The following is a 72,089-nucleotide window of genomic DNA, read 5'->3' on the forward strand; positions in this document are numbered from 1 at the left end:
AAGAGATTAAAACAGGAAAACAGTAAGGAGGCACTAATGTGTTACAAGGAAAAAACGAGAACCTGTAAAAAACAAATAAAAATAGCGAAGGAGGAAACAGAGAAACGTATTGCTAGGGAAAGTAGATCAAATCCCAAACTGCTCTTTACGTATATAAATAGTAAAAGGATTAAATCGGATAATACTGGACCGATAAAAAGTGAAGAAGGCAAAATCATAGAGAAAGATGAGGATAAAGCTAATCTATTAAATATTTTTTTTTCGACAACTTTCACAAAGGAAATAGAACTAACAGGAGAAATGAGAATTGACAAGCTTAATCCTCCACTAAGTATGACTAATCTAACCCAAACTGGGGTACAGAAACGCCTCAGTAACATTAAAATAAACAAATCACCAGGACCTGATGGCATACACCCACGGGTACTAAGAGAACTAAGTAATGTGATAGACAGACCGTTATATCTTATATTTAAGGACTCTGTTGGGACTGGGTCTGTACCACTTGATTGGCGACAGGCGAATGTAGTGCCAATATTCTAAAAGGGAGCGAAAAGTGACGCCGGAAACTATCGGCCGGTGAGCCTGACGTCTGTTGTGGGCAAAATTTTTGAAAGCTTCATTAAAGAGGCAATTACGGAGCATCTTGATGCTAATAATCTTTTAATCCCGAACCAACATGGATTCATGAGGAATCGCTCCTGCCAAACAAACCTGATTGACTTCTACGAGGAGCTTAGCTCTCGAGTAGATCAGGGGGAACCAGTGGATGTCGTGTATCTCGACTTCTCAAAAGCGTTCGATAGCGTGCCACATAATAGGTTGGTATACAAAATGAGAATGATGGGGCTGGGGGAAAATGTCTGCAAGTGGGTAGCTAACTGGCTAAAGGATAGAAGGCAGAGGGTGGTTATAAATGGAATATTCTCAGATTGGGTAAGCGTCACTAGTGGGGTACCACAGGGGTCTGTACTAGGCCCAATGTTATTTAATATGTTTATTAACGACATAGTCAACGGGATAAATAGTAAAATATCAATATTTGCAGATGACACAAAGTTATGTAAAACAATTAATACAAAAGAGGACAGTGCAGACCTACAGAGGGACTTGGATAAGCTGGGTAGGTGGAGCATTAAATGGCAAATGAGGTTTAACGAGGAGAAATGTAAGGTCATACATATGGGAAATGGAAGTCACCAATACTCACTGAATGGGAAATCATTGGGGAATTCAGAGATGGAGAAGGACTTGGGCATCTTGATTGATAGCAAACTAAATTGGAGTGCCCAAAGTCAGGCCGCTGCTGTAAGGGCAAACAGGGTAATGGGATGTATCAAAAGAGGTATAGCTGCAAAGGATGAGAACATTGTTCTTCCACTGTACAAAGCACTGGTCAGACCACACTTGGAATACTGTGCTCAGTTATGGGCCCCAATATATAGAAAGGATATCAATGAGCTTGAAAAGGTACAAAGGAGGGCAACAAAATTAATAAAGGGAATGGAGGGACTGCAATACCCAGAGAGGTTGGCAAAACTAGGACTATTCAGCCTGGAAAAGAGAAGGTTGAGGGGGGACATAATAAATGTGTACAAATATGTTAGGGGACAGTATAGAGATCTTGCCCGGGATTTGTTCAAAAGGAGGGATATTACGGTAACAAGAGGGCATTCACTAAGACTGGCAGAGAAAAGGTTTCAGCACCAGCATAGGAAGGGGTTCTATACAGTAAGAGCAGTGAGAATATGGGATTCACTGAATGAGGGGACGGTAAAGTCAGATTCACTACACCAGTTCAAGCGGGGACTGGATGCATTTCTAGATACCAGGCAGATTTCAGCGTATACTTAAAAATAAAATAGTAGGTTGATACAGGGATTTATTCTGACTGCTGGATTCAGAGTCGGGAGGGAATTTTTCCTCAAGTGAAGATTGTTAGAACCTTGCTGTTAGGTTTTTTTTCCTTTGCTGGTCACATGACCTTGTTGGCCTATTTAGTCCTGCTCCGCCCTTCTGGCTTTGCTGGACTTCATTGTATATCTACTTTCTAGCTAGCCTGTGCTCTGTATCTAACACTGTTAGTTTGCTTGGTCTACGGACCTCTATGTTCTATCTATTTTGTTTGTTCGTCTGTCTGCTACTATTTCTGTTAGGAGGTGTCCCATATTCCTCCCAGTCCTTAGTACTTGTAGGGATTCCCTCCCCACATCTATAGGTCTTCGTACAGACTAGATTAGGACTTTAGCAGGTCTGATCGCAGGATCAGGTTCCCTGTTACATCGTAGGGATTCAGCTGAGTCTCATAGTAGGGACAGATCTCCTCTCTTTCCATAGCTTTGGTAGCAGAACATAACAGTAAGTCCAGCCAGCAAATTCTCTAAGGAAAGATTTTTCTGTTCCATCATGGTGTCGGTTCAGGATTTGGCTCATCGCCTGCAGGGACTCTCTCTGGAGGTGGCCGAGCTCCGTCAGCACGTGAGTAACTGTCCTGGAGCACATTTCTTGGAGCCTAAGGTATGTTTGCCGGATTTGTTTTTTGGTGAACACCGAGAATTTTTTTCATTTAAAAATGCTTGCTTATTGTATTTTCGTTTGAGACCTAAGTCCTCTGGGGATGAATCCCAGCGCGTAGGGTTCATAATGTCACTTTTGCGCAAAGAGCCTCAGGAGTGGGCCTTTTCTTTGCAACCTAGTGATTCATGCTTCAGATCAGTGGATAGTTTTTTTTCTGCTTTGGGACTATTATATGATGATCCTGACCGTGTCGCATCAGCTGAGACTGAGTTGAGACGTCTAAAACAAGGATCGGGTAATGTGGAAAAATATTGTACACATTTTCGTCGTTGGTCCACTCAAACAGGGTGGAACGATTCTGCTCTGAAAAGTCTATTTCTTGCTGGGCTCAGTGAAAGGGTTAAAGACCTGCTAATTGCTTATCCTACACCTGAAGATTTGCAACAGGCTATGCAATTAGCTATACGGGTGGATAGAAGACTGCGTGCTAGGGTTAATGAGAGCAAATCCTCTGCTATGTCAGTTTCTGGTTATGATAATGTGTGTACTAACAGTGGTGAACCGATGGAGATTGGATCGGTGGCACCTCGCTCTCAAGAAAAAGACCGTCGTTTTTCGCAAGGCTTGTGTTTCTACTGCGGAAAATCTGGTCATTTGATTAAAGGCTGTGAGCTTCGTATGAAGAAAGAAAAAAAAATGGTCAGTCACGCCCGTATTGCCTGTTTAAATTCCAAGGGTGTATTTTTAGCTGCTTCCACGATTGCTCAGGAAAAATTAATGGAATTTCGGGTGTTTGTTGATTGCGGGTCTACACTGAATGTAATTGATGGGGGATTCGTGAAAAAACTCAATTTAAAACCTGAACCTTTGTCATCCCCCATTGCTGTGGTTTCTGTGGATGGCTCCCCTTTGAAGAATATTACTCTCAAGGTCAGTGAATTTCCTCTCACTATTAATGGTGTTCACCATGAGAAATTGGATTTGGTAGTGTTGAATAACTTGCCTTCTCCAGTAATATTGGGTTTGCCCTGGTTAAAATTTCACAATCCTGTACTGGATTGGTCTACCAGTGAAATTAAATCCTGGAGCCATAAATGTTATGACAAGTGTTGTAACGGGCGTATTGCAGCTTTGGATAGGGGAGAATTGCCTGTTCCTATTCAGGATTTTTGGAGAGTTTTTTCTGAGAAGGAATCTCAGGTTTTGCCTCCCCATAGAGACTATGATTGTTCTATTAAATTTGTCCCTGGAGCGACTCTTCCTAAGAGTCGTTTATTTAACCTTACTATTCCTGAGAGGAAGGCTTTGGAGGAATACATACAGACAAGCTTGGCCGCCGGTCACATTAGGCCCTCTAAGTCTCCTGTGGCGGTTGGATTTTTTTTTGTAAAAAAAAAGGACGGCGGTTTACGTCCTTGTCTGGATTTTCGTGAGATTAACAAAATTACGGTACGCAATCCTTACCCACTGCCATTGATTCCTGATCTGTTTAACCAGTTATTGGGGGCCAAGTGGTTCTCTAAAATTGACCTTAAGGGGGCATACAATCTGTTGCGCATGAAGGAGGGTGATGAATGGAAGACTGCTTTTAACACTCCTGTGGGTCATTTTGAGAATCTGGTTATGCCTTTTGGTCTCACTAATGCTTCTGCATTTTTTCAGAATCTGATTAATGACATCCTTAGACCTTTGATCGGTAAAAATGTGGTTGTGTATTTGGATGACATTTTGATTTATTCGCCAGATCTGGAGTCTCATTGGCGGAGCGTGCATGAGGTATTACAGTTATTAATGGACAATTCACTTTTTGCTAAGCTGGAGAAATGTGAGTTAGCTGTACAGAGAATTAGTTTTTTGGGCTACATTATCTCCAGCAAAGGTTTTGAGATGGATCCGGTTAAGGTTCAGGCTGTGCAGGAATGGCCTAGGCCTATTGGTTTGAAATCGATACAGAGGTTTTTGGGTTTCGCCAATTACTATAGAAAGTTCATAAAAAATTTTTCTAGTATTGTCAAACCTCTGACTGATCTCACCAGGAAAGGTGCTGATGCGGTTCAGTGGTCTTCTGAGGCCATTGAAGCTTTTGTGTATCTCAAGGAGAGGTTCACCTCTGCTCCCATCCTTATGCAGCCTGATGTTACTAGGCCGTTTTTGGTTGAGGTTGATGCTTCCTCTGTGGGGGTTGGCGCAGTATTGTCTCAGGATAACGGGGATGGATTACATCCCTGTGCCTTTTTTTCAAAAAAATTTTCGGAGACTGAATTGAATTACGATATTGGTAATCGGGAATTATTGGCTATTAAACTCGCATTTGAACACTGGCGCCACTTCTTGGAAGGTGCGGAATTTCCCGTTCAGGTTCTTACGGATCATAAAAATCTGATATATCTTGATGCTGCCAAGCGCCTGAATGCCCGTCAGGCTAGGTGGGCACTGTTTTTCTCGCGGTTTAATTTCTCCGTTACTTACATCCCTGGTACTAAGAATGTTAAGGCGGATGCCTTGTCTCGCAGTTTTTCTCCCATAGTCGGTGCTGAGAAAGAGGAGAACATTTTACAAGAAGGTGTTGTGATAGCTGCTTTAGACTCCGTTTTGGAAGATGAGATTCTTAAAGCTCAGGAGAATGCCCCATCTAACACTCCTCATGGGAGGTTGTTTGTGCCTGAGACCTTTAGGAGAGATTTGTTTGTTGAGTGTCACGAATCTCGGTTGGCAGGTCATCCCGGAATCTCTGAGACCAAGAGACTGGTGGGTCGCAGTTTTTGGTGGCCTGGATGGCAGAAGGAAGTCATTAAGTGGGTGCGCCAATGTACTATATGTGCTAGATCTAAGTCCTCACATACTCCTGCTGCGGGGTTGCTTTGTCCTTTGGAGGTCCCCAGTGCTCCTTGGACACATTTGGCTATGGACTTTATAACTGACCTTCCCCCCTCTGAGGGTTTTACTGTCATCTGGGTGGTCGTGGACCGCTTTAGCAAGATGTGTAACTTGGTTCCCTTCGTCAAACTGCCCTGCGCTAAAACTCTCGCTAAGGCCTTTGTCAAGGAAATTGTCAGACTTCATGGCGTTCCTACTGACATTGTTTCTGATAGGGGTCCTCAGTTCGTGGCTCGTTTTTGGCGTGCCTTTTGTGACAGGTTGGGAATTCATTTGTCGTTTTCGTCCGGATATCATCCTGAATCTAATGGCCAGACAGAAAGGAAAAACCAGGATGTTGAGCAGTTCTTGCGTTGTTTTGTGGCAGACAATCAAGAGGGGTGGTCTGAGTTTCTGCCACTTGCCGAATTTGCTCTGAACAATCATACATCTTCTTCTGCTGGTTGTTCGCCTTTTTTTTGTTGTTCTGGGAGACATCCGTCGTTTGGGTCGTTCTCCAAGTTGGGATCTGCCGTGCCTGAGGAGGAGAATTTTTCCGGTGATTTGGAAAGAGTTTGGACGGATGTGCGTGGTAATCTTCAGGAGGCCAACAGAAAATCTAAAGACTACTTTGATAGGAAACGACAGGAGGTTTTATTCGCTGTTGGTGACATGGTTTGGTTGTCCTCTAGGAATCTGCGGTTGAGGATTCCTTCTAAGAAATTGGGTCCCAAGTTTGTAGGGCCCTTTAAGGTGCTTCAGGTTGTCAACCAATCTGCTGTTACGTTGGAGGTTCCTACCTCCTGGAGAATTAATCCGGTCTTTCATGTCTCTCTGTTAAAAAAAGCTGTTGTGTCGGATGGTGACGCCTCTGCCTCTGTTCCTCCGGTGGTGGAGGACGGGGAATATGAAATTTCTCGCATCCTTGACTCTAGACGGTATAGAGGTAGTTTGCAGTATCTTGTGGCCTGGAAAGGTTTCGGACCCGAGGATAACTCTTGGGTGAGGTCAGATGATGTTTCCGCGTCCAGACTTATCAGAGCGTTTCACAGGAGATTTCCTGATAAGCCTGGTCCTAGGGGATCCGGAGGATCCTCTTAGAAGGGGGGGTACTGTTAGAACCTTGCTGTTAGGTTTTTTTTCCTTTGCTGGTCACATGACCTTGTTGGCCTATTTAGTCCTGCTCCGCCCTTCTGGCTTTGCTGGACTTCACTGTATATCTACTTTCTAGCTAGCCTGTGCTCTGTATCTAACACTGTTAGTTTGCTTGGTCTACGGACCTCTATGTTCTATCTATTTTGTTTGTTCGTCTGTCTGCTACTATTTCTGTTAGGAGGTGTCCCATATTCCTCCCAGTCCTTAGTACTTGTAGGGATTCCCTCCCCACATCTATAGGTCTTCGTACAGACTAGATTAGGACTTTAGCAGGTCTGATCGCAGGATCAGGTTCCCTGTTACATCGTAGGGATTCAGCTGAGTCTCATAGTAGGGACAGATCTCCTCTCTTTCCTTAGCTTTGGTAGCAGAACATAACAAAGATTGGCTAAATCATTTGGATCAACTTTAGCAATTACAGAACTAACAGGTCGAACTTGATGGACGCAAGTCTTTATTTGGGTTTACAAACTATGTTGCTATGTTACTATGAGTTCATCACTAGGGTGACATACTGGAAAGCAGCAGAAGCAGCATGGCTCTGTTTATGTTTGCTAATCACTCTGCTCATCCTGTATTGATAACCCTAAAAAGGCAGCAGGGATATGATCTAGCAGTTAGACTTCTTTTGACCAAGATTGATTTTGGCAAATTTTGAGAATGGTTGATCATTGATTGAACTGACATGGATGTAACATAGATGGTAAATTATGTAATTAATTCTGATGCCTAAAGCCAACATGACCAATCATATGCATTATTCATACATATGACTTGCTCACATGTTCCTTTTCTTCTATAGCACAGTGAAGATCACTTGATGTTACATTTGCTTTCTTAGAGAACACAGAAGCAAAACAGGAATTTAAAAGTTCAGTCTTCTCAACATCATTATTGACCACTTTACCCTTTTCATCCTTTAAAAATCCTATAGCATCCTTGGCTTTTCTTTAACTTTTGACTTACTTCCAAAATCCTTTCTTATTGCTTTTGGTCTCTCTTGCAAGCCGCACTTCATTACTGGCTTTAGCTCTTCTAACGCTAGCCCAGCTTTCCCTGCAGACAGCATTATATTCTTCTTTAGAAATAAACCCTTCTTTCCATTTGATATTCATTTCTTTGTTCCTTTTTAGCAAGCTTTTAAGTTCAGTATTCATCCATCCTGGTCTCCATAAATGCTTTCCATTCTTCCTTCTTTTCGGGATTATTACTGATTGTGCAATGAGAATTTAATTTAGCAAAATATCGCATCCTTCCTGGACATTTCTTTCCTTTAGAACATCCTACCTTTCCTTCCTTTTTACTGAGTCCATTAAAAACTGCCTTTCTACAGTCCAATCTTAAAATCTCAGTTTTCGTAGGTTTTCCTCCTTTTGTAGTTCAAAATTATAGAATAGCATGATCCCTGCCTCCTAAGTACTCAATCCCCTTTACTTCCTCAACCATTTCCTAATTTTTGGTAAAAATTAGATCCAAATAAATAATGGTTGCAGTGGGATTTGAACCCACTTCTCCAGAGACACTGGAACCTAAATCCAGTGCATTAGAAAGCTCGGCCACGCTTTTTAACGTTATTTAAATCAGAAGTATGCTTTTGATGTAAGTGGCAGAAAATATTTTATATCCAATAAGACAAATGTTATTATGCAACAGCAACGTAATTATCAGGGATTTGTTTTGTACATTGACTCTGGGGCACCATTTTACAAAACATATGACTTGTATCCAGATATTTAACTAATCTTTCCTCTGTTGGCTCATCCGCTAATTTTTAGATATCACTGAATTAGGTGGTATAGATTACTTGCTATGATCTCCCATATACAGAACACTCAAACATGAAGGATTCCTACACCTCTGCCTGTACGAAACAGATAATCAGAAGCAGCAGCAAGGAAGACATTATACAGCAGTGCAGAGCAATGTAGCTATGAGCTCATCACTAGGGTGACTTACTGGAAAGCAGCAGAAGCAGCATGGCTCTGTTTATGTTTGCTAATCACTCTGCTCATCCTGTATTGATAACCCAAAAAAGGCAGCAGGGATATGAGCTAGCAGTTAGACTTCTTTTGACCAAGATTGATTTTGGCAAATTTTGAGAATGGTTGATCATTGATTGAACTGACATGGATGTAACATAGATGGTAAATTATGTAATTAATTCTGATGCCTAAAGCCAACTTGACCACTCATATGTAAAATTCATACGTATGACTTTTTCACATGTTCCTTTTCTTCTACAGCACAGTGAAGATCACTTGATGTTACATTTGCTTTCTTAGAGAACACAGAAGCCAAAGAGGAATTTAAAAGTTCAGTCTTCTCAACATCATTATTGACCACTTTAACCTTTTCATCTTTTAAAAATCCTATAGCATCTTTGGCTTTTCTTTAACTTTTGACTTACTTCCAAAATCCTTTCTTATTGCTTTTGGTCTCTCTTGCAAGCCTCAATTCATTACTGGCTTTAGCTCTTCTAACACTAGCCCAGCTTTCCCTGCAGACAGCATTATATTCTTCTTTAGATATGAACCCTTCTTTCCATTTGATATTCATTTCTTTGTTCCTTTTTAGCAAGCTTTTAAGATCAGTATTCAGCCATCCTGGTCTCCATAAATGCTTTCCATTCTTCCTTCTTTTCGGGATTGTTACTGATTGTGCAATGAGAATTTAATTTAGCAAAATATCGCATCCTTCCTGGACATTTCTTTCCTTTAGAACATCCTACCTTTCCTTCCTTTTTACTGAGTCCATTAAAAACTGCATTTCTACAGTCCAATCTTAAAATCTCAGTTTTCGCAGGTTTTCCTCCTTTTGTAGTTCAAACTTATAGAATATCATGATCGCTGCCTCCTAAGTACTCAATCCCCTTTACTTCCTCAACTGTTTCCTAATTTTTGGTAAAAATTAGATCCAAATTAATAATGGCAGCAGTGGGATTTGAACCCACGCCTCCAGAGACACTGAAAACTAAATCCAGTGCCTTAGAAAGCTCTGCTACGCTTTTCAAAGTTATTTAAATCAGAAGTATGCATTTGATGTAAGTGGCAGAAAATATTTTATATCCAATAAGACAAATGTTATTATGCAACAGCAACGTAATTATCAGGGATTTGTTTGTACATTGACTCTGGGGCACCATTTTACAAAACATATGACTTTTATCCAGATATTTAACTAATCTTTCCTCTGTTGGCTCATCCGCTAATTTTTAGATATCACTGAATTAGGTGGTATAGATTACTTGCTATGATCTCCCATATACAGAACACTCAAACATGAAGGATTCCTATACCCCTGCCTGTGCGAAACAGATAATCAGAAGCAACAGCAAGGAAGACATTATACAGCAGTGCAGAGCAATGTAGCTATGAGTTCATCACTAGGGTGACTTACTGGAAAGCAGTAGAAGCAGCATGGCTCTGTTTATGTTTGCTAATCACTCTGCTCGTCCTGTATTGATAACCCTTAAAAGGCAGCAGGGATATGAGCTAGCAGATAGACTTCTTTGGACCAAGATTGATTTTGGCAAATTTTGTGAATGGTTGATCATTGATTGAACTGACATGGATGTAACATAGATGGTAAATTATTTAATTAATTCTGATGCCTAAAGCCAACATGACCACTCATATGCAAAATTCATACGTATGACTTGTTCACATGTTCCTTTTCTTCTACAGCACAGTGAAGATCACTTGATGTTACATTTGCTTTCTTAGAGAACACAGAAGCCAAAGAGGAATTTAAAAGCTCAGTCTTCTCAACATCATTATTGACCACTTTAACCTTTTCATCTTTTAAAAATCCTATATCATCTTTGGCTTTTCTTTAACTTTTGACTTACTTCCAAAATCCTTTCTTATTGCTTTTGGTCTCTCTTGCAAGCCTCAATTCATTACTGGCTGTAGCTCTTCTAACGCTAGCACAGCTTTCCCTGCAGACAGCATTATATTCTTCTTTTGATATGAACCCTTCTATCCATTTGATATTCATTTCTTTGTTCCTTTTTAGCAAGCTTTTAAGTTCAGTATTCAGCCATCCTGGTCTCCATAAACGCTTTCCATTCTTCCTTCTTTTCAAGATTGTCACTGATTGTGCAGTGAGAATTTAATTTAGCAAAATCTCCCATCCTTCCTGGACATTTCTTTCCTTTAGAACATCCTACCTTTCTTTCCTTTTAACTGAGTCCATTAAAAACTGCCTTTCTACAGTCCAATCTTAAAATCTCAGTTTTTGCAGGTTTTCCTCCTTTTGTAGTTAAAAATTATAGAATAGCATGACCGCTGCCTCCTAAGTTCTCCATCCGCTTTACTTCCTCAACCGTTTCCTAATTTTTGGTAAAAATTAGATCCAAATAAATAATGGCAGCGGTGGGATTTGAACCCACTCCTCCAGAGAGACTGGAGCCTAAATTCAGCACCTTCGACCGCTCGGCCACGCTACCTCATACAGATGTTCAAACTTATTTAAATCAGAAATTTGCTAATGATATAAGTGGCAGAAAACATTGTATATCTAGTTAGACAAAAATACAAATGTCATTATGCATGAGCAATGTAGTTATCAGGGAATTGTTTGTACATTGACTCTGGGGCACCATTTTACAAAACATATGACTTGTATCCAGATATTTTACAAATCTTTCCTCTGTTGTCTCATCCGCTAATTTTTAGATATCACTGAATTAGGTGGTATAGATTACTTGCTATGATCTCCCATATACAGGACACTCAAACACAAAGGATTCCTTCACCCCTGCCGGTACGTAACAGATAATCAGAATCAGCAGCCAGGAAGACATTATACAGCAGTGCAGAGCAATGTAGCTATGAGTTCATCACTAGGGTGACTTACTGGAAAGCAGCAGAAGCAGCATGGCTCTGTTTATGTTTGCTAATCACTCTGCTCATCCTGTATTGATAACCCTAAAAAGGCAGCAGGGATATGAGCTAGCAGTTAGACTTCTTTTGACCAAGATTGATTTTGGCAAATTTTGAGAATGGTTGATCATTGATTGAACTGACATGGATGTAACATAGATGGTAAATTATGTAATTAATTCTGATGCCTAAAGCCAACTTGACCACTCATATGCAAAATTCATACGTATGACTTGTTCACATGTTCCTTTTCTTCTACAGCACAGTGAAGATCACTTGATGTTACATTTGCTTTCTTAGAGAACACAGAAGCCAAAGAGGAATTTAAAATTCAGTCTTCTCAACATCATTATTGACCACTTTAACCTTTTCATCTTTTAAAAATCCTATAGCATCTTTGGCTTTTCTTTAACTTTTGACTTACTTCCAAAATCCTTTCTTATTGCTTTTGGTCTCTCTTGCAAGCCTCAATTCATTACTGGTTTTAGCTCTTCTAACGCTAGCCCAGCTTTCCCTGTAGACAGCATTATATTCTTCATTAGATATGAACCCTTTTTTCCATTTGATACTCATTTCTTTGTTCCTTTTTAGCAAGCTTTTAAGTTCAGTATTCAACCATCCTGTTCTCCATAAATGCTTTCCATTTTTCCTTCTTTTCGGGATTCTTACTTATTGTGCAGTGAGAATTTAATTTAGCAAAATCTCCCATCCTTCCTGGACATTTCTTTCGTTTAGAACATCCTACCTTTCCTTCCATTTTACTGAGTCCATTAAAAACTGCCTTTCTACAGTCCATTCTTAAAATCTCAGTTTTTGCAGGTTTTCCACATTTTGTAGTTCAAAAGTATAGGATAGAATTACCACTGCCTCCTAAATTCTCAATCCCTTTTACTTCCTAAACTTTTAACTAATTTTTTGTAAAAATTAGATCCAAATAAATAATAGCAGCAGTGGGATTTGAACCCACGCCTCCAGAGAGACTGGAGCCTTAATCCAGCGCCTTAGACCGCTCGGCCACGCTACCTCTTACAGATGTTTAAAGTTATTTAAATCAGAAATTTGCTAATGATATAAGTGGCAGAAAATATTTTATATCCAATATGACAAAAAGACAAATGTTATTATGCATGAGCAACGTAATTATCAGGGATTTGTTGGTTCATTGACTCTGGGGCAGAATTTTACAAAACATATGACTTGTATCCAGATATTTAACTAATCTTTCCTCTGTTGGCTCATCCGCTAATTTTTAGATATCACTGAATTAGGTGGTATAGATTACTTGCTATGATCTCTTATACACAAGACACTCAAACATGAAGGATTCCTTCACCCCTGCCTGTACATAACAGATATTCAGAAGCAGCAGCAAGGAAGACATTATACAGCAGTGCAGAGCAATGTATCTACGAGTTCATCACTAGGGTGACTTTCTGGAAAGCAGCAGAAGCAGCTTGGCACTGTTTATGTTTGCTAATCACTCTGCTCATCCTGTATTGATATCCCTAAAAAGGCAGCAGGGATATGAGTAAGCAGTTAGACTTCTTTTGACCAAGATTGATTTTGTCAAATTTTGAGAATGGTTGATCATTGATTGAACTGACATGGATGTAACACAGATGGTAAATTATGTAATTAATTCTGATGCCTAAAGCCAACGTGACCACTCATATGCAGTATTCATACATATGACTTGTTCACATGTTCCTTTTCTTCTACAGCACAGTGAAGATCACTTGATGTTACATTTGCTTTCTTAGAGAACATAGAAGCAAAATAGGAATTTAAAAGTTCAGTCTTCTCAACATCATTTTTGACCACTTTACCCTTTTCATCCTTTAAAAATCCTATAGCATCGTTGGCTTTTCTTTAACTTTTGACCTACTTCCAAAATCTTTTCTTATTTCTTTTGGTCTCTCTTTCAAGCCTCACTTCATTACTGGCTTTAGTTCTTCAAAGACTAGCCCAGCTTTCCCTGGAGACAGCATTATATTCTTCTTTAGATATGAACCCTTCTTTCCATTTGATATTCATTTCTTTGCTCTTTTTTAACAAGCTTTCAAGTTCAGTATTCAGCCATCCTGGTCTCCATAAATGCTTTCCATTCTTCCTTCTTTTCGGGATTGTTACTGATTGTGCAGTGAGTATTTAATTGAGCAAAATCTCCCATCCTTCCTGGACATTTCTTTCCTTTAGAACATCCTACCTTGCCTTCCTTTTTACTGAGTCCATTAAAAACTGCCTTTCTACAGTCCAATCTTAAAATCTCAGTTTTCGCAGGTTTTCCTTCTTTTTTAGTCCAAAATTATAGGGCAGCATGATCGCTGCCTCCTAAGTTTTCAACTCCCTTTACTTCCTCAACCGTTTCCTAATTTTTGGTAAAAATTAGATGCTAACCAATAATGGCAGTAGTGGGATTTGAACCCACGCATCCAGAAAGACTGGAGCCTAAATCCAGCACCTTAGACCACTCAGCCACGCTACCTCTTACAGATGTTTAAATTTATTTTTATCAGAAGTTTGCTTTTGATGTAAGTGGCAGAAAATATTTTATATCCAATAAGACAAAAAGACAAATGTTATTATGCAACAGCAATGTAATTATCAGGGATTTGCTTGTACATTGACTATGGGGCACCATTTTACAAAACATATGACTTGTATCCAGATATTTAACTAATCTTTCCTCTGTTGGCTCATCCCCTAATTTTTAGATACAGTGCCTACAAGTAGTATTCAACCCCCTGCAGATTTAGCTGGTTGACACATGCGGAATTAACTTGGCATTGTGACATTTGTACTGTAGATCAGCCTGGAAGTGGGAAATGCACTGCAGCAAATTTTTTTTTTTTTTTTTTTTTTTAAAAACGTTAAAAGTTAATTCAGAGTGTCATTTATTATTCAACCCCTCAAACCACAAGAATTCTGTTTGGTCCCCCAAAAGTATTAAGAAGTAGTTCAGGCACCAAGAATAATGAGCTTCACATGTGTGGATTAAAGATCTCTTTTGCCAGCCTTTTCTGACTATTTAAGACCCTCCCCAAACTTGTGAACAGCACTCAGACATGGTCAACATGGGAAAGACAAAGGAGCATTCCAAGGCCATCAGAGACAAGATCGTGGAGGGTCATAAGGCTGGCAAGGGGTACAAAACCCTTTCCAAGGAGTTAGGCCTACCTGTCTCCACTGTTGGGAGCATCATCCGTAAGTGGAAGGCTTATGGAACTACTGTTAGCCTTCCACGGCCAGGACAGCCTTTGAAAGTGTCCTCCCGTGCCGAGGCCAGGCTTGTCCGAAGAGCCAAGGCTAACCCAAGGACAACAAGGAAGGAGCTCCGGGAAGATCTCATGGCAGTGGGGACATTGGTTTCAGTCAATACCATAAGTAACGTACTGCACCGCAATGGTCTCCGTTCCAGACGAGCCCGTAAGGTACCTTTACTTTCAAAGCGTCATGTCATGGCTCGTCTACAGTTTGCTCATGATCACTTGTAGGACTCTGAGACAGACTGGTTCAAGGTTCTATGGTCTGATGAGACCAAGATCGAGATCTTTTGTGCCAACCACACACGTGACTTTTGGAGACTGGATGGCACTGCATACGACCCCAAGAATACCATCCCTACAGTCAACCATGGTGGTGGCAGCATCATGCTGTGGGGCTGTTTCTCTGCCAAGGGGCCTGGCCATCTGGTCCGCATCCATGGGAAGATGGATAGCACGGCCTACCTGGAGATTTTGGCCAAGAACCTCCGCTCCTCCATCAAGGATATTAAGATGGGTCGAAATTTCATCTTCCAACAAGACACCGACCCAAAGCACACAACCAAGAAAACCAAGGCCTGGTTCAAGAGGGAAAAAGTCAAGGTGTTGGAGTGGCCTAGTCAGTCTCCTGACCTTAACCCAATTGAAAACTTGTGGAAGGAGCTCAAGAATAAAGTCCACATGAGACACCCAAAGAACCTAGATAACTTGGAGAAAATCTGCATGGAGGAGAGGGCCAAGATAACTCCACAGACCTGTGCCGGCCTGATCAGGTCTTATAAAAGACGATTATTAGCTGTAATTGCAAACAAGGGTTATTCCACAAAATATTAAACATAGGGGTTGTATAATAATTGACCCACACTTTTATGTTTAAAATTTAATAAAATTCATCTGAGCAACATAATTTTTTGGTTTGTAAGATTTATGCTTCTGTTCATAAAACCTACTCTCGTTTGCAGTTTGAAGGCTCTAACTTATTTGTATCTTATCAAACCAGCTAAATCTGCAGGGGGTTGAATACTACTTGTAGGCACTGTATCACTGAATTAGGTGGTATAGATTACTTGCTATGATCTCCCATATACAGGACACTCAAACATGAAGGATTCCTACACCCCTGCCTGTACGTAACAGATAATCAGAAGCAGCAGCAAGGAAGACATTATACAGCAGTGCAGAGCAATGTAGCTATGAGTTCATCACTAGGGTGACTTACTGGAAAGCAGCAGAAGCAGCATGGCTCTGTTTATGTTTGCTAATCACTCTGCTCATCCTGTATTGATAACCCTAAAAAGTCAGCAGGGATATGAACTAGCAGTTAGACATCTTTTGACCAAGATTGATTTTGGCAAATTTTGAGAATGGTTGATCATTGATAGAACTGACATGGATGTGACATAGATGTTAAATTATGTAATTAATTCTGATGCTTAAAGCCAACATGACCACTCATATGCAGTATTCATACGTATGACTTGTTCACATGTTCCTTTTCTTCTACAGCACAGTGAAGATCACTTGATGTTACATTTGCTTTCTTAGAGAACACAGAAGCCAAATAGGAATTTAAAAGTTCAGTCTTCTCAACATCATTATTGACCACTTTACCCTTTTCATCTTTTAAAAATCCTATAGTATCTTTGGCATTTCTTTAACTTTTGACTTACTTCCAAAATCTTTCTTATTGCTTTTGGTCTCTCTTGCAAGCTTCAATTCATTACTGGCTTTAGCTCTTCTAACGCTAGCCCAGCTTTCCCTGCAGACAGCATTATATTCTTCTTTAGATATGAACCCTTCTTTCCATTTGATATTCATTTCTTTGTTCCTTTTTAACAAGCTTTTAAGTTCAGTATTCAGCCATCCTGGTCTCCATAAATGCTTTCCATTCTTACTTCTTTTCGGGATTGTTAATGATTGTGCAGTGAGTGTTTAATTTAGCAAAATCTCCCATCCTTCCTGGACATTTCTTTCCTTTAGAACATCCTACCTTTCCTTCCTTTTTACTGAGTCCATTAAAAACTGCCATTCTACAGTCCAATCTTAAAATCTCAGTTTTCGCAGGTTTTCCACCTTTTGTAGTTCAAAAGTATAGGATAGAATTACCGCTGCCTCCTAAATTCTCAATCCCCTTTAATACCTCAACTGTTTCCTAATTTTTGGTAAAAATTAGATCCAAATAAATAATTGCAGTGGTGGGATTTGAAACCACGCCTCCAGAGATACTGGAGCCTTTGTCCAGCGCCTTAGACTGCTCAGCCACGCTAACCCCTACAAATTCTCAAACTTATTTAAATCACAAATTTGCTAATGATATAAGTTGCAAAAAACATTGTATATCTAATTAGACAAAAATACAAATGTTAATATGCATGAGCAATGTAGTTATCAGGGATTTGTTTGTACATTGACTCTGGGGCACAATTTTACAAAACATATGACTTGTATCCAGATATTTAACTAATCTTTCCTCTGTTGGCTCATCCGCTAATTTTTAGATATCACTGAATTAGGTGGTATAGATTAATTGCTATGATCTCCCATATACAGGACACTCAAACATGAAGGATTCCTTCACCCCTGCCTGTACATAACAGATAATCAGAAGCAGCAGCAAGGAAGACATTATACAGCAGTGCAGAGCAATGTAACTATGAGTTCATCACTAGGGTGACTTACTGGAAAGCAGCAGAAGCAGCATGGCTCTGTTTATGTTTGCTAATCACTCTACTCATCCTGTATTGATAATCCTAAAAAGGCAGCAAGGATATGAGCTAGCAGTTAGACTTCTTTTGACCAAGATTGATTTTGGCAAATTTTGAGAATGGTTGATCATTGATTGAACTGACATGGATGTAACATAGATGGTAAATTATGTAATTAATTCTGATGCCTAAAGCCAACATGACTATTCATATGACGTATTCATACGTATGACTTGCTCACATGTTCCTTTTCTTCTACAGCACAGTGAAGACCACTTGATGTTACATTTGCTTTCTTAGAGAACACAGAAGAAAAGCAGGAATTTAAAAGTTCAGTCTTCTCAACATCATTATTGACCACTTTACCCTTTTCATTCTTTAAAAATCCAATAGCATCTTTGGTTTTTCTTTAACTTTTGACTTACTTCCAAAATCCTTTCTTATTGCTTTTGGTCTCTCTTGCAAGCCTCACTTCATTACTGGCTTTAGCTCTTCTAACGCTAGCCCAGCTTTCCCTGCAGACAGCATTATATTCTTCTTTAGATATGAACCCTTCTTTTCTTTTGATATTCATTTCTTTGTTCCTTTTTAGCAAGCTTTTAAGTTCAGTATTCAGCCATCCTGGTCTCCATAAGTGCTTTTTATTCTTACTTCTTTTCGGGATTGTTACTGATTGTGCAGTGAGAATTTAATTTAGCAAAATCTCCCATCCTTCCTGGACATTTCTTTCCTTTAGAACATCCTACCTTTCCTTCCTTTTTACAGAGTCCATTAAAAACTGCATTTCTACAGTCCAATCTTAAAATCTCAGTTTTCGCAGGTTTTCCACCTTTTGTAGTTCAAAAGTATAGGATAGAATTAACGCTGCCTCCTAAATTCTCAACCCCCTTTACTTCTTCAACTGTTCCCTAATTTTTGTAAAATTTGGATCCAAATAAATAATGGCATCGGTGGGATTTGAACCCACACCTCCAGAGAGACTGGAGTGTTAATCCAGTACCTTACACCGCTCAGCCACGCTACTTCATACTGATGTTCAAAGTTAATTAAATCAGAAATTTGCTAATGATATAAGTGGCAGAAAATATTGTATATCTAATTAGACAAAAATACAAATGTTATTATGCATGAGCAACGTAGTTATCAGGGATTTGTTTTTACATTGACTCTGGGGCACCATTTTACAAAACATATGACTTGTATCCAGATATTTAACTAATCTTTCCTCTGTTGGCTCATCCGCTAATTTCTAGATATCACTGAATTAGGTGGTATAGATTACTTGCTATGATCTCCCACATACAGGACACTCAAACATGAAGGATTCCTACACCCCTGCCTGTACGTAACAGATAATCAGTAGTAGCAGCAATGAAGACATTATAAATCTGTGCAGAGCAGTGTAGCTATGAGTTCATCACTAGGGTGACTTACTGGAAAGCAGCAGAAGCAGCATAGCTCTGTTTATGTTTGCTAATCACTCGGCTCAACTTGTATTGATAACCCTAAAAAGGCAGCAGGGATATGAGCTAGCAGATAGACTTCTTTTGACCAAGATTGATTTTGGCAAATTTTGAGAATTGATCATTGATTGAACTGACATGGATGTAACATAGATGGTAAATTATGTACAGTAATTAATTCTGATGCCTAAATCCAACATGACCACTCATATGCAGTATTCATACGTATGACTTGCTCACATCTTCCTTTTCTTCTACAGCACAGTGAAGATCACTTGATGTTACATTTGCTATCTTAGAGAACACAGATGCCAAATAGGAATTTAAAAGTTCAGTCTTCTCAACATCATTATTGACCACTTTACCCTTTTCATCCTTTAAAAATCCTATAGCATCTCTGGCTTTTCTTTAACTTTTGACTTACTTCCAAAATCCTTTCTTATTGCTTTTGTTCTCTCTTGCAAACCTCAATTCATTACTGGCTTTAGCTCTCCTAACACTATCCCAGCTTTCCCTGCAGACAGCATTTTATTCTTCTATAGATGTGAACCCTTCTTTCCATTTGATATTCATTTCTTTTTTCCTTTTTAGCAAGCTTTTAAGTTCAGTATTCAGCCATCCCTGTCTCCATAAATGCTTTCCATTCTTCCTTCTTTTCGGGATTGTTACTGATTGTGCAGTGAGAATTTAATTTAACAAATTCTCCCATCCTTCCTGGACATTTCTTTCCTTTAGAACATCCTACCTTTCCTTCCTTTTTACTGAGTCCATAAAACCTGCCTTTCTACAGTTCAATCTTAAAATCTCAGTTTTCGCAGGTTTTCCACCTTTTGTAGTTCAAAATTATAGGATAGCATGACGGCTGCCTCCTAAATTCTCAATCCCCTTTACTTCCTCAACTGTTTCCTAATTTTTTGTAAAAATTAGATCCAAATAAATAATGGCAGCAGTGGGATTTGAATCCCTGCCTCCAGAGAGACTGGAGCCTAAACCCAGCGCCTTAGACCGCTCGGCCACGCTACCTCATACGTATGCTCAAACTTATTTAAATCAGAATTTTGCTAATGATTAGTGTTGAGCGATACCTTCCAATATCGGGAAATATCGGATCTGATTGGTTCGGACCGATACCGAAAAAGTATCGGATATCGCCGATTCCGATACCGGAAACCAATGCAAGTCAATGGGACAGAAATATCGGAATGAAGATAAACCCTTTCTTTCCTTGTAGGTTAATTCTACATGAAGGAAAACAACTAAGAATAATGTAGAATGTATTGGTGGAGGTGGGGGAGACAATAAAGGCATAGAGGTTTAGCCCAATCAAATGGAATAGCAGGAATTAATATTTTTTTTAAGACGTTCTGAGTTACGGAAATATTGACTATGTTAAGTATTTTTATATTTTGTCAGATATTTATGTTTCACTACTTCCATGCTCTTCACCTTCTTTTTTACTTCTCCCACACTTTCTCCTTCATCATCCTCAGCATCTTTTTCATCCACTTCTTCTTCACCTTCTTCATCTTCTTCTTCTTCACCTTCTTCGTATTATTCTTTTTTTTTACATTCTTCATATTCTACTTCTTCATCTTCTTCATCTTCTTTTTCTTCATCATATTCTTATTTGTGACAGGCATTCCTGTAGTTGTTATCTATAAAAGGTTGGACATTACACCTTTCGTTGTGCCCGTCACAAAAGATTTACAACAGGATTTGTCCTTGTTCAGTTTGGCCTGCAGCAGCAGGTCTTTTCCAGGGGCACCATGAGGAGGAACGGACTCACCCCCATACACTGCTTAGTCATCTTCTGCTTATAATTTAGATATTATCTTTTGCTCTAATTTTTAGTCTTATGCTTAATGTTCTTCGTCTTTTTGTTCTGCAGCTTCTTGTATTTCTGCTTCTTGGTTTTCTGTCTCTTGTTCTTCTGTATCTTGGTGCTTGTCTTCTCTTCTTTGTCCTCTTGGTCAACTTCTTCAGGGTCATCTTCTTGGTCTTCTTTGGGGTGGTCTTCAGGGTCGTCGTCTTCGGGGGTCCTCGTCTTCGGGGTACTCGTCTTCTTCGGGTTGGTCTTCTGGGTCCTCATCTTCGGGGTCCTCGTCTTCTTCTTGGTGGTCTTCAGGGTCCTCGTCTTCTTCGGGGTGGTCTTCAGGGTCCTCGTCTTCTTTGGGGTGGTCTTCAGGGTCCTCGTCTTCAGGGTCGTCGTTTTCAGGGTCCTCGTCTTCTTAGGGTTGGTCTTCAGGGTCCTCGTCTTCAGGGTCCTCGTCAGGGAGATCTAGAGTGATTACCAAGAACCATTTCAAAAAGCTTGAACTTGGAAATGTAGCAGAAGGTACAAGAAAGCTGAGGAACTACCGAGGACCAGCTGACGGTACTGGAACCCGGATGGGTAGCAGAAGGTACAAGAGCCAATGGAACTGCCGAAGACCAGCTGATGGTACTGGAACTCGGTTTCTAAGCAGGAGGTACCTGTGGCAGAAAGCACTACCAAGGACCAGCAGACGTTGGTGGAACTTGGATACCGAGAAGGAGGCACCTAATCCAAAGGCACTGCTGAGAACCAGCTGACGGTACTGGAACCCGGATGGGTAGCAGAAGGTACCTATGTAAAAAAAAGTTCAAGGCCGCAAGCCGGCCGCAGTTACCAAAACCCACAGTCCTACAGTGGGTGCTTGTCCTATTGGCACTATGGAACCAGCCTTCATTGCCAGATCCCGCAGCCCACATAGGAGTCACCTAAACTGCAGCCACCATAGAGTCGGCTAACCCGACCGCAACACGACAGGACAACGCATTGGAGGCAAAGTGACGTTGACACTGCCCGGAAACAGCTGGCGTGCTGGAACCAGGCTGGGCAGGAGGGAGTACCCGTGCCAAAGTCACTGCCGAGAACAAGCTGACGGTACTGGAACCCGGATGGGTAGTAGAAGGTACAAGAGCAAATGGAACTACCGAGGACCTGCTGACGGTACTGGAACCCGGATGGGTAGCAGAAGGTACAAGAGCCAATGGAACTGCCGAAGACCAGCTGACGGTACTGGAACTTGGTTACTAAGCAGGAGGTACCTGTGCCAGAAAGCACTACCAAGGACCAGCAGACGTTGGTGGAACTTGGATACCGAGAAGGAGGCACCTAATCCAAAGGCACTGCCGAGAACCAGCTGACGGTACTGGAACCCAGGGTGAATACTAAAAACAGAGTGGAGCCAGAGGTGTAATTGGAACAAGTTTTAAATCCGTAGTACAGTGGATGTGGACAAAGCAGGAGAATTTGCCGGACACACAGCTGGGGATCAGCTGACATTACTGAACCCCAATAACACTGGAGCAAGCGTTGACTGTGCAGACGGCACATCTGAGCAGCAACTAGTGGTATTGGAGCCCAGGGTAAATACTAAAAACAGAGGAGCCAGAGGTGTACTTGGAGGAGGTTTTAAATCAGTAGTACAGTGGATGTGGACAAAGCAGGAGAATTTGCCGGACACACAGCTGGGGATCAGCTGACGTTACTGAACCCCAATAACACTGGAGCAAGCGTTGACTGTGCAGACGGCACTTCTGAGCAGCAACTAGCGGTATTGGAGCCCAGGGTAAATACTAAAAACAGAGGAGCCAGAGGTGTATTTGGAGGAGGTTTTAAATCAGTAGTACAGTGGATGTGGACAAAGCTGGAGAATTTTCCGGACACACAGCTGGGGATCAGCTGACTTTACTGAACCCCAATAACACTGGAGCAAGTGTTGACTGTGCAGACGGCACTTCTGAGCAGCAACTAGCGGTATTGGAGCCCAGGGTAAATACTTAAAACAGAGGAGTCAGAGGTGTATTTGGAGGAGGTTTTAAATCAGTAGGACAGTGGATGTGGACAAAGCTGGAGAATTTGCCGGACACACAGCTGGGGATCAGCTGACTTTACTGAACCCCAATAACACTGGAGCAAGCGTTGACTGTGCAGACGGCACTTCTGAGCAGCAACTAGCGGTATTGGAGCCCAGGGTAAATACTAAAAACAGAGGAGCCAGAGGTGTATTTGGAGGAGGTTTTAAATCAGTAGTACAGTGGATGTGGACAAAGCAGGAGAATTTGCCGGACACACAGCTGGGGATCAGCTGACTTTACTGAACCCCAATAACACTGGAGCAAGCGTTGACTGTACAGACGGAACTTCTGAGCAGCAACTAGCGGTATTGGAGCCCAGGGTAAATACTAAAAACAGAGGAGCCAGAGGTGTATTTGGAGGAGGTTTTAAATCAGTAGTACAGTGGATGTGGACAAAGCTGGAGAATTTGCCGGACACACAGCTGGGGATCAGCTGACTTTACTGAACCCCAATAACACTGGAGCAAGTGTTTACTGTGCAGACGGCACTTCTGAGCAGCAACCAGCGGTATTGGAGCCCAGGGTAAATACTAAAAACAGAGGAGCCAGAGGTGTATTTGGAGGAGGATTTAAATCAGTAGTACAGTGGATGTGGACAGAGCAGGAGAAATTGCCGTCCGCACAGCAGGGGAACAGCTGACATTACTGAACCCCAAAAACACGTCAGCAAGTGTTGACTGTGCAGACGGCACTTCCGTGCGCCAACTGGCGGTGTTGGAGCTCAGGGATAATACTGAAAACAGAGGAGCCAGAGGTGTAATTGGAGCAACTTTAAAATCTGTAGTAGTGAGAATGTGGACAGAGCAGGAGAAATTGCCGTCCGCACAGCAGTGGAACAGCTGACGTTATTGAACCCTAATAACACGGCAGCAAGTGTTGACTGTGCAGACGGCACTTCCGTGCGCCAAATGGCGGTGTTGGAGCTCAGGGATAATACTGAAAACAGAGGAGCCAGAGGTGTAATTGGAGCAACTTTAAAATCTGTAGTTGTGAGCATGTGGACAGAGCAGGAGAAATTGCCGTCCGCACAGCAGGGGAACAGCTGACGTTACTGAACCCCAATAACACGGCAGCAAGTGTTGACTGTGCAGACGGCACTTCCGAGCGCCAACTGGCGGTGTTGGAGCTCAGGGATAATACTGAAAACAGAGGAGCCAGAGGTGTATTTGGAGGAGGTTTTAAATCAGTAGTACAGTGGATGTGGACAGAGCAGGAGAAATTGCCGTCCGCACAGCAGGGGAACAGCTGACGTTACTGAACCCCAATAACACGGCAGCAAGTGTTGACTGTGCAGACGGCACTTCCGAGCGCCAACTGGCGGTGTTGGAGCTCAGGGATAATACTGAAAACAGAGGAGCCAGAGGTGTATTTGGAGGAGGTTTTAAATCAGTAGTACAGTGGATGTGGACAGAGCAGGAGAAATTGCCGTCCGCACATCAGGGAAACAGCTGACATTACTGAACCCCAATAACACGGCAGCAAGTGTTGACTGTGCAGACGGCACTTCCGAGTGCCAACTGGCGGTGTTGGAGCTCAGGGATTACAGTTCAGGTGGTAGAAACATGAACAGAACAGGAGACCTGGATACTGTTGCCAACCAATTATTTATTCTGGAAGAGGACTGGCAAATTCACGAGAGATCCAGGCCTTGTTCATTTTGAGGAAAGTAAGCCTGTCAACGTTATCGGAGGATAGTCGCATGCGACGGTCTGTTAGTACACCACCTGCAGCACTAAAGACGTGTTCCGATAATACACTAGCAGCAGGGCAAGCTAGCACCTCCAATGCATACTGACTAAGCTCTGGCCATGTATCCAGCTTACAGACCCAAAACTTGAAGGGAGAAGAGCCGTCTGGGAGTACACTAAGAGGGCAAGACATGTAGTCTGTCACCATCTGACGGAAACGTTGCCTCCTGCTGACTGGTGCCGTCTGTGATGGTGTAGACATTTGTGGCAGCGGGGACACAAAACTTTGCCACATTTCGGCCATACTGGTCTTGCCTTGTGCTGAGGCGCTGCTTCTGCTCCCTCTTTGTGCAGAGCTTCCTCCACTGCCTCGACGCACTGAGCTGCTTTGTAAAGCACTAGCAGCACTGCTCTCGTTTGGAATGGAGAACATGATAGAATGCACCAGTGCGTCTTGGTACTCCCGCATTTTACGCTCCCGGTTCAACTGTGTTATGAGGCTTTGTAAGTTGTCCCGGTAGCGAGGATCTAGGAGGGTGGACACCCAATAATCAGCCGTGTTGAGAATGTGGGCGATGCGGCGGTCGTTTCTCAGGCACTGCAGCATGAAATCAACCATGTGCTGCAGACTGCCAACTGGCCAAGAAACGCTGTCCCCTGCTTGAGGCGTGATCTCTGCCTGCTCTGCATCACCCCACCCTCGCTCTAGATACTGACTACTAGAGCATTGTGTACCTCCCTCCTCTGGACAGATGTCTTCCTCATCCATTGACTCCTCCTCATCCTCCTCACAAAGTGTCCCCTGCCTAGGCCTTTGTGAGGAACCACGTTGTGCAGACTCTAGAGAAGCAGATGTCATTTGTGACTCCTCATCCTCCACCTCTTCCAAAACCTCGTCCCTTAGTGCTTGCAGTGTTTTTTAAAGCAGGCAGATAAGGGGGATAGTCATGCTGACTAGTGCATCATCTGCACTCGCCATCCGCGTGGAATAATCGAAGGCACGCAAAACATGGCAAATGTCCTTCATAGAGGCCCACTCAGTGGTGGTGAAGTGTGAACGGCGTGCTCTCCGACTTGTTTGCGCCTGCTGCAGCTGGTACTCCATTACTGCTGCCTGCTGCTCACACAACCTCTCCAACATATGTAACGTTGAATTCCACCTGGTGGGTAGGTCACATATGATGCGATGTTCCGGAAGACGTAATCGGCGCTGCAGAGCTGCAATGCGTGATCTTGCATTGCTGGAACGCCGCAAGTGAGCGCACTCTATGCGGACCTTGTGAAGCAGTGCATCAAGATCCGGATAGTCCCTCAAAAAACTCTGCACATGTGCCAGACATGGGATGTGAGTGAGGTTGCCTAGGCCCAGAGCTGCCACCAGATTTCGGCCATTGTCACACACTACCATGCCTGGCTGGAGATTCGCTGGCACAAACCACATGTCGCTCTGCTGCTTGATGGCATTCCAGAGCTCCTGCACTGTGTGGCTTCGATTCCCCAAAGAAATTAATTTTAATACGGCCTGTTGACGTTTGGCCACGGCTGTCCTCATATTGGTCACCATAACAGGTAACCGTTCACGGGTCGATGTGGAGGTAGACCGTGACGGCTCCTGCAGCGCTGATTCAGAGGAACTGGAGTATGAGGAGGAGTCAATGTGTACAGACTGGATTCCTGCAATCCTTGGAGTTGGCAGAAAACGTACAGCGCCACTCTCAAGATCTGTACCCGGCTCCACAACATTTACCCAATGGGCAGTGAAGGAAAGGTATCGTCCCTGTCCATGCTTACGCATTGGTGGTCAGGTGGACCTTGCTACTGACGGCGTTTTGTAGCGCATGTTTAATTTTTCCCTCCACATGATGTTGCAGGGCAGGGACGGCTTGCCTGCTGAAATAAAATCGGCTGGGCACGTTGTATTGTGGGACTGCCAATGCCATAAAGTTACGGAATGTGTCAGTCTCCACCAGCCTGAATGATAGCATTTCAAGGGCCAGTAGTTTAGCAATGCCAGCATTCAGAGCCTGTGCTCGGGGGTGGTTTGCCGAGTATGGGCGCCTTTTCTCCCATGCCTGTGCTAACGATGGCTGTAGACTGGCCTGGGAGTGTGAGGATGACTGGCAAAGTGGTGCTGTGGGTGGAATTGCACTGTGTCTCTGTACAACAGTGCCAGAGATTCTTCCATGGCGATCCTGTGAGGAAGCCAAACCAGCTGTGTGTGAGCTGGAGGAAGAGGCTACAACACGAGCTGAAGAGGTGGTAGGTGGCGCTGTAGGTTGGCCTAGGTCTTCAGTGTGTTTTTGTAACTCCACCACGTGATTTGTCCGCACATGTTTCCACATATTTGTGGTATTGAGGTTGCTGACACTTTTCCCTCTTTTCACCTTCTGATTACACAGCTTTCATTTGACAAAGCAAATGTCATCTGCAACTGTGTCAAAAAAGGACCAGGCACTGCAAGTCTTGGGAGCGCCCGCTTTGGATTTTGGAAGAGCCATGCTCCAAATGGGTGCCGAAGTGAAGGCTACAGGCAACCAAGTCTGCCCCCTCCCTCTCCCTCCTTTTTGGGCCATTCGGGGAATCTCTTCCTCAGAGCTGCTCCCACCACCTTCCTGTCCCTCACGCCATGATGGGTCAAGGACCTCGTCATCTATACCACCCTCTTCAAACAACTGCTTCTCCTGGGTAGTCTCGACAGCACAGTACGCACCAGAAAGTGGCACCTGAGTCTCATCATCAGATGCGTACTGAGGTGTGCTGCTGACCATAGGCACTGGCCCACCCGCCTCTTCAGATTCAGAGAGACAAAACAGTTGCGCATCACTGCATACTACCTCTTCTTCAAATTCTCGAATTCTGCTTGCCTGGCCCCCTCTTTCCAAGCCAAGAGATTCAGAGAACAGAAGTAGAGATGGCTCCTGTCCAGGGCTCTCTGACTGCCTGGGCAATTTGGCAGGTGGTGAAGAGACAGATGGGTGCTCTTCAGTGCTCAGGACCTGAGAGGATCTGGAACTAATTCAAGCCGATGCGTTAGCTGCCATCCATCCGACAACAGCTTCAATTTGGTCCTCGCGCAGCAGTGGGTTACAGCTAGCTCCTACAAAGCTGCGCATAAAGGACTGTTCCCTGGTAAAACTGGGGGATGCTGAGTCACTGGTGCCCGCAGCAGGCACAGAATCCCCACGTCCTCTCCCTGCAGGCACAGAATCCTCACGTCCTCTCCCTGCAGAAATTCCACGCCCACGCCCACGACCACATGCCTTACTCCCTGCATTCTTCATCTTCGTAGACTGATAAAGATAGGCAGAAAAGTACTAAGGGCTTAGTGTGCTTATTCCTGAACAGCTGCTAACAGGTATAAGAAACACTAATTTTATAAAGTGTGAACTAGACTTTAATATGAGCTAATGTGGCCTACACAACTGTAAAGTGAAGTGTTTGGTGAACTTTATTTAGTTTTTTTTTGTCACAAAAAGACACTGGATGTGCCTAAAGATGTAATAACGATAGTATCACAAACTTTTTGTAGCTATTACAATGTAGGAAGGTAACCTACAATGCAATAGATGAGGCTGCAAAAAATAGGCTAATACTAATCTGGCTGGGGCTGCAGGGCCCAATGCTGCAGAAAGGCTCCTCTAACTACTCCTATATAGTGTGTTTGGAACCAATTTAGCTGAATACGGATGGAACCACCACACTAATAGGAGAAATCAGGAAAAATTATGAATTGGCAAAAAAGGACAATGTATGAGGCAGTGACACACACTGAGTGCACTACAACCAGACGTGGTTGAAGCACACACTACAGGGTGAGCTGCACTCACACACCAGACCTTGCAGACAGCGGTGAACAGTACAGATGCAGAGCACTGTGCACTAGCGCTGCAAGACCAAAAAAATTTCTCTATCTACTCCTATATAGTGTGTTTGGAACCAATTTAGCTGAATACGGATGGAACCACCACACTAATAGGAGATATCAGGAAAAATTATGAATTGGCAAAAAAGGACAATGTATGAGGCAGTGACACAAACTGAGTGCACTACAACCAGACATGGTTGAAGCACACACTACAGGGTGAGCTGCACTCACACACCAGACCTTGCAGACAGCGGTGAGCAGTACAGATGCAGAGCACTGTGTACTAGCGCTGCAAGACCAAAAAAATTTCTCTATCTACTCCTATATAGTGTGTTTGGAACCAATTTAGCTGAATACGGATGGAACCACCACACTAGTAGGAGATCTCAGTAAAAATTATGAATTGGCAAAAAAGGACAATGTATGAGGCAGTGACACACACTGAGTGCACTACAATCAGACGTGGTTGAAGCACACACTACAGGGTGAGCTGCACTCACACACAGAGACCTTGCAGAAAGCGGTGAACAGCACAGAGAACTGTGCACTAGCACTGCAAGGCACAGCGATTTATAAAGTAGCTTGGGTAAAGCAGAATAGACCAAATAGGTAGCTAAAACTGTCCCTCAGAACAACAGCGTCCTATCCCTAACTGAATTCACAGCAGAGTGAGCTCAAAATGGCGGCGTCGGCTTTTAGAGTGCATCATGACATCATTTCAGCAGCCAATCACAGCCATGCCATTAGTTAAGATGCCTACATGCCTAACAGGATGTGCCCACACTTCTTAGGATCCTCATTGGCTGAATAAAATGAAAATGGCACATTGCTTTATGGGAACTTCCGATTCCGGTATACGATGTTGCAAAAGTATCGGAATTAAGTATCGGAATTCCGATACCGCGAATATCGGCCGATACCCGATATTTCAGTATCGGAATGCTCAACACTACTAATGATATAAGTGTCAGAAAACATTGTATATCTAATTAGACAAAAATACAAATGTTATTATGCATGAGCAACCTAGTTATCTGGGATTTGTTTGTACATTGACTCTGGGGCACCATTTTACTAAACATATGACTTGTATCCAGATATTTAACTAATCTTTCCTCTGTTGGCTCATCCGCTAAGTTTTAGATATCACTGAATTAGGTGGTATAGATTACTTGCTATGATCTCCCACATACAGGACACTCAAACATGAAGGATTCCTACACCCCTGCCTGTACGTAACAGATAATCAGAAGCAGCAGCAAGGAAGACATTATGCAGCAGTGCAGAGCAGTGTAGCTATGAATCCATCACTAGGGTGACTTACTGGAAAGCAGCAGAAGCAGCATGGCTCTGTTTATGTTTGCTAATCACTCTGCTCATCCTGTATTGATAACCCTAAAAAGGCAGCAGGGTTATGAGCTAGCAGTTAGACTTCTTTTGACCAAGATTGATTTTGGCAAATTTTGAGAATGGTTGATCATTGATTGAACTGACATGGATGTAACATAGATGGTAAATTATGTAATTAATTCTGATGCCTAAAGCCAACATGACCACTCATATGCAGTATTCATACGTATGACTTGTTCACATGTTCCTTTTCTTCTACAGCACAGTGAAGATCACTTGATGTTAGATTTGCTTTCTTAGAGAACACAGAAGCCAAATAGGAATTTAAAAGTTCAGTCTTCTCAACATCATTATTGACCACTTTACCCTTTTCATCTTTTAAAAATCTTATAGCATCTTTGGCTTTTCTTTAACTTTTGACTTACTTCCAAAATCCTTTCTTATTGCTTTTGGTCTCGCTTGCAAGCCTCACTTCATTACTGGCTTTAGCTCTTCTAACGCTAGCCCAGCTTTCCCTGCAGACAGCATTATATTCTTCTTTAGATATGAACCCTTCTTTCCATTTGATATTCATTTCTTTGTTCCTTTTTAGCAAGCTTTTAAGTTCAGTATTCAGCCATACTGGTCTCCATAAATGCTTTAAATTCTTCCTTCTTTTCGGGATTGTTACTGATTGTGCAGTGAGTATTTAATTTAGCAAAATCTCCCATCCTTCCTGGACATTTCTTTCCTTTAGAACATCCTACCTTTCTTTACTTTTTACTGAGTCCATTAAAAACTGCCTTTCTACAGTCCAATCTTAAAATCTCAGTTTTTCGCAGGTTTTCCTCCTTCTGTAGTTCAAAATTATAGGTTAGCATGATCGCTGCCTCCTAAGTTCTCAATTCCTTTTATTTCATCAACCGTTTTCTAATTTTTGGTAAAAATGGGATCCAAATAAATAATGGCAGCGGTGGGATTTGAACCCACACCTTCAGAGGGACTGGAACCTAAACCCAACTCCGAAGACGGCTCTGCCACGCTACCTCTTACAGATGTTTAAAGTTATTTATATCAGAAGTTTGCTTTTGATGTAAGTGGCAGAAAATATTTTATATCAATAAGACAAAAAGACAAATGTTATTATGCAACAGCAACGTAATTTTCAGGGATTTGATTGTACTTTGACTCTGGGGCACCATTTTACAAAACATAAGACTTGTATCCAGATATTTAACTAATCTTTCCTCTGTTGGCTCATTCGCTAATTTTTAGATATCACTGAATTAGGTGGTATAGATTACTTGCTATGATCTCCCATATACAGGACACTCAAACATGAAGGATTCCTACACCCCTGCCTGTACGTAACAGATAATCAGAAGCAGCAGCAAGGAAGACATTATTCAGCAGTGCAGAGCAGTGTAGCTATGAATCCATCACTAGGTTGACTTTCTGGAAAGCAGCAGAAGCTGCATGGCTCTTTTTCTATTTGCTAATCAATCTGCTCATCCTGTATTGAAAACCATAAAAAGGCAGCAGGGATATGAGCCAGCAGATAGATTTATTTTGGCCAAGATTGATTTTGGCAAATTTTGAGAATGGTTGATCATTGATTGAACTGACATGGATGTAACATAGATGGTAAATTATTTAATTAATTCTGATGCCTAAAGCCAACATGACCACTCATATGCAGTATTCATACGTATGACTTGTTCACATGTTCCTTTTCTTCTACAGCACAGTGAAGATCACTTGATGTTACATTTGCTTTCTTAGAGAGCACAGAAGCAAAACAGGAATTTAAAAGTTCAGTCTTCTCAACATCATTATTGACCACTTTACCCTTTTCATCCTTTAAAAATCCTATAGCATCTTTGGCTTTTCTTTAACTTTTGACTTACTTCCAAAATCCTTTCTTATTGCTTTTGGTCTCTCTTTCAAGCCTCACTTCATTACAGGCTTTAGCTCTTCTAATGCTAGCCCAGCTTTCCCTGCAGACAGCAATATATTCTTCTTTAGATATGAACCATTCTTTCCATTTGATATTCATTTCTTTGTTCCTTTTTAGCAAGCTTTTAGGTTCAGTATTCAGCCATCCTGGTCTCCATAAATCCTTTCCATTCTTCCTTCTTTTCGGGATTGTTACTGATTGTGCAGTGAGAATTTAATTTAGCAAAATCTCCCATTATTCCTGGACATTTTTTTCCTTTAGAACATCCTACCTTTCCTTCCTTTTTACTGAGTCCATTAAAAACTGTCTTTCTACAGTCCAATGTTAAAATCTCAGTTTTCGCAGGTTTTCCACATTTTGTAGTTCAAAAGTATAGGATAGAATTACAGCTGCCTCCTAAATTCTCAATCCCCTTTACTTCCTCAACTGTTTCCTAATTTTTGGCAAAAATTTGATCCAAATAAACAATTGCAGCGGTGGGATTTGAACCCACACCTCCAGAGAGACTGGAGCCTAAATCCTACGTCTTAGACTTCTCGGCCACGCTACCTCACACGTATTCTCAAACTTATTTAAATCAGAAATTTGCTAATGATATAAGTTGCAGAAAACATTGTATATCTAATTAGACAAAAATACAAATGTTATTATGCATGAGCAATGTAGTTATCAGTGATTTGTTTGTACATTGACTCTGGGGCACCATTTTACAAAACATATGACTTGTATCCAGATATTTAACTAATCTTTCCTCTGTTGGCTCATCCGCTAATTTGTAGATATCACTGAATTAGGTGGTATAGATTACTTGCTATGATCTCCCATATACAGGACACTCAAACATGAAGGATTCCTACACCCCTGCCTGTACGTAACAGATTATCAGAAGCAGCAGCAAGGAAGACATTATACAGCAGTGGATAGCGATGTAGCTATGAGTTCAACACTAGAGTGACTTACTGGAAAGCAACAGAAGCAGCATGGCTCTGTTTATGTTTGCTAATCACTCTGCTCATCCTGTGTTGATAACCCTAAAAAGGCAGCAGGGATATGAGCAAGCAGTTAGACTTCTTTTGACCAAAATTGATTTTGGCAAATTTTGAGAATGGCTGATCATTTATTGAACTGACATGGATGCAACTAGTGTTGAGCCACCCCCGTAGTGTTCGAATTCGGTTCAGTTCGCCAAACTGTTCGTCGAACACCGTTAAAACCAATGGCAGGCAAACAAAAACACATAGAAAACACCTTCAAAGTGTCCAAAAGCTGACAAACTGCTCAGAAGACATAACTAACACATGGAAAAGTGACAAGTACATATAGTCATGCGAAAATAAAAGAGGTGGAGGAGTAAAAGGAGGGGGAGACACAGATATAGGCATGTCATGCCCTTCTAAAATCCAAAAAGTGAGAAGCCGACACGGCCAGTCCGCTCCTGCCCGTGCCACCTCCGTGTCGCCGGGTTTGTGCCAGAGCCGCGGTGAACCCTGACGGCCAGCCCCCCTCTCCCAATACTGGTGCCTGTCCGCTGGTGGGTCGAGCGAGCCCCCCTGTGGTGGAGGCAGCTCTAAGCTTTTTAATTTAAATTGTCTCTCTAATTTGAATGAATACACTTTAAATCCATTTACAAGGATCTATTGGAGGGCAAGTCTCATGCCAGCAGCCGCGGTAATTCCAGCTCCAGTAGCGTCCACTAAAGCTGCTGCAGTTAAAAAGCTTTTATAAGGATCGAGCTCGGCTGTCCACCGCAAGGCATCCTACTGCCAGTCCCAGCCCCTATGCCTTGGGGTGCCTCCTGATGCTCTTCACTAAGTATTCCATGGTCCCGAAGCATTTCCTTTGAAAAAATTAAGTGTCTAAACTACAGGTGGTGCAGCTTGCTTAACAGCCGGGATAATCCGCTGACTAGCAGACACTGCTACTAGGCACAAAGAATTTCCTGGGCTAGATGCAGTTAAAAATTTGTAATTAGATACTCTCGTTGGATGCTGAGAAAGCATTCCATAGAGTCTCCTGGCACACCATAAATGATTCTCTTAAAAAGCTTGGGGTAGGGGTCTAGGCGACCCTTTTATAGCCAAAATCACGGCCCTGTATCGCAATACGTCACCTAGGCTGAAGATGAATGGAACTGTAGCACCCTGAGGGCTCGGTTGCTACAGACGTATTGCACCTTACCCAGAGGTGTGATATCTCACTCTCAGGTAAGGATGGAGTGTGGATCAGGACCCGACACCTGCATGCATTACACCACATTGCCGTGGGGCAGGGTGACCAATATGCCCCTGAGATGGGCACGACAGTCCCTGTCCCTGGCTGGAGTGGGGGGAGGGAACACTGAGGAAGGGGAACCCTGTAGTGCAGGAGCAGGGAGGAAGCAGTTCCTGGGTGCATTGAGAAGGGAGTATAAAAGGTGGGCACCATCTTAGTTCAGTGCAGAGAAGTCTGAGCAGAAGTGGCAGGGAGCAGGGGCTCTGCATGAGCTCTGCTCCGGAGGCGGGCCTAGTAACAGAGGCCCAGGCCTGGAAGAGGGAGAAGGAAGGAAGAGGAGTGGAGAAGGCTCCAGGAATGAGGAATGAAGGGATCCCAGGGGTGCGGACGGGCGAGTCGCCACCGCACGCCCGAATCCACCTGCGTGGAGGGGTCAGGCCAAAGGGGGAGACCGGTCCCCGAACTAGTGGAGGCAGGAAACGACCCTCAGCTAGAAACCGGAGGCTCTGACATTTTATGTGGCGCAGCCCCTCGCTACACCCGCTAGGAAGGCACCACATAGGGTCAGGGAAACTGGCGCCAAGTTTACCAAGAGGAGGCCCGAGGCAGCCGGACAGAAGTGTTGTTAAGAAAGGCCAGACAAAGGACACACAAAGGGGGTCCTGTGAAGTGCTCCAAAGTTATCTGGGAGTTGTCTGAGCCCCTCACCTGGTGAGCACAGTACGACGTGGGCAGCCGTTACCTGCAGACGTGGTCTGGATAATAAGAACTGTGAGTAAAGGCCCTGAACTGCATCACTGACTCCGTGTCGTTACTGCTGCTGCCCTGCACCATCACCCCCAACCTCCGCATACACTGCCCTGAGGCTATACTCCTCCCGTGGGGAGTTATGCTACGCTCTGCTGCACCCACAACACCAGCCTCAGCGGTCTGCCCTGTAGCGGCAGTTCACTCTGACCGCAATCCACGGGTGGCGTAGTCGGACATTTAAACATCAAAACCACATAAATAGTTCCGCCACTGGTTTGACCGCCCTGAGCCACGGAACCGGGTCGCCGCCACGAAGACTACAACCACCAGCATCCACCAAAAAGGGTCCGGCTCCGGGTGTCCCAAGGCCCAGGGGGTGCGTCAGAACATTTTCATCACCTTTCACAATCACCAATGGGACAAGGCAGTGATGTCCTCTGTCCCCTCTCTTATACATCCTAGTGACGGAGCACCTGCTCTCATCAATTCGCCATAACCCCAATATTAGGTGGATTGAGGTGGGAGGCACCGAGTACAAGTGCTCTCTATTTGCTGATGATGTCCTAGTATATATCACTCAATCACATATATCCATCCATGCTGTTATGGCTGAAATAGATCACTTTGTTACATGGTAAAATTTTAAAATCAATGCAGCGAAGTCTGAGGCCCTCGATGTCTCCCTCCCCAAATCCATATAGGATTCCATCCAGTCCAACTTTCCCTTTGCCTGGCCCTCACAGGGTATCAAATACTTAGGAATTCCTATTCATAGAGACCTCTCCCATCTATGTTATCTTAATTTTGGGCCCTTTATTGAACAACTCCATACAGACCACGGTTGGCAAGTTAGAACTGTAAGATTCACTACGTGAATCACTGGTGTTTTGTGGAAAAGCACATGTACACTGCGTTCCAAATTATTATGCAAAAAGTGTTTAGGAGTGATAAGGGAAGAATTTGTTTGTTTGTCAGTTAAACTCATTGATGGTGATGTGTGTCAGGGCTCTTTATATCACTGTAAGCAATTGCAGACACCTGTGCTAATTAGTTTGGCAGGTGTGTCCAATGAAAGGCAAGACTACTTAAGAAGGCTCTCTCACATTATTAAGCAGCCTACATTTTCTGCCAAAATAGGAAAGAAAAAGGATGTGTCGGCTGCTGAGAAGTAACAAATTGTGGAGTGTTTAGGTCAAGGCATGACTACAATCAACATTGTGCGATGATCAGGATGAAGTGTCTTGGCAATCAAGAAGTATGTAGCTGATTCACAGTACACACGTGTGCGTGCTGATAAGGGCAAATTGAGGACTCTTTCCTACAGGCAATTACTTCAGGTTGAAAGAGCAGCGGCAAAAAAGCCTTGTCATAGCAGCAGACAAGTTTTTGAAGCTGCTTGTGCCTACAACGTCCCCCGAACAACAAGATGCAGGGTCCTTCAGAGGTTTGCAGCTGTGCATGCGCCATCCTGTCGACCTCCTCTATCCACTTCACACAAGCAGAAACGGCTCCAGTGGGCCAAACATTACATGAAGACTGATTTCAAAACTGTTTTGTTCACGGATGAGTGCCGTGCAGCGCTCGATGGTCCAGATGGATGGAGTGGAGGATGGCTGGCTGATGGACACCCCACGCAAACACGGCTACAGCGCCAACAAGGAGGAGGTGGAGTAATGTTTTGGGCTGGAATCATGGGGAGAGAGATTGTCGGCCCCTTTAGGATCCCTGAAGGCGCTAAAGATGAACTCCATAATGTATGTGGACTTTCTCAAACAGCACTTCCTGCCATGGTTCAAGAAGAAGAACCGTGTATTTCACAGCAAGATCATTTTTCTGCATGATAATGCACCATCTCATGCTGCACATAAAACATCTGCATCTCTGGCTGATATGGGCATAAAAGGGGACAAACTTATGGTGTGACCCCCATGCTCCCCTGACCTCTACCCCATTCAGAACCTTTGGAGCATCATTAAAAGGAGTGTCTATGATGGCGGGAGGCAGTTCACATCTAAGCAACAGCTCTGGGAGGGTATTCTGTCCTCATGCAAAACAATTGAAGCAGAAACCATCCAAAACCTGACAAATTCAATGGACGAGAGAGTTCAGAAGCTCCTTTCGAACAAGGGGTCCTATGTGAAAATGTAACATCACCTAGAATAAAGTTTTGAGTTGAAAACTGTTTGATTTCAGTTTCTAATAACCTGCTAATGCTTATAATTTTAAAAATGACCATTTTTTTGGTCTTTATTAAAATGAAAAGGTTGATCGAAAAGTTTGGGGGATCTAAGAGTGTGGCAACCCAGTAGTCATGATTACTTCGAATTCTGACAATATGAGGGTCATGCTGCAGGTAGTGCAGCAAGAAGGCACTTATGTGCCTTGCGCATCTCGGAGCCCCAAAATTATTTTCCGGGCTAGATGCAGCTAAAAATTATTTTTAATTTTAAATCTGGTGAAGCTTTAGTATAGATGGGCTAATAGGATCAGTGCTGCACACTGCTACAAAGCCCAAATTATTTTCCAGTCAAGATACAGATAAACATGATTAGTAATTTGAAAGCTTAAAACGGTTGGTAGGGTGATTTTAACCAATCATCAAGCTTTTACTCTCCCCAGGATGACACAGGGGTAGAAAAGTCGTTTCGGATCCATGATTTGTTCATCTTTATGAACGTGAGTCTGTCTACATTATCAGTGGAGAGCCGCGTGCGCTTATCTGTCAGCACACCACCAGCAGCGCTGAACACACGTTCAGACAGAACGCTGGCTGCGGGGCATGACAAGATCTCCAAGGCGTAAGTGGCTAGCTCCGGCCATTTATCCAGATTGGAAGCCCAAAAAGAGCAAGGGTCCAGTGACACAGTCGTGGCTTCAATGTTTACTTGGAGATACTCCTGTACCATCGTCTCTAGGCGTTGACTATGTGTCAGACTTCTTGTCTCCTGTGGCCTTGCAAAGGATGGGCTAAAAAAGTGGTGAAATGATTCCGCAAAATTGATGTTACCAGCAGATACTGTGGTTCTGTTACGGTTTGAGTGCTGAACACTTGACGGTCCCACGGTTGGCAAGTTGGAACTGTGAGATTCACTACGTGCACCACTGGTATTTTGTGGAAAAGCACATGTAAGATTCTGCAACAGTCTCTGCTGATACTCCTGCATGCGTGCATCCCTTTCTATGGCAGGAATAATTTCTGCAAATTTACTTTTGTACCGGGGATCTAACAGTGTGGCAACCCAGTAGTCAGGATTATTTCTAATTCTCACAATTCAAGGGTCATGTTGCAGGTAGTGCAGCAAGAAGGCACTCATGTGTGTTGCGCATCCAGGAGCACCAAGTCCCTGTTGTGTTGGTGGCGAGGTAACAATCATGCTTCCTTCCTCTGTCCTCTCCCCCCAACCTCGCACAACAGAAATGTGATCAAGGTCTCCCTCATCTGATGAGTCTTCCATCAGTTCGTCCTCCACTTCTTCCTGGGCTCCTGCACCTTCCTCACTAGTTTGGCTGCTACCATGCGCCCTGGTAAAACCATCTCCCCCACCCTCACATGCCTGCCGCCTTGGTGCTGCCGACCGTCTGGACCTTGCAGATGTTAGCCCTTCCGCATACAACTCCTCCTCCTCTACTTCCTCCACCTCCGCTTGTGCCACCACCTGACTCCGAATTCTGTTTAACATGTGCTCCAGCATGTAAATCACCGGAATAGTCATGCTGATAATGGCATTGTCAGCACTAAACATCTTCGTCGCCATTTCAAAACTGTGCAGAAGGGTGCATAGGTCCCTGATCTGAGACCACTCCTACAGCGTGATTTGCCCCACCTCTGAATCTCGTTGGCCCAGGCTATACGTCAGAACGTATTGCACCAGGGCTTGTCGGTGCTGCCACAGTCGCCGCAACATGTGCAGAGTTGAATTCCACCGGGTAGGCACTAGAGATGAGCGGTGTTCGACTAGAACTGTTCGCCAATCTCAAATTCGAGCTGTTTTGGGCGGTGTTCGAGTTGTTCGACGAACCCGAACGATTTGCAAAAAATTCGGCTGTTCGAGGTTATGTTCGATAACTGTTCGTGCACCAAAAGCGTGTCCTGCATGTCTAGCGCTATTTAGAGCACCAATCATGCAGGGATTGTCTGCCACTCACTGTAATGCCACAGCCACGGTGGATGTGGCATTACAGTGATTGCCCAAATCGATGGGAACAGTGCCAACAGTGAAACATGAAAAGCCGGCAATTCAGCAGCGGCATACACTGGTACCCGACAATTTAGAACCGAAAGAATAGAGCTTCACACATAGATTAGATAGATATAAACATGTCAGCCACATATATACGAAGTACAGTGAAAGTGCTGCTTACTGTACTTGTCATTTAGCGTAAAGGATTTATCAAAAAAAATAATAGTGTTTTCATGCACCGTCTCTTTAAAAAAGCCGGCCGGCAATTCAGCAGCGGTACCCGACAATTTATAACAGACAGAATAGAGCTTCACACATAGATTAGATAGATAGAAACATGTCAGTCACATATATATGAAGTACAGTGATAGTGTTGGTTACTGTACTTGTCATTGAGTATTAAAATAAAGGATTTATTATTAAAAAAATTGGCGTGGGGTTCCCCTTAATTTTAGGCTCTAGCGGAGGTTAAGCAGACGGCTGGGGCAGATGTTTGAAGCCTGGGAAGGGGGTAATACCCACGGAGCTTCCCAGGCTACTAATATCAGCCCGCAGCTGAATACATAGCCATTACTAGCTATTAAAATCTGGGGCCCCCCCCCGCTGCAAATTGCAGTCCGCAGCCACCCCGGAAAATGGCGCGTTCATAGAAGCGCCATCTTCTGGCGCTGTACCCAACTCATCCAGGGCCCTGGTGCGGTGGCTCACTGGGTAATAAAGGGGTTAGGGCCAGCTTGGTATTATCAGCTGGCCCCAAGCCCAAAATTCATGGGGTCACGCCAGTATTAGACATGACCGCCATGAATTTCTAGTAAAGTATTTAAAAAAAACACAACACCCAGAATAAAGTCCTTTAATTGAAATAAAGACACAATTCTTTATTGTTCTAAATTAAACCATACTTACCATCACACCAATTCCAGATGAAGCCAACGATCTCCTGCAATAAAAGAAAAATAATAAACCAACCTCATCCTTACCTTTCCATGGTTCCCACGACAGCTTCAGCTCTGCTACATCGAGATGACTGGCTGGACCGCAGCAGAACGCTGCCATCCAGTCTGTCATCCCGCAGACACTGAGAAGTGCTGGCATGCTTGCGCTCCTCACTGTCTCGCTGTGACGGCATCCAGATGAGCCGAGGTCATGTCCAATGAACTCGGCTCACCTCATGCACATCACTGACAGCGTGGGAAAATTCTCACGCTGAAGTGCTGAGTGCAGGAGAATTCTCCCACGCTGTCAGTGATGTGCATGAGGTGAGCTCATGTCCAATGAACTCAGCTCACCTCCTGCACGTCACTGACAGCGTGGGAAAATTCTCCTGCAATCAGCGCTTCAGCGTGAGAATTTTCCCACGCTGTCAGTGACGTGCATGAGGTGAGCCGAGTTCATTGGACATGAACTCGGCTCATCTGGATGCCCTCACAGAGAGACGCTGAGCAGCGCAAGCAAGCCTGCGCTTCTCAGTGTCTGCGGGATGACAGGCTGGATGGCAGCGTTCTGCTGCGGTCCAGCCTGTCATCTCGATGTAGCAGAGCTGAAGCTGTCGTGGGAACCATGGAAAGGTAAGGATGAGGTTGCTTTATTATTTTTCTTTTATTGCAGGAGATCGTTGGCTTCAGCTGGAATGGGCGTGATGGTAAGTATGGTTTAATTTAGAACAATAAAGGATTGTGTCTTTATTTCAATTAAAGGACTTTATTCTGGGTGTTTGTGTTTTTTTTAACTTTGACTATGGGGTTAGTAATGGGGGTGTCTTATAGACGCCTCTCCATTACTAACCTGGGCTTGATGTCAGCTGGCATTATAAGCTGACATCAACCCCAACCCTATTACCCCCTGCCACTGCACCAGGGCAGCGTGGAAGAGCGAGGCTAAGTGCCAGAATTGGCGCATCCTATGAATGCGCCATTTCTGGGGCGGCTGACGGCTGGTGTTTCTAGCCTGGGAGGGGGCCAATATTCATGGCTCCCTTCCTGGGCTATTAATATCAGCCCCCAGCTGTCTGCCTAGCCTTTGCTAGCTATTAAATTAGGGGGGACCCCACGTCATTTTTTTGGGGGGTCCCCCATTTTAATAGCTAGTAAAGGCTATGTATTCAGCTGGGGGCTGATATTAGTAGCCTGGGAAGCTCCGTGGGTATTACCCCCTTCCCAGGCTTCAAACATCTGCCCCAGCCGTCTGCTTAACCTCCGCTAGAGCCTAAAATTAAGGGGAACCCTACGCCAATTTTTTTAATAATAAATCCTTTATTTTAATACTAAATGACAAGTACAGTAACCAACACTATCACTCTACTTCATATATATGTGACTGACATGTTTCTATCTATCTAATCTATGTGTGATGCTCTATCTTTCTGTTCTAAATTGTCGGGTACCGCTGCTGAATTGCCGGCCGGCTTTTTTAAAGAGACAGTGCATGAAAACACTATTATTTTTTTAAATAAATCCTTTACACTAAATGACAAGTACAGTAAGCAACACTATCACTGTACTTATTATATATGTGACTGACATGTTTCTATCTATCTAATCTATGTGTGAAGCTCTATTCTTTCTGTTATAAATTGTCGGGTACAGATGCTGAATTGCCGGCCGGCTTTTTTAAAGAGACGGTGCATGAAAACACTAATATTTTTTTTAATAAATCCTTTACACTAAATGACAAGTGCAGTAACCAACACTGTCACTGTGCTTCTTATATGTGTGACTGACATGTTTCTATCTATCTAATCTATGTGTGATGCTCTATTCCTTCTTGTCTAAATTGTCGGGTACCGGTGTATGCCGCTGCTGAATTTGCCGGCCGGCTTTTTTAAAGAGAGTGTCTTCTGAGCAGTTTGTCAGCTTTTGGACACCTTTGCAGGTGTCCAAAAGCTGAACCGAACCGAACCCGAACACTACGGGGGTGGCTCAACACTAGTAGGCACATCGCATTTTAGCCGGTGAAGTGGCAGGCCCATCGACTTCTGTAGAGATGTAAGTCGCTGAGCTGCGGTATGCGAACGGCGGAATTGAGCACACAGCGACCGTGCCCTCTGCAGAAGGCCATCTAGTCTGGGATAGTGGGCTAAAAATTGCTGGACAACCAGGTTCAACACGTGAGCCATACAAGGCACGTGTGTGACATTGCCCCGGCGAAGGGCCGCACCCAGGTTTGCAGCATTGTCGCACACGGCCTTCCCTGGTTTCAGGTCCAGTGGAGACAACCATTCATGAAACTGGTTCTCCAGAGCTGACCACAACTCCTCAGCTGTGTGACTCATATTTCCCAGACATTTCAATGTAAAAACCGCCTGATGACGTTGAGCCCTACTGCCAGCATAGTAAGGAGGTGTGCAGGATCCCTTCTGCGCAGTTAGAAAGCTTGTGGCATGACCAGACAGGCTTTGGGTGCAGGTGGAAGACCGAGAGGAGGTTGAGGAGGCAGAAGCAGTGGAGGAACTTTGACATAAAGAGGATTGACGCACAACTCGTGGGGACGGCAAGACTTGGACAGCAGCCCCTTGTCCTGCTGTCACCATAGTTACCCAGTGCCCAGTCAGCGACATGTAACGCCCCTGTCCATGCCTACTCGTCCAAGTGTCTGTGGTGAAATGCACCCTGTCACACACAGAGTTTCTCAAAGAAGCGGTGATGTTATGTGCGACATGCTGGTGGAGCGCAGGCACACCTTTCTTTGAGAAGTAGTGCCGACTGGGCATCTGGTACTGGGGCACTGCGACGGACATAAGGTCTCGAAAATCCTCTGTGTCCACCAGGTGGAAAGGCAGCATTTCTGTAGCCAAGAGCTTGCAGATGGTGAAATTCAACCTTTTAGCTTTCTCATGGCTAGGAGGAAATGGTCTTTTACTTGTCCACATCTGAGGGACCGAGGGCTGGCTATTGTGCTTAGACGGGGTTGATAAGGGTGTCCCCGGCAAACTGCCGGTCTGTGAGGAAGATGCAGGCGGACATGTTAGGTTGCCTTGATCCAAAGGTGGTGCTATAGATGTCGGACAGCGCTCAACACCAGCTGGTGTTACCACCTCCAAAGAAAATGATGACCTGCCAATCACGCTGGCTGTTGCGGGTAAAGAGGTGGCAGGTCTGCGCCCCAAAACAGGTGTGACTGCGGTCCCCCCAGTCACAGAGGATGAAGAGGCCGCGGATGCACAAGATATGGCAGACGGTGGTTGGCCCGGCCGGCTAGGCCGCATTTTAGCACACTGAGCTTCCCACTGCAACTTATGCTTCATGTCCATGTGCCGGTTCATGCATGAAGTACTCAAACTATGTATTTTTTGGCCTCTACTTAGCTTTTGCTGACAAATGTTACAGATAACACGAGTTGGGTCATCTTTATCGATCTGAAAAAATGCCCAGGCTATGCAAGGCTTAGCACCCATGCGACCTGAAGAGCCACCACGACTTGTGGTGAGAGGCAGAGTTGTGTTTGAGGATGCAGTTGTTGACGTGCTTCCAGTACTACGTCTCTGTCCAGGAAGGCGCAACCTGACCTCGTCGTCACTAGCATCTTCCTCCACCTCCTCTGCTGACCTCATCTCTTGGCTGACTGTGGGTTGACAGTAAGTGGGATCTCCGACCTCATCATCATCACCCTGTGCGTTATCACACCCGTCGTCCTCAGAGCCAACCTGTTCCTGCCCTGACAAAAAACTAAAGTTGTCGCTACAATCAGGTATTTGAGTCTTATCATCGTCTTCCTCATTGTCTCCACCAACAGGAGTTACAGTTTGGGAATGAGGGTCTACATTATGGTCAGAACCTTCTGCGTCTGGTCCTGGATCCGACTCATAAAGATTCTGGGCATCAGTGCAGATCATTTCCTCGTCTGGATTCACAGAAGCGCTGGAGTCGACCTCTGATTCCCAGGCTATAGTATGAGTAAACAGCTCTGCAGACTCAACCATCTGTTCTACCTCATACTCAGATGGGCAGCTGGAGATTTGGGAGCTGTGAGGAAGCAAGTGCGATTTGGGTGACACCTTTGAGGACTGGAGTATTTGTGATGTTGAAGTTGATGTGGAGGAGAGCCCACTTAAAGGAGCACTTGATATCCGTTGAAGCACCTGCTGTTTTTGTGCCTCATCTGGAATTTGTAGCGATTGGCGTGGCCATAAGAAAGGGATCTTATCACATTGTCCGCTAAAAGAAGTAGACATTTTAGTTTGGCTGGAAGATGGTCTTTCTTCTGCAGATGTTACTGTTGCTTTAACACCTACCCCACGGACACAACCTTTTTTCCCCTTCCGAACACGCCTATTCCCCTTTCCACCAGCAGCAGGCCTTTTTCCACTCATTTTGGTGGTTAACTAATTCACAACTCTGGAGTTGTTTGCACAAAAATACAATGGATGGTAACCGAGCAGAGTTGAGTGGCCAAACTGTGGTATTAGGTCAAAACTATTGGCTGGGTTAGATGCAGAAAAAAATTATTTTGAATTTGCAACCTGATGGAGGTCAGTATAGATGGACTAATACAACAAGTCCCACACACAGCTAGAAGCCCAAATATTTTTTCAGAGGTACTGTAGATGCAGATAAAAATTAGTTTTAATTTGCAACCTGATGGAGGTCAGTATAGATGGACTAATAGAGAAAGTCCGACACACTACTAGAAGGCCAAATATTTTTTCAGAGGTAGATGCAGAAAAAAATATATTCAGTTTGCAACCTGATGGAGGTCAGTATAGATGGACTAATAGAGAAAGTCCGACACACTACTAGAAGGCCAAATATTTTTTCAGAGCTAGATGCAGAAAAAAATTATATTCAGTTTGCAACCTGATGGAGGTCAGTATAGATGGATTAATAGAACAAGACCCACACACAGCTAGAAGCCCAATATTTTTTCAGAGGTAGATGCAGAAAAAAATATATTCAGTTTGCAACCTGATGGAGGTCAGTATAGATGGACTAATACAACAAGTCACACACACAGCTAGAAGCCCAAATATTTTTTCAGAGGTACTGTAGATGCAGATAAAAATTAGTTTTAATTTGCAACCTGATGGAGGTCAGTATAGATGGACTAATAGAGAAAGTCCGACACACTACTAGAAGGCCAAATATTTTTTCAGAGGTAGATGCAGAAAAAAATATATTCAGTTTGCAACCTGATGGAGGTCAGTATAGATGGACTAATAGAGAAAGTCCGCCACACTACTAGAAGGCCAAATATTTTTTCAGAGCTAGATGCAGAAAAAAATTATATTCAGTTTGCAACCTGATGGAGGTCAGTATAGATGGATTAATAGAACAAGACCCACACACAGCTAGAAGCCCAATATTTTTTCAGAGGTAGATGCAGAAAAAAATATATTCAGTTTGCAACCTGATGGAGGTCAGTATAGATGGATTAATAGAACAAGACCCACACACAGCTAGAAGCCCAATATTTTTTCAGAGGTAGATGCAGAAAAAAATATATTCAGTTTGCAACCTGATGGAGGTCAGTATAGATGGATTAATACAACAAGTCCCACACACAGCTAGAAGCCCAATATTTTTTCAAAGGTAGATGCAGAAAAAAATATATTCAGTTTGCAACCTGATGAAGGTCAGTATAGTTGGACTAATAGAGAAAGTCCGACACACTACTAGAAGGCCAAATATTTTTTCAGAGCTAGATGCAGAAAAAAATTATATTCAGTTTTCAACCTGATGGAGGTCAGTATAGATGGATTAATAGAACAAGACCCACACACAGCTAGAAGCCCAATATTTTTTCAGAGGTAGATGCAGAAAAAAATATATTCAGTTTGCAACCTGATGGAGGTCAGTATAGATGGACTAATACAACAAGTCCCACACACAGCTAGAAGCCCAATATTTTTTCAGAGGTAGATGCAGAAAAAAATATATTCAGTTTGCAACCTGATGGAGGTCAGTATAGATGGACTAATACAACAAGTCCCACACACAGCTAGAAGCCCAAATACTTTTTCAGAGGTACTGTAGATGCAGATAAAAATTAGTTTTAATTTGCAACCTGATGGAGGTCAGTATAGATGGACTAATAGAGAAAGTCCGACACACTACTAGAAGGCCAAATATTTTTTCAGAGGTAGATGCAGAAAAAAATATATTCAGTTTGCAACCTGATGGAGGTCAGTATAGATGGACTAATAGAGAAAGTCCGACACACTACTAGAAGGCCAAATATTTTTTCAGAGCTAGATGCAGAAAAAAATTATATTCAGTTTGCAACCTGATGGAGGTCAGTATAGATGGACTAATAGAGAAAGTCCGACACACTACTAGAAGGACAAATATTTTTTCAGAGATAGATGCAGAAAAAAATTATATTCAGTTTGCAACCTGATGGAGGTCAGTATACATGGATTAATAAAACAAGACCCACACACAGCTAGAAGCCCAATATTTTTTCAGAGGTAGATGCAGGAAAAAAATATATTCAGTTTGCAACCTGATGGAGGTCAGTATAGATGGATTAATAGAACAAGACCCACACACAGCTAGAAGCCCAATATTTTTTCAGAGGTAGATGCAGAAAAAAATATATTCAGTTTGCAACCTGATGGAGGTCAGTATATATGGATTAATAGAACAAGACCCACACACAGCTAGAAGCCCAATATTTTTTCAGAGGTAGATGCAGAAAAAAATATATTCAGTTTGCAACCTGATGGAGGTCAGTATAGATGGATTAATAGAACAAGACCCACACACAGCTAGAAGCCCAATATTTTTTCAGAGGTAGATGCAGAAAAAAATATATTCAGTTTGCAACCTGATGGAGGTCAGTATAGATGGACTAATACAACAAGTCCCACACACGGCTAGAAGCCCAATATTTTTTCAGAGGTAGATGCAGAAAAAAATATATTCAGTTTGCAACTTGATGGAGGTCAGTATAGATGGACTAATACAACAAGTCCCACACACAGCTAGAAGCCCAAATATTTTTTCAGAGGTACTCTAGATGCAGATAAAAATTAGTTTTAATTTGCAACCTGATGGAGGTCAGTATATATGGACTAATAGAGAAAGTCCGACACACTACTAGAAGGCCAAATATTTTTTCAGAGCTAGATGCAGAAAAAAATTATATTCAGTTTGCAACCTGATGGAGGTCAGTATAGATGGACTAATAGAGAAAGTCCGACACACTACTAGAAGGCCAAATATTTTTTTAAGAGCTAGATGCAGAAAAAAATTATATTCAGTTTGCAACCTGATGGAGGTCAGTATAGATGGATTAATAGAACAAGACCCACACACAGCTAGAAGCCCAATATTTTTTCAGAGGTAGATGCAGGAAAAAAATATTTTCAGTTTGCAACCTGATGGAGGTCAGTATAGATGGACTAATACAACAAGTCCCACACACAGCTAGAAGCCCAAATATTTTTTCAGAGGTACTGTAGATGCAGATAAAAATTAGTTTTAATTTGCAACCTGATGGAGGTCAGTATAGATGGACTAATAGAGAAAGTCCGACACACTACTAGAAGGCCAAATATTTTTTCAGAGGTAGATGCAGAAAAAAATATATTCAGTTTGCAACCTGATGGAGGTCAGTATAGATGGACTAATAGAGAAAGGCCGACACACTACTAGAAGGCCAAATATTTTTTCAGAGCTAGATGCAGAAAAAAATTATATTCAGTTTGCAACCTGATGGAGGTCAGTATAGATGGATTAATAGAACAAGACCCACACACAGCTAGAAGCCCAATATTTTTTCAGAGGTAAATGCAAGAAAAAAATATATTCAGTTTGCAACCTGATGGAGGTCAGTATAGATGGACTAATACAACAAGTCCCACACACAGCTAGAAGCCCAAATATTTTTTCAGAGGTACTGTAGATGCAGATAAAAATTAGTTTTAATTTGCAACCTGATGGAGGTCAGTATAGATGGACTAATAGAGAAAGTCCGACACACTACTAGAAGGCCAAATATTTTTTCAGAGGTAGATGCAGAAAAAAATATATTCAGTTTGCAACATGATGGAGGTCAGTATAGATGGACTAATAGGGAAAGTCCGACACACTACTAGAAGGCCAAATATTTTTTCAGAGCTAGATGCAGAAAAAAATTATATTCAGTTTGCAACCTGATGGAGGTCAGTATAGATGGATTAATAGAACAAGACCCACGGACAGCTAGAAGCCCAATATTTTTTCAGAGGTAGATGCAGAAAAAAATATATTCAGTTTGCAACCTGATGGAGGTCAGTATAGATGGACTAATAGAACAAGTCCCACACACAGAGAGAAGCCCAATATTTTTTCAGAGGTAGATGCAGAAAAAAAATATATTCAGTTTGCAACCTGATGGAGGTCAGTATAGATGGACTAATAGAGAAAGTCCGACACACTACTAGAAGGCCAAATATTTTTTCAGAGCTAGATGCAGAAAAAAATTATATTCAGTTTGCAACCTGATGGAGGTCAGTATAGATGGATTAATAGAACAAGACCCACACACAGCTAGAAGCCCAATATTTTTTCAGAGGTAGATGCAGAAAAAAATATATTCAGTTTGCAACCTGATGGAGGTCAGTATAGATGGACTAATACAACAAGTCCCACACACAGGTAGAAGCCCAAATATTTTTTCAGAGGTACTGTAGATGCAGATAAAAATTAGTTTTAATTTGCAACCTGATAGAGGTCAGTATAGATGGACTAATAGAATGATGCTATGCCCAAAAGATTTTACTTCACTAGGTGCAGTAAAAAAATTGGTATTCTATACACAGGTGGTATATCTTGCAACACAGATAGGCTACTCCACTGACTAACACACTCTGCAATAGGCCAAAAAGGATTAGCTTTGCTAGATTCAGCCAAATGCTGTGAAAAAAACTTGCACAGCACTGGCACAGACCTGCCTGGCAAAAACTGATAGGAACTGATGTAACCTAGTCCTGAAAAGGACTTCAATTACAATTAGTCTTTACTCCCACGACCTATCTATTTAAGAGCACAGACCTCCCTGATAAAAGTCGTAGGAAATGCTGTAACCTAGTCCTTAAAAGGACTGCAATCACAACTATTCCCTACTCCCAAGCTATCTGTATATTTGTGCGAAAATTGGCTTGAAATTAACAAGGTATAGCGCACACAGCAACAGCGGTGCCGTCTAACACGCAGCTGCAGCAGTGAGAAAATGGTGGCGACGGGGAAAATGGCTTGGTCTTATAGGGCAAGGACATGTGACATACACTGCCAATGACACATGCCCTTGCTTGTGTGAAAAAAAGCACTTCGCTCCGTGTGTGCGCTGCTGATAGGCTGACAGATTGCACCTCCCCACTGCAAATGCGGGAAAGAGAAAAAAAAATGGAGATCTTCATTGTTCCTGCAGAGATCCATCCCCTGCCCCTCCCCCCACCCCGCTGTACACTCAAACTGCAAATTAACATTAATTTTCATCATTACTGAGAAAAAATCCAGTTATGATTTTGGTGCACGAACAGTTATCGAACATAACCTCGAACAGCCAAATTTTTCTCAAATTGTTCGTGTTCGCCGAACGGCTCAAACACCGCCCAAAACAGCTCGAATTTGAGATTGGCGAACAGTTCGAGTAGAACAACGCTCATCTCTAGATGCAACATAGATGGTAAATTATGTAATTAATTCTGATGCCTAAAGCCAACATGACCACACATATGAAGTATTCATACGTATTACTTGTTTACATGTTCCTTTTCTTCTACAGCACAGTGAAGATCACTTGATGTTACATTTGCTTTCATAGAGAACACAGAAGCCAAATAGGAATTTAAAAGTTCAGTCTTCTCAACATCATTATTGACCACTTTACCCTTTTCATCTATTAAAAATCCTACAGCATCTTTGGCTTTTCTTTAACTTTTGACTTACTTCCAAAATCCTTTCTTATTGCTTTTGGTCTCTCTTGCAAGCCTAAATTCATTACTGGCTTTAGCTCTTGAAACGCTAGCCGAGAATTCCCTGCAGACAGCATTATATACTTCTTTAGATATGAGCCCTTCTTTCCATCTGATATTCATTTCTTTGTTCCTTTTTAGCAAGCTTTCAAGTTCAGTATTCAGCCATCCTGGTCTCCATAAAGGCTTTCAATTCTTCCTTCTTTTCAGGATTGTTACTGATTGTGCAGTGAGAATTTAATTTAGCAAAATTTCTCATCCTTCCTGGACATTTCTTTCCTTTAGAACATCCTACCTTTCCTTCCTTTTTACTGAGTCCATTAAAACCTGCCTTTCTACAGTCCAATCTTAAAATCTCAATTTTCGCAGGTTTTCCTCCTTTTGTAGTTCAAAATTAAAGGATGGCATGATCGCTGCCTCCTAAGTTCTCATTCCCCTTTACTTCCTCAACTGTTTCCTAATTTATGGTAAGAATTATATCCAAATAAATAATGGCAGCGGTGCGATTTGAAACCACATCTCCAGAGAGACTAGGGCCTTGATCCAGCTCCATAGACCGCTCGGCCACGCTACCTCATACAGATGTTGAAACTTATTTAAATCAAAAATTTGCTAATGATATAAGTGGCAGAAAACATTGTATATCTACTTAGACAAAAATACAAATGTTATTATGCATGAGCAACGTAGTTATCAGGGATTTGTTTGTACATTGACTCTGGGGTTCCATTTTACAAAACATATGACTTGTATCCAGATATTTAGCTAATCTTTCCTCTGTTTGCTCATCCGCTAATTTTTAGATATCACTGAATTAGGTGGTATAGATTACTTGCTATGATCTCCCATATACATGACACTCAAACAAGAAGGATTCCTAAACCCCTGCCTGTACGTAACAGATAATCAGAAGCAGCAGCAAGGAAGACATTATACAGCAGTGCAGAGAAATGTAGCTAGGAGTTCATCACTAGGGTGACTTACTGGAAAGCAGCAGAAGCAGCATGGCTCTATTTATGTTTGCTAATCACTCTGCTCATCCTGTATTGATAACCCTAAAAAGGCAGCAGGGATATGAGCTAGCAGTTAGACTTCTTTTGACCAAGATTGATTTTGGCAAATTTTGAGAATGGTTGATCATTGATTGAACTGACATTGTGTAACATAGATGGTAAATTATGTAATTAATTCTGATGCCTAAAGCCAACATGACTATTCATATGCCGTATTCATACGTATGACTTGCTCACATGTTCCTTTTCTTCTACAGCAAAGTGAAGACCACTTGATGTTACATTTGCTTTCTTAGAGAACACAGAAGCAAACAAGGAATTTAAAAGTTCAGTCTTCTCAACATCATTATTGACCACTTTACCCTTTTCATCGTTTAAAAATCCTATAGCCTCTTTGGCTTTTCTTTAACTTTTGACTTACTTCAAAATCCTTTCTTATTGCTTTTGGTCTCTCTTGCAAGCCTCACTTCATTCCTGGCTTTAGCTCTTCTAACGCTAGCCCAGCTTTCCCTGCAGACAGCATTATATTCTTCTTTAGATATGAACCCTTCTTTTCATTTGATATTCAATTCTTTGTTCCTTTTTAGCAAGTTTTTAGGTTCAGTATTCAGCCATCCTGGTCTCCATAAATGCTTTCCATTCTTCCTTCTTTTCGGGATTGTTACTGATTGTGCAGTGAGAATTTAATTTAGCAAAATCTCCCATCCTTTCTGGACAATTCTTTCCTTTAGAACATCCTACCTTTCCTTCCTTTTTACTGAGTCCATTGAAAACTGCCTTTCTACAGTCCAATCTTAAAATCTCAGTTTTCGCAGGTTTTCCACCTTTTGTAGTTCAAAAGTATAGGATAGAATTACCGCTGCCTCCTAAATTCTCAACCCCCTTTACTTCCTCAACTGTTTCCTAATTTTTGGTAAAAATTAGATCCAAATAAATAATGGCAGCAGTGGAATTTGAACCCACGCCTCCATAGAGAATGGAGCTTTAATCCAGTGCCTTAGACTGCTCGGCCACGCTACCTCACATGGATGTTCAAACTTATTTAAATCAAAAATTTGCTAATGATATAAGTTGCAGAAAACATTGTATAACTAATTAGACAAAAATACAAATGTTATTATGCATGAGCAACGTAGTTATCAGGGATTTGTTTGCACATTGACTCTGGGGCACCATTTTACAAAACATATGACTTGTATCCAGATATTTAGCTAATCTTTCCTCTGTTGGCTCATCCGCTAATTTTTAGTTATCACTGAATTAGGTGGTATAGATTACTTGCTATGATCTCCCATATACATGACACTCAAACATGAAGGATTCCTAAACCCCTGCCTGTACGTAACAGATAATCAGAAGCAGCAGCAAGGAAGACATTATACAGCAGTGCAGAGAAATGTAGCTAGGAGTTCATCACTAGGGTGACTTACTGGAAAGCAGCAGAAGCAGCATGGCTCTATTTATGTTTGCTAATCACTCTGCTCATCCTGTATTGATAACCCTAAAAAGGCAGCTTGGATATGAGCTAGCAGTTAGACTTCTTTTGACCAAGATTGATTTTGGCAAATTTTGAGAATGGTTGATCATTGATTGAACTGACATTGGTGTAACATAGATGGTAAATTATGTAATTAATTCTGATGCCTAAAGCCAACATGACTATTCATATGCCGTATTCATACGTATGACTTGCTCACATGTTCCTTTTCTTCTACAGCAAAGTGAAGACCACTTGATGTTACATTTGCTTTCTTAGAGAACACAGAAGCAAACCAGGAATTTAAAAGTTCAGTCTTCTCAACATCATTATTGACCACTTTACCCTTTTCATCCTTTAAAAATCCTATAGCCTCTTTGGCTTTTCTTTAACTTTTGACTTACTTCAAAATCCTTTCTTATTGCTTTTGGTCTCTCTTGCAAGCCTCACTTCATTCCTGGCTTTAGCTCTTCTAACGCTAGCCCAGCTTTCCCTGCAGACAGCATTATATTCTTCTTTAGATATGAACCCTTCTTTTCATTTGATATTCAATTCTTTGTTCCTTTTTAGCAAGTTTTTAGGTTCAGTATTCAGCCATCCTGGTCTCCATAAATGCTTTCCATTCTTCCTTCTTTTCGGGATTGTTACTGATTGTGCAGTGAGAATTTAATTTAGCAAAATCTCCCATCCTTTCTGGACAATTCTTTCCTTTAGAACATCCTACCTTTCCTTCCTTTTTACTGAGTCCATTGAAAACTGCCTTTCTACAGTCCAATCTTAAAATCTCAGTTTTCGCAGGTTTTCCACCTTTTGTAGTTCAAAAGTATAGGATAGAATTACCGCTGCCTCCTAAATTCTCAACCCCCTTTACTTCCTCAACTATTTCCTAATTTTGGTAAAAATTAGATCCAAATAAATAATGGCAGCAGTAGAATTTGAACCCACGCCTCCATAGAGACTGGAGCCTTAATCCAGTGCCTTAGACTGCTCGGCCACGCTACCTCACATGGATGTTCAAACTTAATTAAATCAGAAATTTGCTAATGATATAAGTTGCAGAAAACATTGTATAACTAATTAGACAAAAATACAAATGTTATTATGCATGAGCAACGTAGTTATCAGGGATTTGTTTGCACATTGACTCTGGGGCACCATTTTACAAAACATATGACTTGTATCCAGATATTTAGCTAATCTTTCCTCTGTTGGCTCATCCGCTAATTTTTAGATATCACTGAATTAGGTGGTATAGATTACTTGCTATGATCTCCCATATACATGACACTCAAACATGAAGGATTCCTAAACCCCTGCCTGTACGTAACAGATAATCAGAAGCAGCAGCAAGGAAGACATTATACAGCAGTGCAGAGCAATGTAGCTATGAATCCATCACTAGGGTGACTTAATGGAAAGCAGCAGAAGCAGCATGGCTCTGTTTATGTTTGCTAATCACTCTGCCCATCCTGTATTGATAACCCTAAAAAGGCAACAGGGATATGAGCTAGCAGTTAGACTTCTTTTGACCAAGATTGATTTTGGCAAATTTTGAAAATGGTTCATCATTGATTGAACTGACATGGATGTAACATAGATGGTAAATTATGTAATTAATTCTGATGCCTAAAGCCAACATGATCACTCATATGCAGTATTCATACGTATGACTTGCTCACATGTTCCTTTTCTTCTACAGCACAGTGAAGGTCACTTAATGTTACATTTGCTTTCTTAGAGAACACAGAAGCAAAACAGGAATTTAAAAGTAGTGTTGAGCCACCCCCGTAGTGGTCGAGTTCGGTTCGGTTCGTCGAACACCCGTGTGTTCGCCGAACTGTTCGAACACACATTCGAACACAGTTAAAACCAATGGCAGGCAAACAAAAACACATAGAAACACATAGAAAACACCTTCAAAGGTGTCCAAAAGCTGACAAACTGCTCAGAAGACACAACTAACACATGGAAAAGTGACAAGTACATATAGTCATGCGAAAAGAAAAGAGGTGGAGGAGTAAAAGGAGGGGGAGACACAGATATAGGCATGTCATGCCCTTCTAAAATCCAAAAAGTGAGAAGCCGACACGTTCAGTCCGCTTCTGCCCGTGCCACCTCCGTGTCGCCGGGTTTGTGCACAAAGTATTTCCTGGGCTAGATGCAGTTAAAAATTTGTAATTAAATACTCTCGTTGGATGCTGAGAAAGCATTCCATAGAGTCTCCTGGCACGCCATATATGATTCTCTTAAAAAGCTTGGGGTAGGGGTCTAGGGGACCCTTTTATAGCCAAAATCACAGCCCTGTATCACAATACGTCACCTAGGCTGAAGATAAATGGAACTGTAGCACCCTGAAGGCTCGGTTGCTACAGAGGTATTGCACCTCACCCAGAGGTGTGATATCTCACTCTCAGGTAAGGATGGAGTGTGTATCAGGACCCGACACCTGCATGCATTACACCACATTGCCGTGGGGCAGGGCGACCAATATGCCTCTGAGATGGGCACGACAGTCCCTGTCCCTGGCTGGAGTGGGGGGAGGGAACAATGAGGAAGGGAAACCCTGTAGTGCATGAGCAGGGAGGAAGCAGTTCCTGGGTGCATTGAGAAGGGAGTATAAAAGGTGGGCACCATCTTAGTTCAGTGCAGAGAAGTCTGAGCAGAAGTGGCAGGGAGCAGGGGCTCTGCATGAGCTCTGCTCCGGAGGCGGGCCTAGTAACAGAGGCCCAGGCCTGGAAGAGGGAGAAGGAAGGAAGAGGAGCGGAGAAGGCTCCAGGAACGAGGAATTAAGGGATCCCAGGGGTGCGGACGGGCGAATCACCACCGCACGCCCGAATCCACCTGCGTGGAGGGGTCAGGCCAAAGGGAGAGACCGGTCCCCGAAACTAGTGGAGGCAGGAAACGACCCTCAGCTAGAAACCGGAGGCTGTGACATTTTATGTGGCGCAGCCCCTCGCTACACCCGCTAGGAAGGCACCACATAGGGTCAGGGAAACTGGCGCCAAGTTTACCAAGAGGAGGCCCGAGGCAGCCGGATAGAAGGGTTGGTAAGAAAGGCCAGACAAAAGACACACAAAGGGGGTCCTGTGAAGCGCTCCAAAGTTATCTGGGAGTTGTCTGAGCCCCTCACCTGGTGAGCACAGTACGACATGGGCAGCCGTTACCTGCAGACGTGGTCTGGATAATAAGAACTGTGAGTAAAGGCCCTGGACTGCATCACTGACTCCGTGTCATTACTGCTGCTGCCCTGCACCATCACCCCCATCCTCCGCATACACTGCCCTGAGGCTATACTCCTCCCGTGGGGAGTTATGCTATGCTCTGCTGCACCCACAACACCAGCCTCAGCGGTCTGCCCTGCAGCGGCGGTTCACTCTGACCGCAATCCATGCGTGGCGTAGTCGGACATTTAAACATGAAAACCACATAAATGGTTCCGCCACTGGTTTGACCACCCTGAGCCACGGAACCGGGTCGCCGCCACGAAGACTACAACCACCAGCATCCACCAAAAAGGGTCCGGCTCCGGGTGTCCCAAGGCCCAGGGGGTGCATCAGAACATTTTCATCACCTTTCACAATCATCAATGGGACAAGGCAGGGATGTCCTCTGTCCCCTCTCTTATACATCCTAGTGACGGAGCACCTGCTCTCATCAATTCGCCATAACCCCAATATTAGGTGGATTGAGGTGGTAGGCACCGAGTACAAGTGCTCTCTAGTTGCTGATGATGTCCTAGTATATATCACTCAATCACATATATCCATCCATGCTGTTATGGCTGAAATAGATCACTTTGTTACATGGTAAAATTTTAAAATCAATGCAGCGAAGTCTGAGGCCCTCGATGTCTCCCTCCCCAAATCCATATAGGATTCCATCCAGTCCAACTTTCCCTTTGCCTGGCCCTCACAGGGTATCAAATACTTAGGAATTCCTATTCATAGGACCTCTCCCATCTATGTTATCTTAATTTTGGGCCCTTTATTGAACAACTCCATACAGACCACGGTTGGAAATTTAGAACTGTAAGATTCACTACGTGAACCACTGGTGTTTTGTGGAAAAGCACATGTACACTGTGTTCCAAATTATTATGCAAAAAGTGTTTAGGAGTGATAAGGGAAGAATTTGTTTGTTTGTCAGTTAAACTCATTGATGGTGATGTGTGTCAGGTCTCTTTATATCACTGTAAGCAATTGCAGACACCTGTGCTAATTAGTTTGGTAGGTGTGTCCAATGAAAGGCAAGACTACTTAAGAAGGCTGTCTCACATTATTAAGCAGCCTACATTTTCTGCCAAAATGGGAAAGAAAAAGGATGTGTCGGCTGCTGAGAAGCAACAAATTGTGGAGTGTTTAGGTCAAGGCATGACTACAGTCAACATTGTGTGATGATCAGGATGAAGTGTCTTGGCAATCAAGAAGTATGTAGCTGATTCACAGTACACACGTGTGCGTGCTGATAAGGGCAAATTGAGGACTCTTTCCTACAGGCAATTACGTCAGGTTAAAAGAGCAGCGGCAAAAAAGCCTTGTCATAGCAGCAGACAAGTTTTTGAAGCTGCTGGTGCCTCCAACGTCCCCCGAACAACAAGATGCAGGGTCCTTCAGAGGTTTGCAGCTGTGCATACGCCATCCTGTCGACCTCCTCTATCCACTTCACACAAGCAGAAATGGCTCCAGTGGGCCAAACATTACATGAAGACTGATTTCAAAACTGTTTTGTTCATGGATGAGTGCCGTGCAGCGCTCGATGGTCTAGATGGATGGAGTGGAGGATGGCTGGTTGATGGACACCCCACGCAAACACAGCTACAGCGCAAACAAGGAGGAGGTGGAGTAATGTTTTGGGCTGGAATCATGGGGAGAGAGATTGTCGGCCCCTTTAGGATCCCTGAAGGCGCTAAAGATGAACTCCATAATGTATGTGGATTTTCTCAAACAGCACTTCCTGCCATGGTTCAAGAAGAAGAACCGTGTATTTCACAGCAAGATCATTTTTTTGCATGATAATGCACCATCTCATGCTGCACATAAAACATCTGCATCTCTGGCTGATATGGGCATAAAAGGGGACAAACTTATGGGGTGACCCACATGCTCCCCTGACCTCTACCCCATTCAGAACCTCTGGAGCATCATCAAAAGGAGTGTCTATGATGGCGGGAGGCAGTTCACATCTAAGCAACAGCTCTGGGAGGGTATTCTGTCCTCATGCAAAACAATTGAAGCAGAAACCATCCAAAACCTGACAAATTCAATGGACGAGAGAGTTCAGAAGCTCCTTTCGAACAAGGGGTCCTATGTGAAAATGTAACATGACCTAGAATAAAGTTTTGAGTTGAAAACTGTTTGATTTCAGTTTCTAATAACCTGCTAATGCTTATAATTTCAAAAATGACCATTTTTTTGGTCTTTATTAAAATGAAAAGGTTGATCGAAAAGTTTGGGGGATCTAAGAGTGTGGCAACCCAGTAGTCATGATTACTTCGAATTCTGACAATATGAGGGTCATGCTGCAGGTAGTGCAGCAAGAAGGCACTTATGTGTCTTGCGCATCTCGCAAAATTATTTTCCGGGCTAGATGCAGCTAAAAATTATTATTAATTTTAAATCTGGTGAAGCTTTAGTATAGATGGCCTAATAGGATCAGTGCTGCACACTGCTACAAAGCCCAAATTATTTTCCAGTCAAGATACAGATAAACATGATTAGTAATTTTAAATCTGGTGGAGCTTATTATAGATGGCCTAATAGAATCAGTGCTGCACACTGCTACAAAGCCCAAATTATTTTCCAGCCAAGATACAGATAAACATGATTAGTAATTTGAAAGCTTAAAACGGTTGGTATGGTGATTTTAACCAATCATCAAGCTTTTACTCTCCCCAGGATGACACAGGGGTAGAAAAGTCGTTTCGGATCCATGATTTGTTCATCTTTATGAACGTGAGTCTGTCTACATTATCAGTGGAGAGCCGCGTGCGCTTATCTGTCAGCACACCACCAGCAGCGCTGAACACACGTTCAGACAGAACGCTGGCTGCGGGGCATGACAAGATCTCCAAGGCGTAAGTGGCTAGCTCCGGCCATTTATCCAGATTGGAAGCCCAAAAAGAGCAAGGGTCCAGTGACACAGTCGTGGCTTCAATGTTTACTTGGAGATACTCCTGTACCATCATCTCTAGGCGTTGACTATGTGTCAGACTTCTTGTCTCCTGTGGCCTTGCAAAGGATGGGCTAAAAAAGTGGTGAAATGATTCCGCAAAATTGATGTTACCAGCAGATACTGTGGTTCTGTTACGGTTTGAGTGCTGAACACTTGACGGTCCCACGGTTGGCAAGTTGGAACTGTGAGATTCACTACGTGCACCACGCGTGTTTTGTGGAAAAGCACATGTAAGATTCTGCAACAGTCTCTGCTGATAGTCCTGCATGCGTGCATCCCTTTCTATGGCAGGAATAATTTCTGCAAATTTACTTTTGTACCGGGGATCTAACAGTGTGGCAACCCAGTAGTCAGGATTATTTCTAAATCTCACAATTCGAGGGTCATGTTGCAGGTAGTGCAGCAAGAAGGCACTCATGTGTGTTGCGCATCCAGGAGCACCAAGTCCCTGTTGTGTTGGTGGCGAGGTAACAATCATGCTTCCTTCCTCTGTCCTCTCCCCCCAACCTCGCACAACAGAAATGTGATCAAGGTCTCCCTCATCTGATGAGTCTTCCATCAGTTCGTCCTCCACTTCTTCCTGGGCTCCTGCACCTTCCTCACTAGTTTGGCTGCTACCATGCGCCCTGGTAAAACCATCTCCCCCACCCTCACATGCCTGCCGCCTTGGTGCTGTCGACCGTCTGGACCTTGCAGATGTTAGCCCTTCCGCATACAACTCCTCCTCCTCTACTTTCTCCACCTCCTCTTGTGCCACCACCTGACTCCGAATTCTTTTTAACATGTGCTCCAGCATGTAAATCACCGGAATAGTCATGCTGATAATGGCATCGTCAGCACTAAACATGTTCGTCGCCCTTTCAAAACTGTGCAGAAGGGTGCATAGGTCATTGATCTGAGACCACTCCTCCAGCGTGATTTGCCCCACCTCTGGATCTCGTTGGCCCAGGCTATACGTCAGAACGTATTGCACCAAGGCTTGTCGGTGCTGCCACAGTCGCTGCAACATGTGCAGAGTTGAATTCTACCGCGTAGGCACATCGCATTTTAGCCGGTGAAGTGGCAGGCCCAACGACTTCTGTAGAGATGTAAGTCGCTGAGCTGCGGGATGCGAACGGCGGAAGTGAGCACACAGTGACCGTGCCCTCTGCAGAAGGCCATCTAGTCTGGGATAGTGGGCTAAAAATTGCTGGACAACCAGGTTCAACACGTGAGCCATACAAGGTACGTGTGTGACATTGCCCCGGCGAAGGGCCGCACCCAGGTTTGCAGCATTGTCGCACACGGCCTTCCCTGGTTTCAGGTCCAGTGGAGACAACCATTCATGAAACTGGTTCTCCAGAGCTGACCACAACTCCTCAGCTGTGTGACTCACATTTCCCAGACATTTCAAAGTAAAAACCACCTGATGACGTTGAGCCCTACTGCCAGCATAGCAAGGAGGTGTGCAGGATCCCTTCTGCGCAGTTAGAAAGCTTGTGGAATGACTAGACAGGCTTTGGGTGCAGGTGGAAGACCGAGAGGAGGTTGAGGAGGCAGAAGCAGTGGAGGAACTTTGACATAAAGAGGATTGACGCACAACTCGTGGGGACGGCAAGACTTGGACAGCAGCCCCTTGTCCTGCTGTCACCATAGTTACCCAGTGCCCAGTCAGAGACATGTAACGCCCCTGTCCATGCCTACTCGTCCAAGTGTCTGTGGTGAAATGCACCCTGTCACACACAGAGTTTCTCAAAGAAGCGGTGATGTTGTGTGCGACATGCTGGTGGAGCGCAGGCACACCTTTCTTTGAGAAGTAGTGCCGACTGGGCATCTGGTACTGGGGCACTGCGACGGACATAAGGTCTCGAAAATCCTCTGTGTCCACCAGGCGGAAAGGCAGCATTTCTGTAGCCAAGAGCTTGCAGATGGTGAAATTCAACCTCTTAGCTTTCTCATGGCTAGGAGGAAATGGTCTTTTACTTGTCCACATCTGAGGGACCGAGGGCTGGCTATTGTGCTTAGACGGGGTTGATAAGGGTGTCCCCGGCAAACTGCCGGTCTGTGAGGAAGATGCAGGCGGACATGTTAGGTTGCCTTGATCCAAAGGTGGTGCTATCGATGTCGGACAGTGCTCAACACCAGCTGGTGTTACCACCTCCAAAGAAAATGATGACCTGACAATCACGCAGGCTGTTGCGGGTAAAGAGGTGGCAGGTCTGCGTCCCAAAACAGGTGTGACTGCTGTCCCCCCAGTCACAGAGGATGAAGAGGCCGCGGATGCACAAGATATGGCAGACGGTGGTTGGCCCGGCCGGCTAGGCCGCATTGTAGCACACTGAGCTTCCCACTGCAACTTATGCTTCATGTCCATGTGCCGGTTCATGCATGAAGTACTCAAACTATGTATTTTTTGGCCTCTACTTAGCTTTTGCTGACAAATGTTACAGATAACATGAGTTGGGTCATCTTTATCGATCTGAAAAAATGCCCAGGCTATGCAAGGCTTAGCACCCATGCAACCTGAAGAGCCACCATGACTTGTGGTGAGAGGCAGAGTTGTGTTTGAGGATGCAGTTGTTGACGTGCTTCCAGTACTACGTCTCTGCCCAGGAAGGCGCAACCTGACCTCGTCGTCACTAGCATCTTCCTCCATCTCCTCTGATGACCTCATCTCTTGACTGACTGTGTGTTGACAGTAAGTGGGATCTCCAACCTCATCATCATCACCCTGTGCGTTATCACACCCATCGTCCTCAGAGCCAACCTGTTCCTGCCCTGACAAAAAACTAAAGTTGTCGCTCTAATCAGGTATTTGAGTCTCATCATCATCTTCCTCATTGTCTCCACCAACAGGAGTTACAGTTTGGGAATGAGGGTCTACATTATGGTCAGAACCTTCTGCGTCTGGTCCTGGATCCGACTCATAAAGATTCTGGGCATCAGTGCAGATCATTTCCTCGTCTGGATTCACAGAAGCGCTGGAGTCGACCTCTGATTCCCAGGCTATAGTATGAGTAAACAGCTCTGCAGACTCAACCATCTGTTCTACCTCATACTCAGACGGGCAGCTGGAGATTTGGGAGCTGTGAGGAAGCAAGTGCGATTGGGGTGACACCTTTGAGGACTGGAGTATTTGTGATGTTGAAGTTGATGTGGAGGAGAGCCCACTTAAAGGAGCACTTGATATCCGTTGAAGCACCTGCTGTTTTTGTGCCTCATCTGGAATTTGTAGCGATTGGCGTGGCCGAAAGAAAGGGATCTTATCACATTGTCCGCTAAAAGAAGTAGACATTTTAGTTTGGCTGGAAGATGGTCTTTCTTCTGCAGATGTTACTGTTGCTTTAACACCTACCCCACAGACACAACCTTTTTTCCCCTTCCCAACATGCCTATTCCCCTTTCCACCAGCAGCAGGCCTTTTTCCACTCATTTTGGTGGTTAACTAATTCACAACTCTGGAGTTGTTTGCACAAAAAAACAATGGATGGGAACCGAGCAGAGCTGAGTGGCCAAACTGTGGTATTATGCCAAAACTATTGGCTGGGTTAGATGCAGAAAAAAATTATATTCAATTTGCAAAGTGATGGAGGTTAGTATAGATGGACTAATAGAACAAGTCCCACACACAGCTAGAAGACCAAATATTTTTTCAGAGGTAGATGCAGAAAAAAATTGTATTCAGTTTGCAACCTGATGGAGGTCAGTATAGATGGACTAATAGAACAAGTCCTACACACAGCTAGAAGCCCAAATATTTTTTCAGAGGTAGATGCAGAAAACAATTATATTCAGTTTGCAACCTGATGGAGGTCAGTATAGATGGACTAATAGAACAAGTCCCACACACAGCTAGAAGCCCATATATTTTTTCAGAGGTAGATGCAGAAAAAAATTATATTCAGTTTCCAACCTGATGGAGGTCTGTATAGATGGATTAAAAGAAAAAGTCCCACACACAGCTAGAAGCCCAATATTTTTTCAGAGGTAGTTGCAGAAAAAAAATATATTCAGTTTGCAACCTGATGGAGGTCAGTATAGATGGACTAATATAGAAAGTCCCACACACTGCTAGAAGGCCAAATATTTTTTCGGACCTAGATGCAGACAAAAAATTATTTTGAATTTGCAACCTGATGGAGGTCAGTATAGGTGGACTAATAGAACAAGTCCCACACACTGCTAGAAGGCCAAATATTTTTTCAGAGATAGATGCAGAAAAAAATTATATTCAGTTTGCAACCTGATGGAGGTCAGTATAGATGGACTAATAGAACAAGTCCCACACACAGCTAGAAGCCCAAATATTTTTTCAGAGGTAGATGCAGAAAAAAAATATATTCAGTTTGCAACCTGATGGAGGTCTGTATAGATGGATTAATAGAACAAGTCCCACACACAGCTACAAGCCCAATATTTTTTCAGAGGTAGATGCAGAAAAAAAATATATTCAGTTTGCAACCTGATGGAGGTCAGTATAGATGGACTAATATAACAAGTCCCACACACAGCTAGAACCCCAAATATTTTTTCAGAGGTAGATGCAGAAAAAAATTATATTCAGTTTGCAACCTGATGGAGGTCTGTATAGATGGATTAATAGAAAAAGTCCCACACACAGCTAGAAGCCCAATATTTTTTCAGAGGTAGTTGCAGAAAAAAAATATATTCAGTTTGCAACCTGATGGAGGTCAGTATAGATGGACTAATAGAGAAAGTCCCACACACTGCTAGAAGGCCAAATATTTTTTCAGAGCTAGATGCAGACAAAAAATTATTTTTAATTTGCAACCTGATGGAGGTCAGTATAGATGGACTAATAGAGAAAGTCCCACACACTGCTAGAAGGCCAAATATTTTTTCACAGCTAGATGCAGACAAAAATTATTTTTAATTTGCAACCTGATGGAGGTTAGTATAGATGGACTAATAGAGAAAGTCCCACACACTGCTAGAAGGCCAAATATTTTTTCAGAGCTAGATGCAGAAAAAAATTATATTCAGTTTGCAACCTGATGGAGGTCAGTATAGATGGACTAATAGAACAAGTCCCACACACAGCTAGAAGCCCAAATATTTTTTCAGAGGTAGATGCAGATAAAAATTATTTTTAATTTTGCAACCTGATGGAGGTCAGTATAGATGGACTAATAGAGAAAGTCCCACACACTGCTAGAAGGCCAAATATTTTTTCAGAGCTAGATGCAGATAAAAATTATTTTTAATTTGCAACCTGATGGAGGTCAGTATAGATGGACTAATAGAGAAATTCCCACACACTGCTAGAAGGCGAAATATTTTTTCAGAGCTAGATGCAGAAAAAAATTATATTCAGTTTGCAACCTGATGGAGGTCAGTATAGATGGACTAATAGAACAAGTCCCACACACAGCTAGAACCCCAAATATTTTTTCAGCGATAGATGCAGATAAAAATTATTTTTAATTTGCAACCTGATGGAGGTCAGTATAGATGGACTAATAGAGAAAGTCCCACACACTGCTAGAAGGCCAAATATTTTTTCAGAGCTAGATGCAGACAAAAAATTATTTTGAATTTGCAGCGTGATATAGGTCAGTATAGATGGACTAATAGAACAAGTCCCACACACTGCTAGAAGGCCAAATATTTTTTCCGAGCTAGATGCAGAAAAAAATTATATTCAATTTGCAACCTGATGGAGGTCAGTATAGATGGACTAATAGAATGATGCTATGCCCAAAAGATTTTACTTCACTAGGTGCAGTAAAAAAATTGGTATTCTATACACAGGTGGTATATCTTGCAACACAGATAGGCTACTCCACTGACTAACACACTCTGCAATAGGCCAAAAAGGATTAGCTTTGCTAGATTCAGCCAAATGCTGTGAAAAAAACTTGCACAGCACTGGCACAGACCTGCCTGGCAAAAACTGATAGGAACTGATGTAACCTAGTCCTGAAAAGGACTGCAATTACAATTAGTCTTTACTCCCACAATCTATCTATTTAAGAGCACAGACCTGCCTGATAAAAGTCTTAGGAAAGGCTGTACCCTAGTCCTTAAAAGGACTGCAATCACAACTATTCCCTACTCCCAAGCTATCTGTAGATTTGTGCGAAAATTGGCTTGAAATTAACAAGGTATAGCGCACACAGCAACAGCGGTGCCATCTAACACGTAGCTGCAGCAGTGAGAAAATGGTGGCGACGGGGAAAATGGCTTGGTCTTATAGGGCAATGACATGTGACATACACTGCCAATGAAACATGCCCTTGCTTGTGTGAAAAAAAGCACTTCGCTCCGTGTGTGCGCTGCTGATGGGCTGACAGATTGCACCTCCCCACTGTAAATGCGGGAAAGAGAAAAAAAAATGGAGATCTTCATTATTCCTGCAGAGATCCATCCCCTGCCCCTCCCCCCACCCAGCTGTACACTCAAACTGCGTATTAACATTAATTTTCATCATTACTGAGAAAAAAATCCAGTTATGATTTTGGTGCACGAACAGTTATCGAACATAACCTCGAACAGACGAATTTTTCTCAAATCGTTCGTGTTCGCCGAACGGCTCGAAGACCGCCCAAAACAGCTCGAATTTGAGATTGGCGAACACTTCGAGTCGAACAACGCTCATCTCTATTTTAAAAGTTCAGACTTCTCAACATCATTATTGACCACTTTACCATTTTCATCCTTTAAAAATCCTATAGCATCTTTGGCTTTTCTTTAACTTTTGACTTACTTCCAAAATCCTTTCTAATTGCTTTTGGTCTCTCTTGCAAGCCTCACTTTATTACTGGCTTTAGCTCTTCTAACGCTAGCCCAGCTTTCCCTGCTGACAGCATTATATTCTTCTTTAGATATGAACCCTTCTTTCCATTTGATATTCATTTTTTTGTTCCTTTTTAGCAAGCTTTTAAGTTCAGTATTCAGCCATCCTGGTCTCCATAAATGCTTTCCATTCTTCCTTCTTTTTCGGGAATGTTACTGATTGTGCAGTGAGAATTTAATTTAGCAAAATCTCCCATCCTTCCCTGGACATTTCTTTCCTTTAGAACATCCTACCTTTCCTTCCTTTTTACTGAGTCCATTAAAAACTGCCTTTCTACAGTCCAATCTTAAAATCTCAGTTTTTGCAGGTTTTCCACCTTTTGTAGCTCACAAGTATAGTATAGAATTACCGCTGCCTCCTAAATTCTCAATCCCCTTTACTTCCTCAACTGTTTCCTAATTTTTGGTAAAAATTAGATCCAAATAAATAAAGGCAACGGTGGGATTTGAACACACGCCTCTAGAGATTCTGTAGCCTTAATTCAGCACCTGAGACCGCTTATCCACGCTACCTCTTATGTATTTTCAAACTTTTTTAAATCAGAAATTTGGTAATGATATAAGTGGCAGAAAACATTGTATATCTAATTAGACAAAAATACAAATGTTATTATGCAACAGCTACGTAATTATCATAGATTTGTTTGTACATTGACTCTGGGGCACAATTTTACAAAACATATGACTTGTATCCAGATATTTAACAAATCTATCCTCTGTTGGCTCATCCGCTAATTTTTAGATATCACTGAATTAGGTGGTATAGCTTACTTGCTATGATCTCCACATACAGGACACTCAAACATGAAGGATTCCTACACCCCTGCCTGTACGTAACAGATCATCAGAAGCAGCAGTAAGGAAGAAATTATTCAGCATTGCAGAGCAGTGTAGCTATGAATCCATCACTAGGGTGACTTACTGGAAAGCAGCAGAAGCAGCATAGCTCTGTTTATGTTTGCGAATCACTCTGCTCATCCTGTATTGATATCCCTAAAAAGACAGCAGGGATATGAGCTAGCAATTAGACTTCTTTTGACCAAGATTGATTTTGGAAAATTTTTAGAATGGTTGATCATTGATTGAACTGACATGGATGTAACATAGATGGTAAATTATGTAATTAATTCTGATGCCTAAAGCCAACATGACCACTCATATGCAGTATTCATATGTATGACTTGCTCACATATTACTTTTCTTCAACATCACAGTGAAGATCACTTGATGTTACATTTGCTTTCTTAGAGAACACAGAAAAAAAATAGGAATTTAAAAGTTCAGTCTTCTCAACATCATTATTGACCACTTTACCCTTTTCATCCTTTAAAAATCCTATAGCATCTTTGGCTTTTCTTTAACTTTTGACTTACTTCCTAAATCCTTTCTTATTGCTTTTGGTCTCTCTTGGAAGTCCCACTTCATTACTGGCTTTAGCTCTTTTAACGCTAACCCAGCTTTCCCTGCAGACAGCATTATATTCTTCTTTAGATATGAACCCTTCTTTCCATTTGATAATAATTTCTTTGTTCCTTTTTAGCAAGCTTTTAAGTTCAGTATTCAGCCATCCTGGTCTCCATAAATGCTTTCCATTCTTCCTTCTTTTCGGGATTGTTACTGATTGTGCTTTGAGAATTTAATTTAGCAAAATCTCCCATCCTTCTTGTACATTTCTTTCCCTTAGAACATCCTACCTTTCCTTCCTTTTTACTAAGTACATTAAAAACTGCCTTTCTACAGTCCAATCTTAAAATTTCAGTTTTCGCAGGTTTTCCTCCTTTTGTAGTTCAAAATTATAGGATAGCATGATCGCTGCCTCCTAAGTTCTCAATCCCCTTTACTTCCTCAATCGTTTCCTAATTTTTGGTAAAAATTAGATCCAAATAAATAATGGCAGTAGTGGGATTTGAACCCATGCCTCCAGAGAGACTGGAGCCTAAATCCAGCAGCTTAGACTGCTCGGCCACGCTACCTCTTACAGATGTTCAAAATTATTTATATGAGAAGTTTGCTTTTGATGTAAGTGTCAGAAAATATTTTATATCCAATAAGACAAAATGACAAATGTTATTATGCAACAGCAACGAAATTATCAGGGATTTGTTTGTACATTGACTCTGGGGCACCATTTTACAAAACATATGACTTGTATCCAGATATTTAGCTAATCTTTCCTCTGTTGGCTCATCCACTAATTTTTAGATATCACTGAATTAGGTGGTATGGATTACTTGCTATGATCTCCCATATACAGGACACTCAAACATGAAGGATTCCTACACCCCTGCCAGTACGTGACAGATAATCAGAAGCAGCAGCAAGGAAGACATTATACGGCAGTGCAGAGCAGTGTAGCTATGAATCCATCACTAGGGTGACTTACTGGATAGCAGCAGAAGCAGTATGGCTCTGTTTATATTAGCTAATCACTCTGCTCATCCTGTATTTATAACCCTGAAAAGGCAGCAGGGATATGAGCTAGCACGTAGACTTCTTTTGACCAAGATCTATTTTGGCAAATTTTGAGAATGGTTGATCATTGATTGAACTGACATGGATGTAACATAGATGGTAAACTATGTAATTAATTCTGATGCCTAAAGCCAACATGACCACTCATATGCAGTGTTCATACGTATGACTTGTTCACATGTTCCTTTTCTTCTACAGCACAGTGAAGATCACTTGATGTTACATTTGCTTTCTTAGAGAACGCATAAGCCAAATAGGAAATTAAAAGTTCTGTCTTCTCAACATCATTAAGATAGATAAGATAAGATAAGATATACTTTATTTATCCCGGAGGAAATTGCGGTATCACAGCAGCAGAACATAGATCTCGAACATGACACATATGATAACATAACATTTGGAATGCTTTAGACATTGCTTTTCAGACATTTGTTAAACACCCCCATAGCTGTTGGAACAAACGATCTCCTGTATTTTTCCTTTTTACACCTTAGTTGTATTAGGCGATTGCTGAATGTGCTCTTCTGTTTCGCAAACAGTTCATAAAGCGGGTGTGTGTTGTTGCCCATTATAGCTCTGCACTTCTTCTTAATTCTATCCTCTACCACCTCTTCAAAAGTCCCAAGCTGTAGGCCCACCGTCGCGCTAGCCTTCTTTATAAGTTTGTTGAGCTTGTTGGCGTCAGCAACACGCACACTGTTACCCCAGCAAATTATTGCCGCAAAGGTGGCACTAGCCACAATGGATTGGTAGAACACCTCAAGCATTTTGCCACACACATTAAAAGACCTTAACTTCCTTAGGAAGTACAATCTACTCATCCCCTTCTTGTAGACCTTCTCCATGTGGCACTTCCAGCCTAGCTTGCTATCCAGGTAAACACCCAAATATTTGAAACTGTCCACCATCTCCACATCCTGACCGTCAATGGTAACAGGTAGGCATACCTTCTTGCACCTTCCATAGCTCATCACCAACTCCCTGGTTTTCTTAACATTTAGTTCTAGATGGTTAGCCTGGCACCATACTACAAAGTCCGCAACCACCCTTCTATATTCCTCTTCATCCTGGTCCTTCCCAATACCGCCAACTATCACAGAGTCATCCGAGTACTTCTGGAGGTGACAACGGTCTGATTTATACTGAAAGTCAGCTGTGTACAATGTAAAGAGGAATGGCGACAGCACTGTTCCCTGCGGGGCTCCGACACTGCTCAGTACACTATCTGATGTAGCCATCCCCCACCTAACAAACTGTGGCCTATCCGACAGGTAGTCAATTATCCAATTCACAAGTCCCTCATCCACCGCCATTTTAATCAACTTTCCACGCAGTAAGAGTGGCTGTAATGTGTTGAACGCACTAGAGAAATCAAAGAACAAAGCACGCACTGTGGTTCCATCATTGTCCAAAAAGGAATGTACTGTTTCTAGCAGAGACGCTACAGCATCGTCCACCCCCAGTCCCTGCTGGTACGCAAACTGAAGAGCATCAGTATGCGCCATCACCCTCGGACACAAGTGAGCAAGTACTATTCTCTCCAAGGACTTCATCGCATGCGATGTTAAGGCCACCGGTCTATAGTCCCCCGGGGAAGCCGGGATAGTAGTCTTGGGAACCGGCACCAGGCAGGAAGTCTTCCATAGCACTGGTACTCTCTTTGATTGTAAGCTCTGGTTAAGGAGATGCTGGAAGACAGTACACAACTCATTTGCACACACTCTGAGGACACGTGGACTGAGACCGTCAGGCCCTGCTGCTTTGCCAATGGCCAGCTTACTAAACTGGTCCCTCACGTCATTTTTGGAGACCGAGAAATGATCTTTTTCACCCCCTGTTAATTTAGCTAGTTGTTACCCGGCCTCCTCCCCCTTCCCTGCTGCTACCGCACCTTTATTGCTGAATCTATTGAAGAACTCATCCATTTCATTAGCCTTTCTAAGTCCACCACCCCCCTGCTCCGACCTTGCCTTAGACCCAGTCACTAGCTTCATTCCAGCCCACACCTCTCTGGAGCTTTTTTGTGCAAATTGATTTTCTAATTTAACTCTGAATTAGTGTTGAGCCACCCCCGTAGTGTTCGAGTTCGGTTCTGTTCGTCGAACTGTTCGTCGAACACCTTCGAACACCGTTAAAACCAATGGCAGGCAAACAAAAACACCTAGAAACACATAGAAAACACCTTCAAAGGTGTCCAAAAGCTGACAAACTGCTCATAAGACACAACTAACACATGGAAAAGTGACAAGCACATATAGTCATGCGAAAAGAAAAGAGGTGGAGGAGTAAAAGGAGGGGGAGACACAGATATAGGCATGTCATGCCCTTCTAAAATCCAAAAAGTGAGAAGCCGACACGTTCAGTCCGCTCCTGCCCGTGCCACCTCCGCGTCGCCGGGTTTGTGCCAGAGCCGCGGTGAACCCTGACGGCCAGCCCCCCTCTCCCATTACTGGTGCCTGTCCGCTGGTGGGTCGAGCGAGCCCCCCTGTGGTGGAGGCAGCTCTAAGCTTTTTAATTTAAAGTGTCTCTCTAATTTGAATGAATACACTTTAAATCCATTTACAAGGATTTATTGGAGGGCAAGTCTCATGCCAGCAGCCGCGTAATTCCAGCTCCAGTAGCGTCCACTAAAGCTGCTGCAGATAAAAAGCTTTTATAAGGATCGAGCTCGGCTGTCCACCGCAAGGCATCCTACTGCCAGTCCCAGCACCTATGCCTTGGGGTGCCTCCTGATGCTCTTCACTGAGTATCCCGTGGTCCCGAAGCATTTCCTTTGAAAAAATTAAGTGTCCAAACTACAGGTGGTGTAGCTTGCTTAACAGCCGGGATAATCCGCTGACTAGCAGACACTGCTACTAGGCACAAAGTATTTCCTGGGCTAGATGCAGTTAAAAATTTGTAATTAGATACTCTCGTTGGATGCTGAGAAAGCATTCCATAGAGTCTCCTGGCATGCCATATATGATTCTCTTAAAAAGCTTGGGGTAGGGGTCTAGGGGACCCTTTTATAGCCAAAATCACGGCCCTGTATCGCAATACGTCACCTAGGCTGAAGATAAATGGAACTGTAGCACCCTGAGGGCTCGGTTGCTACAGACGTATTGCACCTCACCCAGAGGTGTGATATCTCACTCTCAGGTAAGGATGTAGTGTGGATCAGGACCCGACACCTGCATGCATTACAACACATTGCCGTGGGGCAGGGCGGCCAATATGCCCCTGAGATGGGCACGACAGTCCCTGTCCCTGGCTGGAGTGGGGGGAGGGAACACTGAGGAAGGGGAACCCTGTAGTGCAGGAGCAGGGAGGAAGCAGTTCCTGGGTGCATTGAGAAGGGAGTATAAAAGGTGGGCACCATCTTAGTTCAGTGCAGAGTAGTCTGAGCAGAAGTGGCAGGGAGCAGGGGCTCTGCATGAGCTCTGCTCCGGAGGCGGGCCTAGTAACAGAGGCCCAGGCCTGGAAGAGGGAGAAGGAAGGAAGAGGAGCGGAGAAGGCTCCAGAAACGAGGAACGAAGGGATCCCAGTGGTGCGGACGGGCGAGTCGCCACCGCACGCCCGAATCCACCTGCGTGGAGGGGTCAGGCCAAAGGGGGAGACCGGTCCCCGAAACTAGTGGAGGCAGGAAACGACCCTCAGCTAGAAACAGGAGGCTGTGACATTTTATGTGGCGCAGCCCCTCGCTACACACGCTAGGAAGGCACCACATAGGGTCAGGGAAACTGGCGCAAAGTTTACCAAGAGGAGTCCCGAGGTAGCCGGACAGAAGGGTTGGTAAGACAGGCCAGGCAAAGGACACACAAAGGGGGTCCTGTGAAGCGCTCCAAAGTTATCTGGGAGTTGTCTGAGCCCCTCACCTGGTGAGCACAGTACGACGTGGGCAGCCGTTACCTGCAGACGTGGTCTGGATAATAAGAACTGTGAGTAAAGGCCCTGGACTGCATCACTGACTCCGTGTCGTTACTGCTGCTGCCCTGCACCATCACCCCCATCCTCCGCATACACTGCCCTGAGGCTATACTCCTCCCGTGGGGAGTTATGCTACGCTCTGCTGCACCCACAACACCAGCCTCAGCGGTCTGCCCTGGAGCGGCGGTTCACTCTGACCGCAATCCACGGGTGGCGTAGTCGGACATTTAAACATCAAAACCATATAAATAGTTCCGCCACTGGTTTGACCGCCCTGAGCCACGGAGCCGGGTCGCCGCCACGGAGACTACAACCACCAGCATCCACCAAAAAGGGTCCGGCTCCGGGTGTCCCAAGGCCCAGGGGGCGCGTCAGAACATTTTCATCACCTTTCACAATCACCAATGGGACAAGGCAGGGATTTTCTCTGTCCCCTCTCTTATACATCCTAGTGACGGAGCACCTGCTCTCATCAATTCACCATAACCCCAATATCAGGTGGATTGAGGTGGGAGGCACCGAGTACAAGTGCTCTCTATTTGCTGATGATGTCCTAGTATATATCACTCAATCACATATATCCATCCATGCTGTTATGGCTGAAATAGATCACTTTGTTACATGGTCAAATTTTAAAATCAATGCAGCGAAGTCTG

At 43.2% G+C, this 72,089-nt stretch overlaps 2 non-coding genes across 2 annotated transcripts; both read right to left on the reverse strand.

The window, feature by feature from the left end:
• Nucleotides 1–10,893: 10,893 nt before the first annotated feature.
• On the reverse strand, nucleotides 10,894–10,975 carry TRNAL-UAG (transfer RNA leucine (anticodon UAG)). Its single transcript has one exon. It is a non-coding gene; the product is annotated as a tRNA-Leu (tRNA).
• Nucleotides 10,976–12,353: 1,378 nt separating this feature from the next.
• Nucleotides 12,354–12,435, reverse strand: TRNAL-AAG (transfer RNA leucine (anticodon AAG)). The gene has a single exon. It is a non-coding gene; the product is annotated as a tRNA-Leu (tRNA).
• Nucleotides 12,436–72,089: the final 59,654 nt, after the last annotated feature.

This window comes from Phyllobates terribilis, unplaced genomic scaffold, assembly GCF_046119375.1.
Source record: "Phyllobates terribilis strain yellow unplaced genomic scaffold, ASM4611937v1 Scaffold_11__3_contigs__length_659146591, whole genome shotgun sequence".
NCBI classification, from domain to species: Eukaryota; Metazoa; Chordata; class Amphibia; order Anura; family Dendrobatidae; genus Phyllobates; species Phyllobates terribilis.